Raw genomic sequence first — 63,261 nt, 5'->3', positions numbered from 1 at the left:
ACCCAGCCAAAGCCCCAATAGTTGCCAGCTCTGCTGTTGTGCCCCGTTGGTGAAGTAAGTCAGTAAATCTGTCAGCATTACTAAGAAAAGCAGAAGGTCTGTTCTGCTAAATCAGGCAGACAAAAAGCCATGTAGCCCAGGCTATGAATCAGAGAACAGAATGTGAGGAACAGCCTCGACACACACACACACACACACACACACACACACACACATGCATTCATGCACTCATGCATTCACTTGTGCATATCCGTACATACTGTATGCACAGATGCAGTCAAGGGCACACAGACAAAAGCCACAGAAACACAGGCACCCACACACCCACCTTCACTTTGCTGTTCTTAAGCAAACAGCCCAAGGCTCGGTGAATGAGCATGTCAGCGCTGTGGGCCGACGTTCTGTCACACAAAGATTGTGTATGGGGACAGATGCCTCCTCAACCTCCTCCTGTCCACTGGCTAAACATACACATGCGGCCAGAAATGCCCTTGTTTGTCCTTCATGATTGAGATACAGAGATTTCTAATTCGGAGAAGCCAGAGAATCTTTATTCCTGTCAACCTTGATGTTAAAAAGGGGAAACTGGGTGAAGAAAAAAAAATGCCTTCAAAGGTATTCGAAAGTCTGGAGGAGTTGATCCTCATTACAGTGAAGGGGAAAGAGGAGTAGCGTGCCCTGCACCCAGATAGACAGGTATATTCATGATTGGGCTGCTTTAGCTCCGGAGGATGAGAAGATGAGGAGACAAAAGCAGAGAGGCAGGCAGGCAGGCAGGCAGGCAGGCAGGCAGGCGGTGTGCCAGGGTTTTCCCCACAGCCTGAGACACTCTAATTAAGGAGCACAGTGGGGAGAGGGGGCGAGAACTACTGTACAGCACACAAACACACACATACACACACAAACATGAACACACAAATTGTCACTGTCATTGCAGTGTAAACAAACACTCTCATCAAAACCCCACAAAGCAGGGAAACAACATAAGAAGGTGCGTCCCCGGTTGATTTCAGATATGACAACAGGGTTTGCATTGGGTGACAAAGGCTCTGGATTGTCACACAATAATTTTTGTATCATCTCTAGTGAAGGAAACATTGCACATGTCTTGTCTGATGGGTATGTCTGTCTGTGTCTTTGTCTCAAGCTCCTCCTAAGCAGCCTTCTAGTCACACCTCAAAACATTAAATTAAAAAACTGAATCCTTGGTTCAATTTTTCTCTCAATCTTTCTCTCTCTGAAGGGAGGACAGTTCAAGTTGTCCTGCTGCCACAGTGTTTAAAGACTTTTGGAGGAAATAAATGAAAACAGCCATAGACTGACGGATCAGTCTATGGCTTAATCCATGCATTGAAAACTTGTTCTCAAACACCATAAATCCATTTTATACATTGATGCATGTTTAATCCACCCACGTTATTGCTCTGCATAATCATTAATGCATATTTATATCTCTAGATAGATTTCAATAATTCCTTGCCCCAGTCCAGATGGATGATGACAGGGAAGGCGGAGAGGGGCAAAGAGTCACTTAAGAATAATTCACTGCTCTGGACCTAAAGCCATACTTTGTACTGTTCCTGCCCCTTTGTAAGTGAGAGTGCAAACAAAATACTGTACTCTGAGTGTAACGTGATTTTTTTCAAAGTGCTAGATAAGCCATTGCATTTCAGTGTATTAAGAAAGACGGATTTGGGATGTACTCAAACAATAATGCCTGAAGAGATCGGAGTGGAAACATGGAAGGATGCATTATGGAAATACATTTCAGCCTTTCACATGGAATCTTTGATGTTCCAATGTAGGCTACTTCCACTGAAGTGAAAGTGAATTTGAAGTAGCCATGTTTATTGTGTTTCCACGGCACTTCTCTGTATATTCTGTATCTTCAGCGCTCCATTTGTCTTCATTTGTGCCTTTCCTCACACCCCGCCGCACTATTCGGGAAGGCCATTTTCCAGTCTGTCATTGTTATTCGTAATTGAAAAATACATACAAAATGTTCAGAAAGCTGCAACCAGCGATGTTGTATGTGGTCCACGTCTCTCTCCATTTACACAACACAGCAGATCGGGAAGGAATTGTCTGATAGCAAAAGCACAAAAAGGACAGAAGGATAGAAAGAAATAGATGTAGGGGGGTGAGAATGGAAAAGAACTGAGAGATGGATGGACTGATGAATTAATAGAAGGGCTGGAAGAGAGAGAGAGAGAGAGAGAGAGAGAGGGAGAGGGAGAGAGAGAGGGGGGGCGGTGGGGGGGGACCAGATGGGTCTGCCCTGCTCTGTGGGAGCAGCAGATGCCCAGTGATCCTAGGCCACAGAAATGCCCCCAGCTCCTAAACACCAAAGCACTAAAGAGGCCAGGCCTTGTAACTCTGCCTGTCACATACACACTGTCTCACTCTTAACAGTCATGTGATTGAGATAAAGGTTCAAAGACACTTGATCACCCCGCAACTCCTCTCTACAGAGAGGTAGATCAGTTGGATATCGTTCATATTCAGTTGTAACTTGGTGACTGGGTGCTGGCCGGGGTCACTGAGCTCAGCGGACGGTGAAAACTGAGCATATGTTGTCTTGCTGTGTGGAATGAGAAGAGATCTGAAGGGATACAGGTGGTGATACTCACTGCTTTTAGTTAACACATCTTCTTTGGCTACAATATTTGAAGGTTTATCTGGGCTAGTCAAGACTGGGACACTTGTTACACATTTAACATATGAGTATAGACACGAGCCTTGTAAATATGTGTCTTTAATGACCTTTAATTTTACACCGTGTCTGTCTATGCATATAAACACCATAGCTCATCTTTTATTTAGTGTTTATATCACATTCAATATGGTAAAAAAAAAAGGTGATATCCTCCCTCCCTGTTATGTGTACAGTGTGGCTGCCACAGCTAAAGCTGCCCTGAGCCCCATAGAAACACATGACTCATCGTCTATAGCAGATGCTCTGCTCCTCTCACTGACTTTGGGCTATGAGGCTTGGGAGGTGCTGTGGGACTGTGGGTTTGTGATGATGATACAGCTGCATACCAAACAGACGCCGTCATATGGGCTTTGTGAGGAGAGCATCGCCCTCTAGTGGACTAAATAGGAAAATGGCAGCACTGAGAGGTCAAAATCATTTTTCATTTAGGCTATGTAGTGCATAGCAGATGCATGACTGGGCTGGTGAATTTGGAGCACTCCTGAAAACTGGGGTTCTTAGTTGTTTGACACTCATCTTGATACAGATTTTATTAACTTGTTGACACTTGTTGAGTTGAGACAGACATGGTAAACATCATCCATGCAGTAGTCTTGGCAGCAATGGCTATATGAGCAACTGATGTCACAACAAAGCAATAACTGTGTTGTATACGTGTTATTTGTACACCCTATCATTTATCATGTTAATTATATTTATAAGCCCCTTCCCCCCCCAAAAAAAGATAAACAAAATAAACAAACAACAAAACACTACTAGGTGCCACACATACAGCATCATCTCAGTAACACAGCTGTTGAGTGAAAACAGTGCACTCACTTTCTCTGGAAAAGCCACTGAACTCCATTTGAACTATAACATCTATTTTACAGGTGCAAAGTTACAATGAACATGTATTGTTTATATGCTATGTTTAGCTAGTTCATTCATCTACATGAACGTCATGTGTGGGCAGACCTAAACTTTATCGAACTGAACTAGATTAATATAGTCTGCCAACGTCAGCTATTGTAAAGTAGTACAAAAGGGCTTGAGATTCCATTTTCTTTGTGCCTGAAATACAAAACCAAAGCTACGTTGTTGCATCACAGTTAAGTTCAGGAATGTGGAAATGTGTGGAATGTGGAGTTTAATTGTCAGTTACAGTTAACTGTTCAAACTAAAGTTGGGCTTATTGTTCTGAAGTTGAGTTTTGGTCAGCTCAGCTGTCACATGTTGCCATGGTAACCACAATCAACCTCATTGTCAGCCTGAGGAATGTACAGGAGTGAAATGCAATGTGATGATTAGTAAACATGACTGAGACACATTGTAATCCATAGTTTCTGATTAGAAAATGGAAACTAACGATTATATATAAGTATTCAGTAAATCTGTAAAACAGAGTTATAGCCCGCTGTACTCTATTTATAACATACTCACCTATTGGACTTTTGATTGTTGCATAGCATATATTATTTGCGTATGTTTAATGTTCTTTATATGCGTAATCAGTTGGCAGTTGCAACATCTTTGGGAAAAGCCACTGAACTCCACCGCTCTACTGTTTCAATCATATCGATCCATTTTACTGAATAAATTCATCTTTTAAAAAAAAAAATTGTCACTGATGAAGCTCCCTACTTCATGAGCGCAACAAGTGCAATGTTGAAATCAGGCACTTTGTCGCAGTGCATACAAGTATTAAAGCTATTTCACTCATAGTCATTTTGAGGATGGTTCCTGAATGTAGGGCTTCAGCGCTCAGTCATCCTCTGTCACACCTTTAAGACGAAGCTCCTCTTGAACCCTGGACAAGTATTCTGGATCTGGATACCCAAAACTGGAAGGGAGAAGAAAAGGTTTATTACATCCAAAGGTTATAGAATTTGTTCAACCCATAAAGGGGCATGTAATGCTTCAACTGAAGTTAAAAAATGAAAATCACAAAAATTTGAGTTATGAGGTTTTTTTTACCCGACAGCAACAATATGCTACTAATGCAGTATCAGGTGCTTTGTCTGTTCTTCTAGGTACTCCAAATCAATTTTTGTCATTTCAAATTGTGAAATTACCATGAAGTCCAGAAGTGGAACTCCTCTGGTTATTTAGCTAAGTAGATCTTTTAAAGTAGTGATCCCTTTTAAGTACTTTCTTAGTTTTTCTAAGTATTTTCTTCTCCCTCAGTCATTTTTAAGTACTTACTCCTACTAGTAGTACTATTCACTGAAAACAAGTATGACTGGGCTACTTCAGCCAGTGGTCAGATCCAGGATGCACAGCTGTCAGTATTTTCCTGCACCAAAGCCACCAAGACAAATTCCTGTTCATTTATTGTACTTGGTGAATTAATAAGTGACTCTTAATTCTACAACAATAAGAGCAATGTGCCTACTATTGTGGGCCTCCTCCCATGTTGGTCTTGTGATGGATGTCGTTCCAGGTGATGGCGTTGTTGAGGCCCGTGGTGGCAGATCGTCCCACGGTGAAGGTGAGTCTCCTGTCGAAGGCTTTCCTCAGCAGCCTCAGCACCCTCTCCCCCTCCTCGCAGGCTGGCAGGTAGGCCGTACGGGACGTGCTGGAATACCTCACCCCGGGGTTTGGGTGCTCAGGCTGGAATAAGGTCAAAGATACAGCAGGTTGTAGGCTAGTGAGTCATTTTCTACTATTACTTTTACCTAAATGCACCCAGACAAGTCAGGTAGAGTATGCTGTACATTCACCATTGCCAGCAGAGTTATTTAGAGCATTATTATATTCCCAAAGATATTGGGCCAAGAAAAAGTCAGACTGCCAACATAAGAACATAAATTTACCTTTATATGCTTATAGACAGTCCATCTGTCATTTTGATTGCATGCATTTTATTGTAATTTTATGTTCTCTCTCTCTCTCTCTCTCTCACACACACACACGAAGATCCGCATGTGCAGATTCATGTTCATGGCCTTAAGATTACATTTATCCAAAGAATAACTTAAAATGTTCATTATTTCATTTTCAGCAGCAGGGCTTTGGAGACAGATAGAGATTTAAATTTGGACAAAGTCAAGATGGAATGCGACACCCTTGACTTGGCACACTTGATCTGTAAATGTCCTTTCTTTTTCAGACATACACACACACTCCAGCACCCGCCATCAGAGCGCCTTGGAGCTCCTCACCCCAGTCACCACCCTCGCCTCAGCCTCCAAGCCTGACATGGAGAAAAACTAGGATGCTGTATTTTTAGTGTGATGTTTGTGTGCATCCAACTGAAAATAAAATTTGCACAGTTGCTTCGGTTTATCTCTACCCTCTAATCCCCCTATAAACAAGAAATATATGGCGTGGTGTTTATCATTAATTCACACAAGGGATATTCTCTCTCTCACTCTCTCTCTCTCTCTCTCTCTCACACACACACACACACACACACTGTTCCTGCTACCTGTAATACCTGTAAAATAATTCTTGTTTGGTGGCTTCTGTTACAGGTAAACTTATGCTCCTAAATGGGTGCTTTGCAGATATTCTGCTGCATATTGATGGTGTAGAGAGTCATTAGACTCACTCTACCTGTTCTCAGCTGTGAGTTGTCTTAAATTACTTTTAGGCTTATTAGGCTATTAATTGGCCTACACTTGCCCGATGTGAATGATGTGGGGGACTTTTGCATTTCAAAGGATAGGCTAGTGTAATCCAGTTTGCTGAAACATCAATAGCTGGGATATGGAAAATCACGGTTAGCCCTATACATTGATCTTTAATCAATCTCCATATCATCAATTGCCCTATTTTGGACCATACTGCTGTCACCTGGAAGGATGGGTTGGGGGGGGGGTTAAATTCTTCTCAATGAAAACAAGCGACGCTAAATTGTTCCAGTTTTTCATTTTCAGTTGTAATGATTATTAAATCAGTGGATAAACGTGATATCCTTGTCTTTCACCGTACCCCCCTCCACCAGACCTTCTGTTGGCATGGCAACGGACAGATGCGCTTCTGAGATCACTTCCTCAAATCGCCTGTCTCCCTTCCAGACGCCACGATACACAACACGGAGCTGGGAAAAACCTCCTTGAGCTGACACCATGGAAGTATTATAGGCGGTTATATAAGGGGCCAGAGGAGGATTTTTTTTTTTATGTGACGGGTGACGCTGAAATCAAAGGTCGGCCATTTTGCCAGAGCTTATCCAGATTTCTTAATACATCCATGCTGGGATACCTGCTCTGAAAAACAGGCTGCAGCGCCCTCTGGCGGGCAGTTGCAAACTTGTAAAAGTGGCTGAAAGTGGTAGTGAAAGAGCTATTAGCACCACCCAATCTCTGCTGATATATTACAGTGCCTTCAAACCTCCATTAAAAGTGTCAGCCTCACCCCTTGTATCCCTGATGGAAAACGGTATTCAATGACGATAGTCTGGCAGTGTTCAAAGCCAGGTAAGCTCTGCCAGCGGCGCGTCACTGTCATCGTGCCCTCCGGTTGGGTCCCGATGTAGATTCCGTGGTAGGTGTTGCATATCGGACAGGCGGGCTTGAACTTGAACACCGAGTCGATACATTCAGTGCAGAAAGAGTGATGGCACTTTAAAGTTTTCTTATCTTGGATTATGTCTAAGCATATGGCGCAGTTATCCATATCTGAGGCGCAGCGAGATCTGTGCACATCAGTGCTAAGATCACAGTGAGCATTTGTTGTGTTGTCCATTTTTCCGGTAAGTGACGACAATGTTGCTGCATTTCCATCCGTGTATGGATGTGAAAGGGCTGGTGGTTTCCAATGACACTATTTGACGTCAAGTAAAGTAGGCCTGCCGATTCATTTCCACACTGGGTGAGCTCGATTCGCGCCCCGTCCACCGCAGGGGTGTAACGAGTTTGTTCGTTTACTAAACATGAGATGACTTTCAAGGGCTTTCCGGCTGACGCAAAATGAATGAAACAATTAAGCCAAGACGATGTGGCTCAGAGCAATGACACCCCCCTGTGGCAGCACACCTCTGGTCTCATAACCCGCCGGGTCATTAAATCCAACTCACCCCAAGGTGAGGCGGGGAATCAAGCTGAGATCTGAAAGGAGGAAGAACCAGAAAGACCTCCCACTCTGCCCTATTTCCAGTAACCCCCAAGAGAAAATTACCCACCGGGTATACTTATATGACACTTCCATGGGAAATACAGGTCATAATCTATCTGTTCTCAACGTATTAGCGCAAATTGATTGATTTATGTTTTGTTTTTTAATTAAGTTACATTCGAGATATGGCCCACAGTTGCAGTTTCGTCAAAGTTTATTTGGATCAAATTGCACACATACTGAAAGTGTTGTAAACAACCAGAGGTAAAAATATACTTTTTGTAAAGAGTAGTTTTTGAGAAAAACAACTTGCTATGGTAATGGCATGGCAGTGCTTTGGTCTCTGCCTGAGGCAGCATTGCAGGAGGAGAGCACATGCCTGAGGGTTAACACCACTTTAGCAGACAGGTGTCTATGGGCCATTTTTAACCGCTGTGTGATTCATCTTCTAAAAATATAATGTTTGCTAGTCTTGAATTCTATTGCAGTATTTTTTAAACTGCTTATAGACACAAACGTGATACTTTCATTGATGGTGTATTCATAGTATCCCCATGATGTCACATGCATTTCCTACCAATATGGTGCTTTGCCATATACACAGCTCATTGGCTGTGGCTGTCACTTGATTACAATCACCTGCTATTTCCTTGCCAAGAAGGCCTTGTGGTGATATAGCAGAATACTATGAATAACACAAAAAAATGATTTTGTGTTGGTTTGTCAGACGCTGTCTGTCTTTGTTGAATGGGTTGCCGACTAAAACATTGCCTTGCCTCTGGCAGTAAAAACTGGTAGCTACCAAAGTGTCAACATTCCACATAATCAAAAAACAAATGATCTAAAAACACCTTTTTGACATTATTTTGCCTTCTATGTACCCAACTTCTGCATTTCTGCACTGCACCCTCCTTGCAGTGTCTGGGTTATATTTCTGCCATTCGAGCTACCAAGAGTGTTAAGGGTAGACCACAGGGCAGAGAGAAGAAACCAGGATGCACTCTAATCTACGGGGTCATCTTTAAACCCATCTCCCTGCACAGGTGCCTGATCAGAGATGCATTCATAGAGACACTCCAAGGTTAAGCCTACTGGAAGCAGTTTATACTTGATTGGATTTTGCTTGAAAATCTGCAATTTAAATCATTTCTGGATCAGACACGCCCGGCCCATTAGGTGACAGAAATACTGTAAGTTATCTACAATCATGAACTGTGGCAATAATTAACATTAGCAGCAAGAATTTTAATTTTAGTGGAACTAGACACTGTCAGTTTTCTGAGATTGCTGAGACAGTTGCATATGTAGTGACCCTTGATTATTGGGGTTTCAGTCTCTATTTCTAAACAGTTTATGATCACTAATAATGCCAATTTTTGCCAGAAGCTGTGAGCAAGAGAAAACACCTCCAGAACTTAGGGTGCAGGCCCATCTGAGCTCTGCTATTTGTAACCAGCTGCCCCTGTGCCAGATGGCAGGGAAAACAAATCCTGGCAATGAATGGGATTGCATTGAGGTACAGGGCCAAAACAACTCTTCTGAATGCACTGAAAATGTAAGACAGTTAGGCCATGGCAAATAACCAACCTCAAGTTTTACAAGCATTATTAGTGATAGTGTAATTCATTCATTCAGCACTTTGGTGTGAGAAAACCGAGTTGTAAATAAAATCCAGCTCACCAACACACACACACATACACACAATGTGTCTTATTTGTGGTAGCTTTGGATAATGAATAGCCAACTCCAACACTACAGCTGGTTAAAAGGACTGTCTATCATGAAATGCAATGGGGAAACACACCTGAAATGTAGGACTCAGTGGATGTTCTTGAATATGCATGAAGGTATTTCAAAGATTTTTATAAAATATGGCTTACGTAATTCCATGTATAACTCCCATTTAACGACTGAGGTATTCAGCCCTGTTCTTTCTTCAGTCATACTTTTGTCCACTAGATGGCGTGTCGTGCCTTCACAGAGTTTAACATCTTGGTAGAACCAGTCTCTTTGACACTACAGTGGAATAGTTCTGGGATACATCAGATCATAATCAGAAACCACAACCCTATTTAGGGCCTCTATTGAATGTCAAACACAAACCGAAACATAACTTTTTATTCAAGTATTAAAATGTAAAGCACATTATTTTGAATATCAACAGACTCAAAGTACGAATCAACGCAATTAGAAAAGCAAAACTCCAACTTTTCATTAACAATCAATTTGCAATGTGCAATCCCTCCAACTATTCAGTCTCCTGGCGCCTTCTCAGTCATGTAATGCATAGAAATGTTTGCACGGTACCTTTAGTAAACTACAATCCTGTGTCCCAAAAATATTTGAGTTGGTCCCTTAACAAAAATACAAAGGTGATGAAAAATTAAGAAAGGTTATTTGATGTATGGATCTGACTAATCAAATTAATGACAGACTTACCACTAGTCAAGCAGGTTACTGCACTTAGCAAAGCACTTTCACACATATAGCTTTTATCATTTTTGAGTTTTTTTTTAGCTTTTGGACTACAAGAAAGTTTATGAATGAGAAGCTAATTTAAATACACATCAGTATACATATTCTCATGAACTGTGTGGTATTTTTACTTAAAGCCAGATAATATAGCTACAAACATAATGCTGTTGACCTATCAAATAACACCAAAACACGCCTGAACTGCTTACCATTCATTAGTAACATCATGCTTGATTTTATCAAAATTGAATATAAGAAAGGCACAACAAAATGAGATAAACCCAACCCACCCACCCAAAATCAAATCAATAGCAATTTTTCCCACATTTTCTTTTGTTAGGTTTTCACTCTGTGATCCTAGATTATCTATTTAGATAAACAAATTTACAGCAGTTACCTCATTTTAAATGAGAAAATTAGCAGGCAAGTTTCCCACTTTGACAGGGACAGAGGCATAGATATTTAAAGAGCTTTTGTGCCTTTCATTTGGTTTAAGTGGTCTATATGCCCTTTTGCGCTTGACATCGTCATAAATCTGATAATTAGATGAGCACACTACTAACAACTGAAGTGATGGGCTCAAAACCTGGGAGACATCTTGAAGTAACAGGAATAAACAATGGCTAAGAACCTCAGGGGAAGTCTTGACATACAATAAAAGGTGCCGCAATGAGACATCCAGTAACATTCTTCCTATTTAAGTAAAAAGTGAAGAGAGATGAGGAAGATCAAACGCAGATGAAGAGCTCCAAGCAATTGACATCAACTTGTAGCCACCAAGCAAATAGCTCATGGCTGCACAAACCTGTGTTTGCCCCGAGCACTCTTCCATGGAGAGGAAGCAAAAACCATTACTCCTACTTCACTGAAAATCACACTCCCTTACCAAAGTGCCTATGAGTGCTTTAGATTGCAATAACTTCAGAGAATGATTTCCTTCTATTGAAGAAGTGCTATTCCGCCTTATAATCCAAGTACTATCCTTACCATCGGTAATTAATAACAATCAAAATAGAGAGACTGACTCAACAAACATTACTGGGGAGATAAAAACAAGAATGTGTGCTTATAACAAATAAAGTAATCCCCAGCATAGAAATAAACATTAATATAACATAAATCGTCTTTTTTAACATTTCAAACTTAGATTTTCCTAAATAATATATAAGTACCTCAAATTCCAACACGCCATGATACTCCTAAATGAGTGCATCAGATATCGGTCCTATTGCCAACAGTGACAGGTAGAGGATTGTGTTATACAAGAATGCACTGCACTCAAAGTATTTTCTTCCACACAAAGCACTGGGTTAAGCTGAACTCCCGAGGAAAATGAACAAACAGAGGAACAACTAGTGTAGTGAGGTGGGCTCTGCTGCAGCATTAGACGCGTGTCTGCTGAGGGCCTCGTCTTCAGCGGTCCTTTTTAGGGATGGGCAGTCTCAGAACAGAACCTGGAGCCTTAGTCGTGTCCACCGCAAGGACGGTCACAAGTCCTAGAGAGTCCTGGAATCGCCTGACGCTTTCACGCCGTCAGTCTGCCGTGATGCCTTTCTCTCTGAGCTCCTCTGTCACTCGCACCAGGTAAGTGGGGTCTGGGTAGCCAAAACTGTCAGAAGAAATAAGAAGCCATCAGTGCATCAGTATACGCTCAGGCAGCAACAGTGCCATCTAGCCAAGGACAAGGCCTTTCCTTGTCAGGAACTTAAATTACACCTGTCAATCTATACGGGGGCCTCTTCTCTGCTACCACCGCTCTCGGGAACTTTGCGAGGCCATTACAGAATCAAATCTCAGTGCCATAAGCCCCCGACTAAAAGCGTATACATACCAGCGGGGCCCCCCCCATATCGAGGTCTTGTGGTGAATGTCATTCCAGGTGATGACGTTATGCATGCCCGTAGTCATGGAGGTACCGATGGTGAAGATAAGGCGCTGTTCGAAGGCCCGGCGTAACAGGCCCAACACACGGTTCCCCTCGGGGCTGTCGGGGAGGTAGGCCACGCGGTCCGTTCCTGGGTACCGAACACCCGGGTTCGGGTGTTCTGGCTGTTAGGAAGTAAACAGGATCACTTTTAATAAGGGGTGCAAAACAATGATGCCTACTTGTTGGGGTTCATAACACTTGTACTACATCGATTGTGTTCCCATCCACAGATCAAGAACAGATGTGGGCTTCCTCTGATACCTACAGGGACACACCTAACTGCAGTCAACTATTTCCTCCTGAGGTAAATTGAAAAATAAAATCCCCCCAGTTTTATTTCTCTAGTTTAAAAAGGGCAAAAACTCCTATTTACACATAAAGGATATGTATGCAGATGTTTTTTGTCCACTATAACTGTCAAATAAGTGTGATAACAATCATTGGTGCTTCTATATACCATGTGAGCTTATCAAATATTTAATTATTTCTCCTCTCTACTGTTTTTGTTACCTAACTAACTGGTCTACAAGAGGAAGAAGAAGTAGGGATTCAAGCTCGCTAACTCTGTATTTAGGCAAATGAAGGCATGAACCAGATCCCTGCGACTACTGTTTATAATGGTGACAGTCACTTTTTCACTTCACTTTTTCACTTGCACTAGAATGTCTGTTTTTGTCTTATACAGTGAGAATAATAATGATTGACCGTTTTAAATTTCACCTCATTTTGAAGAAACAGTACTGCAAGCATGCAAGTCAACCTATGCATTAAGGAACTGAAAAATGTATTGTGATATGAGTTATAGGGATAATTTAATATGACTGAATGCAACTGGATAACAAAATGTTTGAATCAATATGGTGTGATGCCAAATTAAGACTCTCAAGCCTACACTTATTCTGTGTTTGGCAATATTGTTCAGTCTTCAATGCATTTCTAATATTGTGACAATGTTGTTGAGTGATCCCTCTGTTATCTATCAAAATTGTGAGCTGAGTGTTTCATTACACCCATGGAGAATTATCAAAATTGCAAGGTATGCCAGTAGCACAGAGTGGGTCTCAAAGTCTGCATCTCCACATGCTCCAGGTCTACTCACCGCCTGTAGACCAGGAGGGAAGCTGTAGATGATGCAGATACACCCGAAGCCTTCGTGTCCAGGGAGCTCCAGGTCAGGGTCTCTCTCCACCATCATACTGCCATTGGCCGGCTGGTTCCCAATCAGCTGGCCGTACACTAACCGACACACCGGACACGCTCTCTTCACCTTGAAGGCTTGATCCAGGCAAGAGCGACAGAACGAGTGGCCGCATCTCTCCAGAGTCGTCTTCTCCACTATGTCCCCCATGCAGATAGAGCAGGAGGTGTTGTCCTCGGCCTCGCTGTGCGAAGCCATGCCAGGGTCCATGTCCTTCCTCTGGGCCGCCTCGTGGAGCATGGCACAGGCCTCCTCATCGGCCGGCTTCCTGAACCTCTGCTGCTGCCTCTGGGACCGCCGAGGCTGGGGAGGCGGCGGCGGAAGCAGGCTCCCCTCTCCGTTCGGCTCCAGGACTCCAACGCAGGGCAGCAGAGTCCGCTTCCTCTTGGGCCCTCCCTCCTGTTTGCTCATTTCTTTGCGGGCACAGCGGCATAAGTCAATGAAGGCTTTTCGGGTCTCGCTGGAGATGGTTCCATCCATCACCCCAGCCCCAGCCCTCCTGGAGCCGTCCACCGGCTGCAGCCTCACAGCGCAGCAGCCCCCCCTCTCCCCTCGCCTAATGATACCAGCGCTCATCCCCTGCTTGTCCTGGAAGTCAATGAGCCAGGGCCGCCCAGCTGCAGCCAGGTAATCCCACACTGCCTGTGACACCAGCACCTCATCACTGCCCTGGCCAGCACGCACACTCATCTCATCAGACGAAACTGCACAGAAATACACACAAGAGGCGTCAGCACATTTGACACAGTTTGACCTGTTTGAACAATTGGATTGCACTTGTATGTAAATTCAGTTGTAGAAGTTCTTTCTTCTGGAGCATGCAGAAGTCTATTTTTTTTAAATTTCACAAATGGATAATATATGCAAGCTGTCTTCAAGCAGGTCATCGATTATATTAAAATCAATTCAGCCCCATAAAAACAAATCCCTGGAAGAGTGTTTTTGTTTCTGCCTGTTACTCCTTTGCTACTCGTGCAACTGAGTGAGTGGGAAAAGCAATATCTCAGATCTATTTCCGCTGTTTTTGTTTGTGGTATAGTTGAGCATGACCAAAGTGAATCATGTCTAATATCTTTTTTGCTTTTACGGACAGCTGTTTGCAGTGGCCGCAGCACGTCAAACCCACAACAGGCAGTATCGCGGCACTGCTGAGGACGTATCAGCTGTTCAGAAATGCAGACTGTAAACAAAGGAAACTAAAGCCCATCAAACGCGCTTGGCTGAAAATAGAGCCCACTTAACAGTCACATGAAACAAATACGGTGATACTTGTTAGATCGAGAGGTTACCTTGTGATCCCATAAATTCCTTTAATTGCGAATAAAGCGTCCTGTTGAACAGAAAAAGAGAAGAAAAACTGAAGGACTGTGCGTTGAGGAATAAACGTTATCACAGCAGCTCGATGATATTTTGTTTGAGCCATTTCCGCAGCAAGCGACATTACCGATTTCCTCAACATCAGGTTTTTGATAAATTCGCGACAAACACAAGCGTTTCCTCTGATTATTTCGATACCTCACCCTTTGCCGTAGCTCGTCGCTGCCTGTCGGTGAGGTTTCTGGCTGGATTAAAGAGCACGGTGCTCCATCGGACGAGGCCCCTTTTTTTTGCGTGCTGCTGCAGTTTATCTGCGGATAAGAAGTCTTTTGTAGTCAAGACATGATATCCAGTCGTATTCACTGCTCATATCTCTCTAGGTTTTCGACAGCCCTTCCCCTGGCCGTGGTAAATGCCATCCAATCTACTCCTCGTCCTCAGTCTCGCCTGAATTTGCCTTCCTCGTACGTCCTTGGGCTAGGCGTGCAGTGCAAAGCCTTCACTAACTCTTATCTGGCTCCGACCACGCTAGCTAGTTGACAGCTTACTCCACACAGATAATTTCTTTCGTATCATTTTGTGTCTCTGCCTTTGCTTTCAACCCATGTCCTCCTATCTTGACTACGAGCAAAGGAGCTATTAATGAGGGGACTGAGAGACCTACGAGAAAATGTGACCAGGAAGTTCGTCACAGGACTTACACGATTGGCTAAAAATGTTTTTTTTTTGTTTTTTTTGTTGTTGCTGTGAATCACTTTGTGTGGTGATTCACAGCTTTTAACTCATAACAACACACACATGCATGCACAAATACATGCTACACACAACATAAAAATACATGCCACCTGCGGGAATATCCACTCATGTCAGTTATGATGCAAGCTTTGAGGGTGCATGGATTTATTGACAGCCATGATGATGTCATTTCTACAAGTTGATCTTTGACAGAAGTTATATTGTTTGGGGATAATGTTTTTTTTTATACAGATAGATAGAGGCGTTAAAGGTTCTTTTTATTGGGGAAAGTCCATAGTTCAAAAAGATACTGGCTTGAGAGATAATAACTGTAATCATATTACTTTGCTAAAGCTGAGTTATCTGGATTTCCTCTACATCAGTCCCACCAACACAGCACTCGTTCCTGTTGCTTTTCACCTTATGCAGGACAGTGAACCTGAGTGAACCTCTGCCACAAAAAGTTGTCACCAGAGCCAAAGATGAACAAAGATAACTGCTGAACCTAACGTAAACTGAGAGGACAAGAGACATTTTCTAATTCTGAAACTGATTTTTGGGTGCCATACTTTGACAAAAAAAATTGGGATTAAAATGATCAATTTCAAATATATTTGGCATTCGATAATGTTTTTTTTATATGGCTGTGATACCAATTGGAAAGTATCCCTCAGTTTTAATTCTTCCAAAGTGACAGTATTGATCTGTGTCAGGCCAATAGTATAGTCTCAGTGCACCAATATACCTGTCTGGCCCTTCTGACACTCGGCCTGACAAAGCCTGACATGTCAGACTTGTGGAAACCTACACAAGCTACACATCACAATGAGAGTACAGACCTCCATGGGTTTGACATAATGCCTTAGTGCTGACAGCATGTGTGAAAGCTACACAAGTTATTTTTATTATATACTGTATATACAGTATATATACAGTACAGTCACTGGCCAACATAATTGGAACACCAGTTTTCCATAAAACATGAAAGACGCAAGTCACAAGTTTGTTTAGCAAAACCTGCACCCCCTGTTGCTGTGTTTCAATTCATGTGCAACTTTTGTTTTTTTGATGAGCCATGCTTATCATGGAAAACTGGTGTTCCAATTATTTTGGCCAGTGAGTGTATATGTGTGTGTGTTGCTTACATTATGGCAGCGTTGTATTTGCAGAAAGTTTTCCATACTGTTAGAAAAATTGTAAAACAATGACATAAGATAAGAACTTTATAAATTCATGAATTTAACTCTCTCTTCATTGCCCACCCAAAATAAGCATGTAAAAGGTCTGCTTTTACAATTAGTACTTATGTCATGAAGCTCATAAATACAAAAGGTACTAGAAAGGTAAGGGCAGGAGAGAAAATGGGCCCTAAAACCTAAAATGGAAGTACTGGATGAGTTTGTGGATGTAGTCTAAAGACTGTCAGACACAGTTTATATGCTATTAGCTACACTACAATTTCTGGCCTAGCTCATTATGAAAAAAGTGTTCATTGTTTTGTTGTAAAGAAGCCAACCAGTAATACTTCTGATGTGTTTATATTTACTTGATGTAGCTCTGTTTATCATCAGTATGTTGGCAATAGATCCTGGTAAATTATTTATAAATAATAATAATAACCACATAATGAGAAAATTCAGCCCGGTTTAGAGCATTCCACAACACAGAGACTCATCCATCCATCCATTTTCTATAGCTGCTTCTCTCAGGGTCATGGTGGCAACAGGGGAAGCAGAGCAGCAGAGACATCTTTCCTCCAGAAACTCCCTCCAGCTCCTCCTGGGGGCTCTGCAGTTGCTCCCAGGCAGCTGGGAGCTGTCATCCCTCCAGTGCGTCCTGCGTCTGTCCCATCATCTCCCCCCAGTTGACCGTGCCTCGACTCCGAGGTCGTCCCAGATTGCTGAGCTCCTCACCCTGTCACAGAGAGTGAGGCCAGCAACCATGTGCAGAAACCTCATTTCGGCTGCTTGTATCCGCAGTATCAGTCTTTCGGTCAATACCCAAAGCTCATGGCCATAGGTGAGGGTTGGAAAGAAGATCGAACTGTAAATCGAGAGCTTTACCTTGTGGTTAAAGTTACAAATGATCTCATCCTCACTGCTCACTGCTCTATTTTAATCCCTTTAGATCTCATTGCGCTGCGTGACACCATAAACCATTCTGCTTGATCTCAAAGAATGGGTTGGTGTTACAAACAAATGGTTCATATCATATTCTGCTGGCAGGTCCTTTTTTGTTGTTTTGTAGGGAGTGCAACACTCTCTCCAGCACATCAAGGCACAAATTCAGGCCCCATTCACACTATTTTTGTTATGTGTCCAATTCCTATTGTCATTTTAGGTCATTTCTACTGTTATGCAGACAATACTCAATTCAATATGCTAATATAACTCCAAAAGGGTGATACCAGCAGCTTAACCCATCTTAATAACTGACTTCCAGATGGAAAGTACTGAGGGTCTCAACATTTATTGCATAATAAATCCAATATTGTTGGATTTGGCCCAACCAACTCCATTAATGAGATTCAACACAACCTCTGTAGTCGGTCAACCACTGTTAAGCCTACTGCTAGAAATCAGAGAGTTATTGTTGATTATTGGTTTTGATGGATAAAATAAAAGGGTTGTTCAGTCTTGCTTCTTCCAGTTAAAAAACTTTGCTGAAACAAGGACTTCAGAAAAGTCCAGAAAGTCCCTCTCCAGTCTGCAGCTGGTGTAAAATATACCAGCTGTCAACTGAAACAAAGGTACAGTGTTCTGTTGCCCCTGTTTTACCATCTCTGTGTTGGTTTTGATTAGTTTTTGGATTTAGGATTTGCTGATGTGACCAGGCCCCAGTCATCGGGGCCTGGGGCTTTGGGGCATCCTGCCCAACGAGCTAGACCGGTAACATCAGTAGCATATTTCAAATCACTTCTTAAAACACATTTTTACATACGATTTGTTTATATACTTTGTTTCTATACGTTCCATTAATTCCTGGCAGTTTATTAAGTGATTGCTAAGCAAGACACTTTAGTTCTGTATATTTCTGCTACTTACTATTCTTCGTTGCCCAAACTTCATCAGCTAAGTTCTTCCTCATACTTTAAGCTAAAAGCTACATTCCAAGTTTGAACTGTGGAGATTCTAATTATTGCTAATTATTTTCACATACACAGGAGGTGAATGATGAAGGCACAATTTGAAATAGCAGAAACTATGAAATACATGTGATCAATGCATCTCATACACTGCCATTGTATTTTTAGTTCAACTAAGTTGCTTTAGGGTATTGTTTTGATCATAATACTTTCATTGGGAAATAAATGAATGAGACTCTATTGGATCTTTTTCAAATTTTAAGCTAACAAATTACTGCTTTATATGATGATATCAAACTCTGAATGTAAAATGACTTATGAATGAGTTATAAGGCCTTTACTACTCCACTCATAAACTTTGTATTTACAACTATGTCAAACTCCATTCTTTTTTTTCTTTCATCTATAAAGGTACAGTTAGATAGTTTTATAGCAGATCAGTAGGTAGGTTTAAGTAAAAGTGGTTTCCCTTTAAAAGGTAATTCAGCCCGCAACGCAAAGCATTCTGGTAGTTGTAGTTATTTCACGGCAAGCTTGGATAACCCTCCGTCAGAGTAAGTTATTCGTTAAGAATCTGTCATCATCGAACAGTATAGTTATCTGTTGGTCTCAGTTATCGTTGAAACGTTACTTTTAAATTGGGATTGTTAAGGAATTGAAGCCATTTTTGTTTCAACCACTTCTTACATAGCAAAACAAATGCCATTTTCTAGCTTACGCTGTGTAGTTGTCCGCGGACCCTTCCATCGATATGACTTGCTGTAGTTGGCTAGCTTGGTTTGGATCGTAGCAGTATGTTTCTAAATGTAAAGGAAAACAAATTACGTCTCACGATTTAGATCACTGGCTGCTGTAATAAGCCTGTAGTACTGTATGTGTGAATGGGTCAATGTTAGCCAACCGAACTAGGTCCTGTGTTTCTGTACGACACACACAGCCTTATCAGCTCCACACTGAACGAGACACTTGACGTTTGGTGCTTGGACCTGAGGTAATTTGAGGTTTAGTGTGCATATTTCACCTCGATTTCCCTGACAGCAACCCACATTTTAAAGTTTGCTATTGCGATCACAAGAAAGCAAGGGGTGCGTCTCAAAACTTTCCACTCCCCTCTTTCTCTGGAACTTGAAGAAGAGAGGTGAAGTGAGGAGTAAAGGGAGAGCAGGTGGGGCAACTGGAACAGCTGTTTGAACTATTTTTTATTTATAATAAAAAAAATATTAACTTAGACATAACTAAAATGTAAACATGGCACAAATCCTTAATGTTTACTGTGACTCTGTGTTTTCAATATTTTTTGTTCTGTAAATGTAAATTATTACTGTATATTTCAGATTATAGGCTATATGACTGACGTTATGAGCATTATGAAGATGTGAACAGAATTCCTCAGACTACAGTGGTGTGTTGTGCAAAGACTTGTACAGACATAATGAGAAGTGCCAGACAGTGCAGTGGCCTCAATCCAGCCTTTTCTTTTGTTTACAGTCATGCCAGGTGAAGCTACAGAAACGGTTCCCGTGCTGGAGCAGGAGCTTCAGCAGCCACGGGCAGACACAGGTTTGTATGCTTGGCTGAACTCTCAAATTGACATCGTGGCAATCAGGGAAGGAAGCAAACTTTTGTCCACCAGAAGAGAGATAGATCACGCACATCCAAAAAAAAAAAAAAAAAAAAAAAAGGGACACAGGTGCAGGACAGAAAAAAAAAAACAGTGAAAAAAGTAGAGACCGCACAGCAGCAAATCAGCTTCCAATGGTTTATTAACCGACTAACGTTTTGGCCCCCTGGCCTGAAAAATAAAATAAAATAAAAACTTACCACAGCCAGCTGGTTACTTCCCCACTCAATTCACAACACCATTGTAGAAAGGTCCTGGAGGTGCTTGCCAGGAAATTTAGATTTCAATGATGTCTTTCATTTCCAAAAATGATAACTAATTCATGGTGATAGACTAGTTAATTCTAAAATTACTGATCTTTGTGGCTTTCAATTATGTGGAAATTAAGTGGAATCGCTAAGTCTTCCAAGGACACCATTAAAACAGTTGAGTATATTCATCTGGAGATGATGTAGCGTTGGATACATATTTCAGTGCCATCAATATCAGCCACTGTCTTTCAAATCATTGTAAGGAATGATGCTATATAATCCCTGCTGCATCCATGGTTAAGATGAACATTTTGGAAATGTTTGATTTGGATGGGATTGTTGATGGGAGGCACCGATAACATGTTAGTAATATCCTAGAAATACTGTCATGCATTTCAACTGAAAACTTGTCTTTTCCTCAGACTCTGGTCTTGAGGTCCTGTCCTCCCCTCCTCCTCCTCCTGCTACTGCCAGTCACCCTATGCCTACCAGAAATAATGAGGCTAAAAGTGGGACTGAGCAATTATATGTCCCTGTAGCTTCCTCAACTAAAGCCCTACCTGTGGCCACCAAACACCCCTCTCTGCCATCCACCTTCAGTCCCTCATCTGCAAATTGTCTTCCCTCCCTCCTCGTCTCCACTCCTCCCTACACCCCCCTCGGCTCCCCCTCCTTCGGCTCCCCTTCTGGTCTTGGAGAGGCTTACCTCCAGCCCAAGGTAATGAAAGTCAGAGAGACGGACGGATCGCAGGTTACCACTAACCTAATACACTCTACTAAACCCTCCTCTGCACCAGGCACAGCTAATGCGCCACAGCCAACTGAATCTAACACCTATGCGCCAGCTCTTTCCAAACCTTTTCATCCCATCCCGTCTGACATCACCAGCGGTGCCCCACACACTCACAAGCCGCCTGCCATTCCTATTCTGTCCATGCTATCTTCTGCTTCATGTGTTGCCCAATCCGCAGTGAACATTATGGTTTCCCGCCCAGCTGAAGAAGCTGCTCTCTCTTCCCCTGCCTCGGCTATTGTTCCCCTAGCCTTATCAGCAGCTGCCGAGGCTGTTCATACTGATGATATTGTGTCTCAACCTATCTCCTCTCCAGTCCAAGTCCAGCCGCCTGAAGCTGCTCCCAAAGTGATATCAGCTAGAGTCTCCCCCTTTGCCTTTAAAGTCACATGTCAGCCCGCAGCTCGAGCTCCCATGTCATTTTCTGCTGCTCTAGCCCTTCGGACCACAATGAGAGCCACTAGAAGTCAAACACCAGAGCAGCAGATGCATGTGACAGCCTCCATTCCTTTGGGGCCTTCAACTGATAAGGCTGAGCTGCATTCTGACACTATGGCTGATGGCAGCGCTAAAGAGGCATCTGGTGATAAGCTGGCTGAGAATCAAGCTGTGAATGGAGATGTTTTGGCTTCTGCTGCTGCTACTGCATCTGTCCCGATCACTATTGAGAAAAATCCCACAACCCAGTGTCCTGCGTCTTCTCCATCTCCCCCAAATGCAGAAAATCCCTCTGTCTTCTGCTCTGCCCCTGCTAGTGTCAAGGTTATGTCTTCTAAATCGGCTCCAGCGGCTATTCCTATTCCATCTGCTGAAGAGATTGGTGACCTCCCGCAACCGATTCTTCCAAAGGAACCTGTTGGCTCATTTATGGCCTCCCTAGACACTGTGGAGGATCTCCCAAGGGACTCATCATCACCCATTCCTGCTCCCTCTGTAACCCCTTTTTTCCTCACTGAGCCTCCTCCAGACCAAGATTCCCCAATGGAACCAGGGGTTAAAAACAACAAGGGTATTTTTTTTTAGTGCTGTGCCTGTTCTGCATGGCGTTAAACGTGGCACTAATCAGTAACCATTTATGTAGTAAATACAGCAATTTGTAGGTCTTAGATTGTAAAGAAATACTTAAACTATAGAAACAAATCACATTTTTGTTGTTGTTTTCTCCAAAGAGATTATGGAATGTAATAGCGAGGGCATGTACAGGATGGAATAACAATAGAGCAGCTGTCCAGTAGCTGGAAGGTTGAATTTCGATCCTCTGTATCAACAAGTACTCAAGTGCCCTTGAAGAAAGCACTCACCCACCTGTGAATGTCTACTGCTGTTGCATTTGCTGTGTGTGAATCATAACACTTGAACTTGGAGGGATTTCAAAGCTCTGAGAAGTTTTTTTGTGTGAAATCTGTTTTGTATTGCCCTGTCTGTTCACATGTTAATGCAGGATTTACCATTAATCAGATAACACTACCTTGCCTATGCATGGGTGGATACACTCTTCTTTTGATCAAAATTGAAACGTGTGACTTGGAGCTCAACCAGATAAGGGTTTTATTCTGGATTTTGATCTCATTGAAGAGACTAACCTTAGCTCAGTACTCTAACCACTGCAGTGAAGTGATGTGTCCTTTAAAGAGATGTTTGGTGAAGCAGATCTTTGCATCACCTTTTTTCAATAAACCAACAGCATTTCTGAGGGAATACTGTATTCTTAATTGGATGACTGGCTGATTTTTAGGTTCCGATACGGATTCAGAGAGTGATGAGTCAGTACCAGAGTTGGAGGACCAGGACTCGAGCCAGACGCAGACACAGCAGGCACAGGTGAGACCAGGATGGACTTTGGCCACTTCTCAAAATGCAAAACAAAATTAGCAAAAAATAATTAAAAAAAAAAATGTCTTATGCTTGTTCTTTTCCCTCAGCTTGCTGCAGCAGCAGAGATTGATGAGGAGCCAGTCAGTAAAGCAAAACAAAGCAGAAGTGAGAAGAAAGCAAGAAAGGTCTTGTACTTTAGTTTAATTTGCCTCATCTTGGATTTTGTCCAGTCCGTGGCTGCAATAATTATATCTTGTGTTCTCATATCTTTGGCTAGGCTATGTCTAAGCTGGGTCTCCGCCAGGTGACAGGAGTGACGAGGGTGACCATCCGGAAATCCAAGAATATTCTCTTTGTCATCCCCAAGCCAGATGTCTACAAGAGCCCAGCATCAGACACATACATTGTATTTGGAGAAGCCAAGGTAAGAGCCATTTTCATTTCTATTTATTGTCATCATAGGATTTATAAAATACCGACAATTTGCTGTAAAAACTGAATGATGATTGACCTTTAATCTAGATTGAGGACCTTTCACAACAAGCCCAGCTAGCTGCAGCAGAGAAATTCAAGATGCAAGGTGATGCAGTCTCAAATATCCAGGAGAGCACACTTACACCCACAGTACAAGAGGAGAGCGAAGAAGAAGAGGTGAGTCCCTAATTATTTTTTGCTTTGTTACCAAAACACTACACATACCAAGGCACTCATGATAAGGTTATGTAAAGAAAATCAGAAAAATAACCATAATCTCACACGTTACAGGTTGATGAGACTGGCGTGGAGGTCAAGGACATTGAGCTGGTGATGTCACAAGCTAATGTGTCCAGGGCGAAGGCTATCCGTGCTCTCAAGAACAACAATAACGACATTGTCAATGCTATAATGGTAAGAAAATTAAGACCACTAAACAAGCTTAGGCATGGTGCACAGTAAAGCTGTATGTGAACAGGTTGTTGCTGGAAAAGGGCAATATAAATGTTAAAAGAACAGGTGACGTTATTCAAATCACTAATAGTGTTTTATTTTTTATCATTTTTTGCAGGAACTGACCATGTAGGCGTGATGCAAAACGTCTTGCTTTCCTTCAATGGAGATGACTAAACTTAATATAGGGGGAGGGGAGGTGTTAAACTGAATGTTCTGTTTCTGTTTGCTGTGTATGTTTCCCTTTTTTGCCAATAAAAATATTTTCTGTGCATATTTTCTTGTGAAAGTGTCTGTCTTGTAAACAGGAGGCTGTCAAATCCCAGCAATAGCCTGAATGGTAGATATACTGCCATCTTTTACTGAACAAAGTTACCTAAAATGGCACTGTGGTGCATTGCTTGCTATGTTGCCAATATACATATTCAGAATCAGAATCAGGTTTATTGCCAAGTAAGTTTTCACAGTACAAGGAATTTGCCTTGGTATGAAGGTGCATACAATAAACATAAACATGGAGAAAAATAATAAAATAAAATAATAATAATAATAAAAATAAAAATACAATTAAAAAAATATAAAATATATATGTGCAATATATCTGTTTTTTTTTAAAGTGAATAAAAAAGATGTACAGTTTGTATATTTTACTGTTGCACTCATTGCAAGGCACTCTGGATAAGAATGTCAGCTAAATGTAAAATCCAAATGTGTTAAATTTATGTGCATGCACTTGTGAGTTGTGACACATATAAGTATCAAATTATAATACAGAATTAATTTGGTATGATTCAAATCCATCTGTCAACCCAGGAGTCGTGTATCAAACGTGGATTTGTGCCATAGACTGTAAAAAAAAAAAAAAAAAAAAAAAAAAGGTATGTGCTTGAACTTTTAACCATTCAACTCTTGGTGGAGCCTTCGCATAACTCTGGAACTATAAACAGACTTGATTCTAGAATCATCTCTAACAGCGTCTATCAAGCACCCGTGCCCACGCTCGTGGCTGGCTGGTGCTGGGCACGTCACGAGAGAACGAGGAAAACACGCGATGCTTGGAAATACACCAGTGAGTGAATCTGTTGTAGAGAGTTAGTATCTGTTTATGTTCGCATTTTGCCTCTCAGTAGCCTACTCATTGTTACCAGGCAAATTAGGTAACAGTACTACAGACATTGTGGTCCGACAAAGGAGTTCAAGTGGTAGAAACCGATAAGATGTAAGTCTTGGGTTTACTTTTTTGGTGGTTAACAGTAATATAAGTACTGGGAGTGGAGTACGGTTGGGATGCAGTACAGAACTATCCGGCTAACTTGGCTAGCACACGAGTTAGCTTCAGCGGTGCATGCATGCTCACCCTGCACCGGACTAAAAACTGCAAGCCGTCGTGTCCACTCATTTAACTTTTCTTGTGTGGCTCTAACTCTCATTCAAAGTATTATCACCTCTCATTATTGGATGTCAAACTGTTTTTGTGTAGAGGCCTTAACGTTACATTAGCGATCGTTAGCTAGAAAGCTAGCAGGCGAATGTCAACAGGGCTAGGGCGGCTATCTGTAAAGCGTGGTGTCATGATCAGGTATGAATGGAAGACGTCACTTTAGCTAGCATAACGCTATTCACACAACCTTTAGCTAGCATAAGCTATACACACACTTTAGCTAGCGTAAGCCATACAGATAAACTGTCCAGTGCTACTTAGTGCAAACTCCCTTCATTCCAGACAGATGAGCTTTCGTTTTCCTCACCAGGTCATACTCAACCGAGCATACAGCTTGCTGTCAATACTTGTGGAACCTGATTTCCTGTCTGACTTATTAAACACGCTAAACGTTGCTGTGGAATTTGTGCTGCCAGCAAGACGCCGGGTGCACCATTTTGACAATGACTCAAACTAATTTCTCAGAGAACATCTATTGCCGTAGAGCAGAGTAAAAGTGCTGTCTTGCCAAGTCAGTTTCAAAGGACCATCAGGTCATAGTAATCTGGAATGAGTAGGGTTGTGCTGGGCAAGAGACGACATGATTCAGACTTAAAATGTGCTGCACACTATGAATGCCACCGTTTCCCCTTTTTTCATTCAGCACTTGTGGACCACCACTGCTGGCCAAAATGTGAAATGAAACCATTTAGCCCGACTAATACCAACAATTGGGGAAACCGGTAGTCTATATCTATGAAATGTATCTGTAAGGTTAGAGTGAAGTAAGACTGGATGTTGGTTTTCTTGATGAATGTCACTTATTCCCTCTGCTATGTTTTTTTCCATCAGGCAGTCTGCAACTGCTAAGTGGTATGACAGACGGGACTCTGTTTTCATAGAGTTCTGCGTGGAGGACAGCAAAGATGTGAAAGTAAATTTCGACAAGTCTAAAATTGATTTCAGGTAAGAGTGTAGGTTCATAACCTTAATATGGCAATATTCATGAGAAATGCATTATGCTTCGGGCTAGCTGACCAGATGAGTAATATAGTACATTAACTATGTTCTGAAAATTGAACTGATCTTTTGGTCCAGAATTGTGTTGTTGTTAAGGAAAAGTCATTATTTCTTTGCTTCTTACAGCTGTGTTGGTGGGACAGATAATATCAAACACCAAAATGTATTGGACCTTTTTGAGGAGATTGACCCAAAAGTAAGTTTGTCACCCCCAACCATAACCAGTGTTGCCACCATGTTTTTTTTTTTTATCAAAGCGTTTATTTATCCTTCTCTTTTTCATGCAGGAATCCAAGCACAGGCGCACTGACAGGTCTGTGTTGTGTTGTTTACGAAAAGCAGAGGCTGGGAAATCATGGCCACGGCTCACCAAAGATAAGGCAAAGGTAATTTTCATGAATAATAAAAAGAATCTTCTCAGTCCACAGATAATCAAATCACTTTGCAATTCAATTACCGACTCTGTTTACATGCACACCAGTTATTGCCGTCATTCTAAAAATGAATCTTGGTAAGCTGTTCACTTGTTTATCAGAAGAACATATTATTTAAACATTAATCTTTGCATGCAGCCCTGCATAGACCAATTAAGCACGATAAAACACCACATCCCCACATGTCAATTCCCTCATTACAGTTTTTTGTAAACTGCAAAATTCTGAGAAAGGTGAAGCTGCAGTCTGCCAGCTTGCTAAATGACTAAGGGAGTATGTACACACCACATTTGATGATTTTAAACTCAAATTGAGAGACATTGTCAGAAAAATGGTGTATACATAATAATACTACTGCCTGACTAATATTATCATATTCAAATGGTTTTAATTATGCATGTCTTATTTTAATATTCATACTCTAATCTGTCTTCTTGTAGTTCAACTGGCTGAGTGTGGATTTCAATAATTGGAAAGACTGGGAAGATGACTCAGATGAGGACTTGTCAAGTTTTGACAAATTCTCAGAGGTAAGCGTGTTGAACAGACAATCTGCTGGAAGTGCGGGTATTTCCATTCCAGACTCAGTGCTGACATGTTGATTGTCATCTCTCCTGTGTCTCGCTACAGATGATGAACAGCATGGGAGGGGATGATTTACCAGATTTAGATGGTGCAGATGAGGAGGTATGATTTTTTAAAAACTCCATTATTTATGTCCGTTATTACAGTGACTAGTGCTTTATTGTATAATCAAAGTGGAATTCACTGATTAAAATAGTGTGTGGAGAATTCTGATTGGTTTGTTGTTGTTTTTTTGTTTTTTTTATTTTCAGCGTGAGTCTGCAGACAGCGATGATGAAAGTAAGTCCTATTTCAAAAGCAGTGTTTTGTAATTTTGTGGTACCATCATTTTTGTTCCACTTCCTATTTTACATGTGGTTTAGAATTGCTGTAATTTTAACTATTTGGTGTTTTTTGTTGTTTCTTGTTGTTGCAATAGCCAATCAAATGTATTACAACATCCACTTGCCCAATTACATGGTGCAGTGCAAGGTGATGTGGAGTCAGTGTTAATTCTTTCCTTATCTTAACATTTAATTTTTGGTTTTGTTTTCTCTGCCAGAAATGCCAGACCTTGAGTAGGAGAAAATGGGATGCCACCTCAGTAGTAAACAAAGTGAGTCACAGGTTGGTTGAAGAGAGAGACAAGAAATGAGTTGGCAGCCATGTTGGGGAAGAAACCTCATCTCTCTACAAAGTTTCCAAAGCCAAACCCTCAAAGGTGGGGAGTGACTGTCGGATACAGACATGCACAGAGATCCTTAGCGACATACAGTGCTGTGCTTTGCTGTTCTATTCTGCATGGACAATTCTGTTTAAACGAAAACGTCATTGTTCATTGACTTAAATGACTGTAATGGGATGTGCTGATGTCTTACACCCTCTCTCCCTCTCTTGGTTTTTTGCGATGTCAGGTTATGTATTGAACATTGTGATTTCTAATGAAGAAAAAAAAAACAGATTCAAAATGCCTATTTTCCAAAAAAGTAGATTTTTTTTATGAAAGATTTCCCCTTTAATGTTTGTATTGTAAATTGCACTTATATTTTGTTTGTTAATTTATAAAAGAGTTCAGCTTGAAATAAGTTTTCCAATGTATGTCAACATCTGCAAATATTTAACAACAGTTCATTGAATATTTCAGCATTTAAAATAAATGAATATGCCTGTGCAACTTACAGCTTGTGTTCAGATTATGGTACAGTAAACATATGGTACAATCTTCTCATGCAGTCACCTTTTGGAAAGGTGTTTTTTTTCCCTATGCCAGTGTACTAAACATATTGCACGTTGTAGCAGATGCAGAAAGTAATTTTCTTCCATAAGCGTACTGAGGTGAGTGCAGAAATCCTATGTAGTCTACCAAGAGGTTCCCAAATTGTTTTTACTGACGTGTGTTTAAGCAGATACACTACAAACATGTTTTGCAAAGTTGTGTATTTGATTCAACATGTGTTGAATACTTTTGAGTTTGTCTAATGCTGTGTGAATTTTTGACTACATATTTCTAATAAACTGTTTCAGACCAGCTGAATATATGGTTTTAGTACTGAAGAATCACTCATGGAAACGCCAAATAAGTTCAATGATCTGGCACTGAGTTATAAATTAAATAAAATACAATAAACTGTTAAGAACAGATAATCTGCTAGTAGCAAGTGTAGTACAGTCTTAGTATTTCCAAAAATATTTGGCCAATTCACATGATGTGAAATATTACTTTATGACCACTGTGTAGTGCTAGCGCTCCACAGCACTACTATTGCCTCTCTGCCATATTAAGTGAGGTATGAACAAGGGGAATTCCCATCACAAGTGACCTCAACATACTCTGTTGTACCAAGAGCAGAAGGAGAAGGAGGCCTGACATTTAATCATGCTGTGCTGCAGTGAATTCTTTCTTGATCCTGTTGAGTAATCTGAATTTTCTCATCACGTCTGCCATGGAATCACACAAGATAACTGGGGGAGATAAGAAACACCCTCTAAAACTAATCATCGGCAAGTGAAGGCTATGAGGGCCATGCAGTAACCATGGGCACAAGAAACTCTTCACTGCAATGAAGTGGATAAATTCTCCCTAATCATGGCTGATTGCAGCTGATAGAATGACATGCCTGCCTGATCTGTGGTTCCAAAACTACTTGGAATGAAAGTAGGCTACACTCAAGAGCCTGCATGTTAATGTATTGGATAACTGAACAACAAACATGTCTTTCTAGGATATGAGAAAATGTGTTCAGTCTGAAAGCGGAAGATTTTGAACATGGCAGAACGTTTGGTTCTATACATATATTTCCCATGCCAAGGCGTTCATCAGCAGCTCTGATGCCAACCGTAGCTTCTTGGTTCTCCAGTGTTCTTTGGGCTGCATTAAATGTCTCCACCACTGTGTGGTGATTGCAGGCCAGAGTTTCTATTCCAACGTGAGATGTTTAGAGACTGCATGTTGTGTGTGTGTCAGCAGTCTGGACCAAGGGAACAGGAAAAAACCCATGCAAGCATCTTTTAAACACCCTCCCCTGTAAAACAGGCTTAAACCCACAAAAGGTGGCTTATCACTGATGAGAGCAGTCATGAGAGCGACATAATACTCATCACAATAGAGTTGGTGTACCAACTGGCCAACTAGTAAACTCTCAGGATCGAATCTGCTCTGCTTTAACTCTATTTTGCTCTAGCAACAGCCATTATTGTCATGCATTTTGATATGACTGTCCTGACCACAGTGTTGTTAGATTATTTTGCTCACCATGTTCATCTGCATTTGAGGTGGAAAAATTAACATCCAAAGTTTGTGAGATTAATATGAACAATTACGTTGAACATTTAAGATATACAACTTCCAAAGTGAAATGTATCCTTGAAACTTGCATCAATTTAAACTGATTCTATTGCCATTTTCTACTGATAACCATTCCGGTACAATAGTGGGCTCTGCAGTATTCACAGGGAAGAGGCAAAGAAGTATATGGCCACTCTGGCTCATGGATAAGGGAACTCTTATAGATTCAACAGTGCCGGTAAGACAAACAGATCATAGAAAGCAGCAGAAACTGTTGCTGCCAGCGTTTTGTTCCCATGCATGAAAGGAGAAAAGCGGTGAGCGCAGCATAATCCTTTCAGCGGGCTGCGGCCGTTCCTCTGGCTGCCCTGGTCAGCGTGATGCTCCAGTGCAGAAGCTCAATGCCAGGCCTGCTGTCCCCCTCTTCCTCTCCAAGCATGGATTTTCCACCGCTTTATCTGTCCTGAGCCTCCTAGCCCATCCAGCACACACAATGTAAAACTCTGCCTAATCAGTTCTGCTGCCACAAACCAATTTGTACCCATCCAGAACACAAGTGGAGAAATGGAGAAATTGCTTGAATTGTGGCGATCACTGTTTCAGTTTTGATGAGAGTGGATGTGAACTGTTGATTATGCGCTGCAAATAAAACAATGAAAAGAAGATAATGGAAAAAGACTGATGGGCAGCCACTGCCATGTCATTCATACTGTGCCAGTAATCATGTCATGTTGCTGAAGGATTACAAAAATATTGTAAATTGAGCAAAACTTGATCTGCAAGTCACTTCTACCAGTTCATGGTTTCTGTCCACCACATGCTCACAGCTTTTCTATTTTCAGGTGTTAAGTTCAATGTTGATGTTTCTGTTGGGGGCCGTTCGCGGTCAGTAGTGTGATGAATGGGATTGCCTACTGTTTTCTTTGTATCAGCACGTAAAGCAGGCTGTTGGAGGGACTAGATCTTTTTTTCCCCTCCAGTAACACAAGGGGTTTAGTTGAACCCCTGAAAAGCTGGGAGACCCCCAGTGGAGATCTCATCCATTTTAATTCCTCAACACTTCCTACAAAGCATCTCACATCTGCAACAGAACAGTAGTGCTACACCACCCATATGTTTGTTTTCAGCCTCACATAAGATTTTAAATGGAACGTTCAAACCACCTAAATACACTACTTAGATAGCTTTCTCGTATACGTAACTTTAAGTAATCCTCAAGGCCCAAATTTACCATTTTTGTGCTGACTGTTTCAACCTATTACAGTGTGGGATAGTTCAGGTTCAAGGTGATCTGTGCAATGAGCAGAGAGAGGTCAGGGTGAGAGAAGGGTTAAGTGATTTTGTTTTGATTTGTAGTATTGTGCACTGGCCCCTCCCCTGGGCTCAGCAGGGCTGCCTTGGCCCTAGGGCGTTATAAAAAGGCCTCTGAGCTCCCCCTGCTCTGGCATAGAGGCTGAATGTCTGCAGGACATGCTTAACGTTTGTCTATCCATGTTCTTCTACTAACCACCAGCAGGGTTGGCACATAGATGCACAGAGACTGACGCGTTGCTCCACTCAGGAGCTCTCTATGACTGAAAACACAGCAGATTATTGACAGTTAGCAAAGTTGACTCTTAGAGAGTTGCATGGTGAACGGTTTAAGTGCTGTTCCGTTTAGTTTTAGAGAGGCAGTTTCTGTTAGGAGGCTCGTTTTTGTAGTTTGCTCTGTGTTTTTGTTTAACAAACTACAGAGTCTCAGTCATAGTCAGTACTGAGGAGAATAAACATCTCCTTTTAGTTGATCAGGGTTTTTTGGAGTCCTTTGTTCACCTTTCATCCCTCCATTGCTTAGGGGTTGCTTTTTGACTTTTTGGCCACCATGTGGGAGTTCCGGTCCATGTCTTTCTGGCGGGCGGTGTTCGCCGAGTTCTACGGCACCATGTTCTTTGTATTCTTTGGGTTGGGGGCGGCCCTGCGCTGGACACCCGGGCCTCATAATGTTCTCCATGTCGCCTTCTGCTTTGGGCTGGCGGCTGCCACCCTCATCCAGTCCATTGGCCATATCAGTGGAGGACACATCAACCCGGCCGTCACCTTTGCCTACCTGATTGGCTCCCAGATGTCCCTGTTCCGTGCTTTCTTCTACATCGTTGCTCAGTGCCTGGGAGCTCTGGCTGGCGCTGCCGTGCTCTACGGGGTCACACCCACCAACATGAGGGGCAACCTGGCGCTCAACACGGTAAGATCACCTGCCAGTTACTGGAACAAGGAACAGCCTTAATGTTTTATATCCATGTTACTAGTAAACATTGACTGGCTTCTGACTCACATGTCTTATGTTACATTTGTACAAATTCATTGGCTGTTTATTTGGCTGTTTAAGTATAAATTCTAAATTTTGGGATCCTGGCAATTATGCCTCAGTCATTACAATGGATTATCACAGATTTTTAAGTGAAAACATGATTTATGGTAAATTATCTCTAAGCTCTGCAAAATTCTGTCTGGAAGAATGCCAATATATAGATTTAAAACAAATAATCTTCAAAGGGTAATCTCAAGTGAAAAATCACAATATGACATATAGATATGACATAACGTATAAATAGTTCTGTGCACCTACATGTTACCGATATAGTAATTTGACCACTTATAGGATAATTCAGAACCATGTTGACTGTGTGTTAATATATTATGCACTCACAACATTTCTCCCATCCCTCTTTCTTCCTCCATCCCATCTTTTGCTCCTCTTGCCTCTTCCAGCTGCAGCCTGGCATCAGCCTGGGTATGGCCACCACCATGGAGGTCTTCCTCACCCTGCAGCTCGTTGTCTGTATCTTTGCTGTGACGGATGAGAGGCGCAACGGTCGCCTAGGCTCTGCCGCCCTGGCCATCGGCTTCTCTGTGCTCATGGGACACCTCCTCGGGGTAAGAGTCAGTCTAGAGGGCAGCAGATGAACCAGTCTAGAAATTTGAAAAGGGCTCACCAGGTTCATAAAAAGCACTGATCTTAGGAAGCAACATTGCATGAGTCTAAAGGACTACTCTCCCTCTCTCTGTCTTAGATGTACTACACTGGAGCAGGGATGAACCCGGCAAGGTCCTTTGCCCCTGCTGTCATGGTCAGGAATTTCATCAACCACTGGGTAAGTGGATCATATTTAGAATTCCACATGTGCCACTTAGCACCACTAGAGGTTAAGAGTTCATGCAAACCATAGTAAACTGATGTATTTGACAACACATTCTGCTCTCTGACTCTATCCTCTCCTCCTCCTTTTTTGTGAATGGTAGGTGTACTGGGTGGGACCTATGATTGGTGGTGCCATGGGTGCTCTGCTGTACGACTTCATGCTTTTCCCACGTATGCGCGGCCTTTCCGAGAGGCTGGCCACACTGAAGGGCAGCCGGCCCCCAGAGGCCGAGAGCCAGCAGGACAACAGGGGAGAGCCCATCGAGCTCAAGACACAGGCCCTATAAGCCTGGGGAAGAAGATCGGCTTTCTGACCCCCATCCCTCACCCCTCACCCCTCACCCTCAGCTCCCAGTCCATCCTCCACCCACTCAACTAGCATATACACATTTCTGCACACATACCTCTTCCCCCCCCCTACCTCTTCCACTTATCATAGATCCCAATCCCTCAGAGTAGCTGGACACCTTTGTTCTCCTCCTGCATCCAGAACTGGACATACTGAATTACAGTGAAGGGGCAACCAAAGCCCTGACCATCTCTCCTAACCTCCCCTCTACCCAACCTTCCTCCTCCTCCGCCTCCTCTTCCTCTTCCTCCTCCTCCCCCTTGGACTGCAGGACAAAGATGGAGGGTTAGAAGAAGACTTGCCACTGAAGGAAGCACCCTGTGCCCTGTGGTGTAGGGAGTCAGTCACTCCTGGCTGACCAGGTGGCTATAACTGCTCAGGACAGGGGCATCTCTCTCTCTCTCTATCTCTCTCTCTCTCTTTCTCTCTCTCTCTCCCTCCCTCTCTCTCTTTTTCTCTATCTCTTTTGTAGTCTGCTAGGAGTGAAGCTACAGTAGAGCAGTGGACTTCTGCATGCTTTTCCATTTTGATCCAGTGTGATCTCTCAATTTCGTTGTTTCGTTTTATGAACTTTGGGTAAATTACATGTACGTATTATACTTTACCAGGATTTATTTGACTCACATTCTTTTTTAGTCGTGTGTGTGTGTGTGCGTGTGCGTGCGTGCGAGTGTGTGTGTGCATGTCTGTGTGTGTGTATGCTTGTGTGCCTGTTTTAATCGATCATTTTTAGTTCTGACTTTTCATTGCCACAATCCTTTGTTTGTATCTTGCTTTGTTTTTTTATTTATCATGCAAGCTTATTCTAGGGAAAGATGGCGCCTTTCCCTGCCCTCATTGACATTGCAACAGTTTTCAACAGATTCCATATTTAGAGTGCTCCCCTTTTTATATCAGATGCCTAAAATTTATGCCTTCAAGTCAAGTCTTTTTAAACAATTTCATTCAATTTAGCGTCTGTGTCTCATCTAGGGGAGCACACGCACACTCATTTATATGAAAATAAACACACAAAACACTAAACCATCTGGTCTTTTCTGAGCTCAGTCTTCAATGCAGTTACAATTATAAACACTTGAAATGGTATAATTGCCACAGAATTACCCTTGGTTTTTTAAGTGGGAAGTCTGAAGGTTTGTGCCAAAATGAGAGAAGAATTTATACAATATTTGTGTTGGGTTACATTTTAAATCTATTTCTGACATGATTTTTGTCTTTAGAGCTTTGCTTTTAGAGCAGCGGTTATTATAGATTCATGTACAGGTGTGTGATAGTTGGTTTGCCTTTACTTTTGCGTGTCTGCCATGGAAAAACAAAGAGAGCAAAACTGACAGGCTGTCATGAGGAACAAGCGTTTTCTAGTTGATTGTGTTCTTTGACATGACTGAAGAGTCTTTGTTATATCAACTCGAGGTTAGAAATGAAAGAGTGCATGAGGTGTAGTGGCTTCTTGCTGGTGTCGGCAAACACCTGGTGCCTTCTCTTTTCTACGGTGAGGTGGGTAGCTATTTAGGAGTGAGATAGTTTCATGGTACAACCCCCTCTCTGATTTTTGGTGAGAAGAGAGAAGGTCACCCTGAGGCGACTGAAATCTTTAGCTTGTTTGTACAGGGTGGTAAATGTGCACCTGTATTTTCATAGAATCTACATAGCAAAGAATGAAATTTGAAGGTGAAGCTCCACATTGGCCTGTTATCTCCTCTCCCTTCCATCCCTCCTTCACTTACCCTACCTCCTCCCTTGTTTACATGGCAGCCATCTTGTTCTACTCTAATGAGGGGACAGCTGAAGCTGCTGGGACTCTAGTTCTGGGATGGAGAGGGGGGGGGGGCAGGGGCACTGACACAACGGTTAGCATTTTGACATTTGCCAGAGCAGTTATTGAACCAGACATGTAAGCTGATTCTCTCTTTCCGCTTCATCTACATAAGCTTTTACAGTTTGATTTCCTTGGCAGTAGTTGAATAGAATTTCCATTTTAGTGACTTATGTTGAAATTAGAATTTGTGTTCTACTGGAAAAGCTTTGTGATGTACAGTGTAAAGTTTTCTTATTTTTAAAAACTTCCATGATTGTTGAAACTGGATGGATAGAAAATATAATATTCAAGTTATGCAATGTCTCCTCTTTGGCTGATGGATTATGGACATTATGCCAATTATGTTATACACCAATATGCTTTAATCCAATCGACAGCCTTTATGCTATAGGGCATAAATTCCTAATCACATTGCCATGGATTTATTATTTTTATATGTTTAAAAAATGCTAAAATTCTTGTTTCCATTCTTTTTTCTTGTCTGTTTTCTTTTAGACTTGAACAGTTCCTAACATGACAGACTTAAATTCAGACATAACAAAGAAGTAGATCTGGGTTTTATACAACTATTTTTGGGATACATACAAGTTCTTTTCTGAGAACTAAACCCAGGGGTAATATCCATTCACCAAAACATCTGCCAGTGAGAGGCTGATGTTTCTGTGACAGCACAGGAGCTGCGAATACTGGATCTCAATGGATTTCTCCTCACTTTTCATCTGCAGTTGAAGTAGCTGATCCATCCTTGTCTGTCTGCCACTGCTTGTACATTGAAGTAGTTTGAATGACATTTCACTCTATGCGCAGTGTTTCAAAATTTGCCACTTCCCTGAAAGCGCTCTGATATTAGTCAGTGTTGATACTGACTTCGGGGAGAGAACTCATTTCTTGTAAATAAATTCACAAAGATATTTTTGATATTTTGAGAAAAATAGAGATTTTATTTGTCATCACAGTTGAAAGATCATACGGATGGTAGTAGTAGCCCAGGAATGATTTAAGGTTATCATTCAGCAAACATACATGCAAATACTGGTACATCCAATTAGCTTAAGAGAGATTAACTATGAAAAGATAAAACAAACAGACATATAACAGCAACCAATAGGGACCAGAGAATACACAGAACTAAGCGCTTAACTTGCATACACAAACGCATATTAATGTCAATATTGCCCACCACCATCATCATCGCTACTGTTGCCAAATAAGTGTCCATCAATGTGCTATAGTTTCAAAGTCAACAGAGATAGTAATGGAGGAGCTTCTTGTTCCTTTCTTTATGATGTTGCATGAACATTTCCCCTCTCCTCACTCACAACAGAATAGGATAGGGCCACATTCACTGACCCATGGCTGATGAAGTATTAAGCATGCATACTGTGGGTTATTTGTTATTATGTAGGATTCAATGTATAAAATACTACAGCTATTGCTAAACCAGGCTTTTCATTCACAAGGACAGGTTACATACAATTGGAAAATACTTTTCTATTCAAAATGTTATGACAAAAAAAAAAACATGCAACAAGTGAAGGGACTAACATGCAACAGGAGTTTCCGCAAAATCCATCTCTGGTAGCTGTCCATCTACCGGTGATGTTATCTCACCATTACGTATCCATGGGTGTTGCACTGTTTGCAACCAGATGATTGTTGGTGGTTGATAAGCACTGTAATTTGTACAGGAATTCACCTATTTTCTACAGAAATGCGAGGAATGTAGTATAAACAGTCCAGCAAACAGATGGACATCAGCAAACCTACCATCAGGTGAACATGTGGAAAATAAAACAGGATAAAATGTGTAGAATAAGGCACAGATGGCTGACGAATGCCAGTGATTTGGTCAGTTTCGTTTTGGTTTGTTCTCAGTCTCATGCTGTACATTGTCCTCAAACGGTTTCCTCCCTTTGTTGTTGCACCAGCTCAACATCTTGAGTCCCAGAAAAGTCAAACATGTCTCCCTTGAGTTTTTACTTAAAACAATGCTGTAGATGACAGCAGTAAAGTGATGGGAGAATGTCTGCACAAACAAAGAGTGTCGTTTTATCACATCGAGGTGAGGCAGGAGAGTTCGGCTTGGCTCCTGTCACTATCCAATGTCTATAAATGCTGTTTCCACGTGGATTCGTCCTTATCCGCCAACGTGTTCAGAATAACATCTAAATCTATATCCATATTCTGGGACTGGCCCCTAGAAGACACACACATTATGACAAGCAATTAATAGCTTCTCAACTATGTATCATGCTATTTTTTGGAACAAACAAACAAGCTAAATCTGTAAGAGGATTTATGCTTGTGCATTATGTGCTGTACAAGCATAAAAATGTAAACCTACATTTCCTCAGAGAAGACAGCACCAGGGTTGACGGTGGCAAACTCCTCAGTAGGAGATCCTGCTCCTTCAGCCAGGGAGGCGGGGCTGAAGGGCTGCGGGAACGATTGCCTGAGAGAACCAGAGGGAACAGCAGCACCGTCAGTAGGATCCTCAGCTTCATCAGTAACCAGTAAAGGAAAAGGTGAGAGATACAGGCTTCCTACACTCACTTGGTCATCAAATTTAAGGACTTTTCAATGACTTTCAATGTCACAATTGGTCAAAATTAGACATCATGGAGGCCTCATCTTTTACTCATGACCTTGTCAAGTCAAGAAATCATGGTGAAGTCATTTTAAAACTGCTGCCACTTCAATGCAAATATCCATCATAGGGTTTCCTTCAGGTTGTGAAATGTTGATCCTACAGGACAGGCAGAGAGCTGAGGTATACTGATGAATTTAGCTGCTGTATTGTAATAAAACATCAAGCACTTTCAAGGCCATCCAGTCATTTTTAAAACTTTTAAAGTCCCCATGAAATTAACTCTCATTACTTTTACTTCCTGGAAAACAGAGTATCTTTAATGGTGACTTCATGCTGCACTGATAGGCGTAATTACAAATTCTAACCAATAAAACCATCACAGATTTTTGAACAGTCCTGCCTCTCCGCCCTTCCCATCAAATAAAACTGCCTTTCTCTCCTTGACTGATATTCAGTTGGTTTAGACTTTTGAATGATCCCTCCCTGCATTATGTCCCGCCCCAACATCCTGCTTCAACAGGAAATACATCAAATCAAAGAAGTAAAGATCTTTAAGTCTTTAAGCCCTTATTGTATTTTCCTCAAATCCAGAAACTTGAAAGGATTTTCAAGGCCTGTGGGAACCCCGGAGATAGCAATAACTCATTAATTTACAGACACACACTCAAGAAGCTGTGCTGTCACTCAATACGGTGTAGATCAGTGCTTCTCAACGTGGGGTCCGGGGACCACCAGGGGTCCTTGAGGGCGTTCCAGGGGGTCCACAGCAAATGGATGAATTGTTAAACTTCACCATTACTTCATTTACAAGAAGTTAACACAATTAGAGAATGTAGAAGAACGATTATTTTGATCATAGCTTCACTGTTATCTCTCTACCTACAATACAGATAGTCATGGAATTCTGGACAAAATCATATCTAACAATAAAACAATTCTCAGATTGAGACAAAATCTCATCGAATGGGGGTCTGTGTCCCTAATGTGGACTAAATTAGGGGTCCTTGATATGAAAAAGGTTGAGAATCACTGGTATAGATGTCACTGGTGGTAGAGGTTTGGTAGCTGGCTGTTAAAAGAAGGCCAGGAGAAGCAGACAGACGAGCACCAGGATGATAAAAAAAAAGCGAGAAAGTAGCAGGGAGGGAAAGAGAGTGAGAGACAGAGGGGAGTGGCCATCTATAAAATTGTGACTTACATAGGGAATCCAATGGGATTCTGAGGACTCTCTCTGGGAGGCGTCATACTGGGAACAGTGGGTGAGGCTGAGCCAGCTTCCCTGCACACGCACATACACACACATACACACACACACACACACACACACACACACACACACACACACACACATACAGTATGAGGATTCTAAATGTTTTGCATCAATAGTAAAATGACTGTACATCTAGAGTGTGCCTGATGAAACATGATACATTTGTAACCAGTAGTTACTTACGCGCCCACTTTAGTTTGGAGAGTCACACTAATGTAGCCGCGGTTGGGTGACGGCTGAGAGACATCTGTTTCCAAAGAAAGCGCAGAGTAAGAACTCCGTCTGCACTCATATATTGACAAATTTACACAAATATAAAATGTCGACTCTGCACAGAGGGTTGCTACCTGTGTAGTATTTTCTGAAAACGTCATGTTTCGGATAGTCCGGATACAGGTACGTGATGTGGTCAATGTCTCGGATACGGTCGCCAAGGCAACGGATCTCAAGGTCTCTCTTGGTGAAGGGCTGAATGTTCTGGATTTTCTGTCCCCCATCTACGAGGAAAGGAAAGTGTGTGAAAGAGAGAGAGAGTGAGAGAGAGAGAGAGAGAGAGAGAGAGAGAAAGAGGATGGTAGGAAACTTGATATCATTCTCTGTATACCCTAACACAGTGGCATTATAGTCCAGGAACTAAACACGAAGCAAACAGGAGAAGAGTTTGAGGAAAAAATGACACTAAACACAATAAAACACACACTGGATTCACACATAAACTTACTTTCGGTAGCAGACACATAAGCAATTGTGATGCCTCCGATCTCAGAGTCACTAAAGCGGAGCAGGAAAGTCCCGTTGGGCCTGTCTTTGAGGATCAGGTGGAGATGCTGCTTGCCAATGAAGCCAAATATCAACCTAGAGGAGGGAACATCACATGCATTAGTCATTACATTATTATATTACATTAAATTAGCTTTCCAGCTATGAATCATGATTGTGCCTCCTTCATGCTTTTACTGTTTTTACCCTTGGCTGCAAATTTACACTGACCTTTTATTTATTTGAGTTGATATTTCTGCTCTGTCCGCACATTTTTTATGTTTCTGTTTTTATTGCTTGTTTTACTCATGTTGAATCATTGTTGCCTTTGATATGGCCCGGTTTTAAATTTTATCTGTATGTGTTTTGTAGCACCTTTTTTATCTTATTATTGTTCTGTGAAGCACTTTGTAACTTCTGTTTGAAAAGTGCTACATAAATAAAGATTTACTTACTTACTTACAGTAGTAGACTGTAGCAGGTTGGCAATATTCACTATGAAAGAATACAAACTGAGTGGTACAGTCCCTCACCCGTCGCTCCAGTAGGTCTTCAGGTGCTTCTTGGTCAGTTCCATCACTCCCTCAAACCACTGCCAGAACGTGAACGATCGGCCTGGGAGAACCTCCTGTAACATTGACAGCCATCGTGAGAGAGAGAGAGAGAGTGTGTGTGTGTGTGTGTGTAGCCTATGTGCACGTCTGTGTGTGTACCTTATTAAACTGGGCCCAGGACACCATCATGTTGCTGAAGTCTCCGGAGATGTCGGGCTTGTCAAAGATCTTCTGGGCCAGGAAGTGCTGGTTGTACTGGTCCAGGTGGTGCTGGGTCTGGACCTCGGAGGTGAACTTACTGTTGAGGGTCACACACATCGTGCTCCACGGCACACGCTCCGGCACCACGAACGGGATCCTGTCCTGATGACGGCATGAAACACGTTAGAGGCTGACATGGTAGGAACAAGTATATATCCTGTTACAGTGATGTCGATGGATAAGAGAAAGAAACTAAACTGAGAAGAGAAATAAGAAGGAAAGTCAGTCAGAAAGGGCTCAGAGTAAAAAAGGGAAATAAAGAGTTAAATGGACCCTACTAGGAATTCAAATGTTCCTCTATACATATACATGATCAAAAACAGACATTGTTAAAATTTTACAGAGTTACATTTCAAGTGATTGCATTTTCAAAAATGCAACCTTTTTTTACAGGCAGTCTCAAACTTCTGCCTATGACGACTTTGTTTTCAAATTAATTCAATAAATACATTTTTACTAAACTATATTTATTTGCAAAACATCATTAAGAACATTATTCTTATTCTAAGCCGTAGTGTTTTTGAAAACAAAATATTGAAAACTGAATAAGATAATGCTAATGAGATCATAAATTAAGTTAATTAATGCATTCATTAGCAAATATTTCTATGTCAACATACTTATCTTGATATAACACAGGGGTGGTATTAATAAAGCATTAAGGAGTTGTAATTGTTTCAAGAAAATAATTTGTTTCTCATTAATATACAAATTTCTGCAACAAGGTGCTCCAAAATCCAATCAGATTACCTACTCTTTAGGGGAACCTGTGTTTTAAGTATGAAGTTTCTATCATCTATTGTTCTTGAGTTACAGTGTTCACATGATACCACCATGGTGGTGGGACATAACAATGGAAGTAATTAAGTAGAGAAAACAGCAAAAGAATAAAAGGATGATGTGATACTCACTGGTTCAGAAAAGGCACAGTCCCATATGATGGTGGCCAGAGCGTTGTTGTCTTGACTACCATGGACAATGATAACCACCGGCAGTGAGATCATCTACATTGACACAATTGAAAATATGTCCATAAGCGTATAATATAACATACTTGAACATACAGTAACTTGTTTTTGTGATCTTTTACCAAAGCTCCTACAGAGAGAGGCTTACTGGCAATATACTTTGGGCACAGCTTCTCATGGGTTAAATGGAGATTTTGAATTGACTAGTTCTTTTTATAAATAGAATGTTAACATATTATTGACATTGTGAGACTGATAATGTTGGTTGTATTAATATGTGATTGGAGCAATCAATTATGGTAAAGACTACAGCTGATGTCATTATAAGAACACCTGTGTTTGTGATTTTACTCTGCGCGCTGAGGAAGGCTTGACAGTCGAAAACGTCTGTGCCAGAACAAGAAAGAAAAATAAAATACGAAGAAACAGAGTGCGAGCTATCTTTGTTTTGTTTTTTTCAAGTTTGTCTATATGAGCCGATGCACCAAAAGTAGACAATGGAAGGATGGAGGATTCTATGTTCTATGTACAATTACCAAATGTGGAATTTCCATGGCAGTACATTCTTTCCGAAAACACTATAAAACTATAACTAAAACTACACTATGACTATAAAACTTAATGCCCATGAGGACAACCAATCACTTCTCAAAAGCAACAGGATACAGGCAACAGGAAGAAGAATACAAAGAGCATGAACAGCAGCGATGGGAAAACCTGTATCCTGTAGGGCGTGTCACAGCCTGTGATGGTGATCTCTGCTGAGAAAAGGAGAGCAAATTTCTCCTCTGTCACAGACTCTGATCCCCTTCTGTCCGCTCTCTTGATCTTCTTGATTGACTAATTAAAAAAAAAGGAATAATCAAAGAGTTTAAATTTGTTTTCAAGAACAAATAATAATCGAATGTAGGCCGAGGACTCCAGTGCAGTGCATACCATATTCCTGAAGGTGGCACATGTGCTCTTGCTGTTGGTGTTGTGTTCCAAGATGGCTGTATTGTTGATCAGTTCCCCAACGTTCTCGCTGCAGTTAGTCACAACAAAATGAAAAAAAAAAAAAAAAAAGTGTTTTGCCTTTTTAGCTCATTCTAACTACCATAAATACCATATACCTATTTGACAATTTCCACCCCAGAAAATGACAAAATTGATATTTTATTGTACTTTAATCAAAATCTCATTACTTTAACTTCCTGGAAAACACAAAATATTTACTGGTGAGTTTTCCAACTTTTATTTCATTTCATTTCCAACCAATAAAACCATCACAGATTTTTGAACAATCCCACCCCTCCACCCTTTCCATCAAATAAATTGCCTTTGTCTCCCCAACTGATATCCCATTGGTTTACACTTTTAAATGACCACTCCCTGCATTATGTCCCACCCCAATATCCTATTTCAGCAGGAAATACACCACATTAAGGAAGCAAGATGCTCTCAAAATGCTGTTTCATCATGACTTTAACATAATAGGATCAATTTTCTCTTTCAGTTCCAATACTGGCACAAGTTCAATTCAGATTGGGTGCCAGAAAGCAGTGGTGAAAACACAGTGATTAAGTGACTTAAGTTAAAGCATAAATACCCTGAAGCCTCCTCAAGCATTAGGGGCTGGTGGTCTAGTCATGCTTGCTAGTTATTTCAGGTTGTCAGATAATTGGAGTGGAATACATAGAACAGAAATTGTTTTGAGATGCATGGGGTAAGTTACCTAAAATAGAAATACTCAATGTTTAAGTACTTCAAAGGTCTACTTAACTATGTAAGCATTCTCTTCTACATCTGCTAAAATACACAAAAACTTTACACACTGTACAAGGCCAAAAGGACAACGAAGCTGCATTGTATTCAGTTGGTCATCATGATATGAGCCAAGACTCACTGAGCGATGGCAAGCTTTGTTAACATCTGGACTGTTGAATCATATTAATTGTAGTTTGCTATTGTAAAACTTGACTTTCCCCTCTAATCTTCAGAATAACGTACTCAACATGGAATAAATCCAAAAAAGAATCATCAGATTCCATTATTATATATGAACAGGGAAAGATTTATTCATGGCTGCCCATTTCACTATGCAGGGCTTCTAGTGTAGCAACAGCAGCTGCATGAGTATCAAAACGTAAATGCCTACACTTACTTTAGGCTTGTGTGGACATGCTGATTTATCAGGGATTGATTCTGCAATCAGGGATCAACCACTTCTTCAATGCCATTCTGGCATCACCACTTAATTAGGATACAGGTGGCTAATTTTCCTATTATGATCATACACCAGAATAAATTTGAACAACTAAAACAAATACAGAAGATTGCAAATCTCTCAGTCTCAATGTGTTTCCAAGAGTCTGAAAAACTGTGTTTGTGTGTAGTCATGCTTGCTGCATTCCTGTGTGTATCACTCACCTGGGTACAACGCCCAGTTGGCCCAGGCTCCTGGCCTGGGCTTCAGTGATGATCTGCGCTTTCAGTACCACAGGCTTCCCCGGAGCCATTTTCTCACCCAGAAGGTAACGCACAGTAGTGGAGAACTTTGACTGAGTCTTAATGACCTGAGGGGGCTGCTTGTCCACCATCAGAGAGCTGCAACAGGGAGAGAGAGATATCAGTTATGATGGAGGAAGAATGCTTTCTGCATTGTGTTTTTAAGAGGTGAGATATAATGTGAGACATTTCTGTGTAGTTCTTTACCAGTCAAGGAGAGGGAATTTTTTTTAAGTAAATTCCCATTTCTTTAATTTAGAAAGAAATACAAATCTACAGAAAAAATAATGTGACTTGAACATGTATTTTATCAACAGCATCAATTGCCTCTGTATTACCTTTGAATCAGGGCCTGTAGAAGCCGCGCCAGTCTTTCCTGGAGCTCTGGGATTGGTTCTCCAATCAACATCACTTCCTGTCTCAGCTTCCCGTTGACCCCAAGCAGCTGCTCACACCTAAAAGTGAGAGCAAGTAAATTCAATCAGGAGAGAGAGTGCAAGAGAGAGAGAGAGAGAGAGAGAGAGAGAGAGAGAGAGAGAGAGAGAGAGAGAGAGAGAGAGGGAGCACACTGCAGGAGCAGACACCTCGGTTATCAAAGATTAGCACATATCTGCACAGATGTGTGTAGATAGATAGATAGATACACACACCATTTTCGCTCTAGTATTCATGTGGTCTTACTGCACAGTTGCACGCATACAGTAGAGAATGTGTGCCAAAGTTTGAATGAAGTATTCTATTCAAAAGCTGTAATAAAAACAGGAGAGGACAGGTCTGTTTGCATAACCATTTGGAAGAACACAGACTTTTTGGCCCATCTGTCATCTTACAAAATATCTTATGCAAACAAAACAGGTTACGCATGAGGAAGTCTAGCAGCAGGACAGATCCTCCGCCACTGAAAATAGTTCCAAAGCGTGCATTCTTTTTTCTCTATTTTACCAACCCCCTAAACGAGCCTGACAGGTTTATTTAACACACTGTGGGGCTGATTCATAAAACTTTCTGGCAGGTTTAGCCTGACGTTACGGGTCAGGTACCGTCAAGGTGGGTTTTCTCATTCATAAACATGAAATACCAGGAAGTTATTTGTGTTACCATTTTCCCCGTACTTCCACCCATTTTCATCATTTAAATATTGTGAAAGCGATTCATAAAAGCTCACCGCGCCGCAAAAAATACCACCTGCTCTAGTCAGACAGTATATTGTATAAATTAGTGTTAACTGATGAAAACAAATTTTAATTATTAAAAAAAATCAATAGATAAAATTTCATTGTGTCCCAGGACATTGATTATCATTGGGAACACGAAAATGTTTAATATGACAAACACTGGCTTTGCAATTATTAATTACCGCTCTGATTGCAGCTATAAAAGCCAGTTTAATTCAGTTTATCATGATAAAAAAGAGAAGATAACCATACACACATTCCATAAAGTTTTTAGCCGGTGCTAGAGTGTAGTACAGCTGAAGTTTTTAAGAAAGAGAACGGCGCACACTGCTGCAAGTGCTCCCATATATTTATTTATCTTACAACGTTTCGAGAGGTCTTCATCAGGTCACGATCACCACTTATGGCCAGTTTATCATTTCACTAAGTCACATCGTAAACATTCAGTTTATCATGGTCAACACTGCAGCAGTAGGCGTGACTGAGGAGGACGGTGACACATCTATGCTGCCCATTGCACTGACACACAGGTGGACAAGGGGTTAAATATGTGAAGCTTAATTAACTTGTTGGTTTTGATTGGCTGTCTCTCGGCCTACAGCTGAGTATTCACAGCTGTGGTAAATTTATGAATTAGGTAAAATTACCAAAGATGACTTGATGACTAATGTCTTCTTTTAAGCATTACTTTTGATTAGTTGCAGTGTGCAATAACTCGAAGATAAAAAAGCAGGCAGACAGTCCAGAAGGGAACAGTCTGGTGCCTCACCAGGTCTGCAGGGGGCTGAGGTTGTCGTCAAAGGGTTGTCCGATGGTCGCCCGGTGCTGCTCCCACCTCCACGACTTCAGCCTGTTGATCAGACGGGACTGACACTGGTCCAGACAGTCCACAGCCTCCTGCAGCAGCTGGAAACGATTCTACAACACACACACACACACACACACACACACACACACACACACACACACACACACACACACACACACACACACACACACCTGTGGTGGAAAGAGTACTAGAATGTCCTACTCAAGTAGAAGTACTGTTACTGATATTTTACTTAAGTAGAAATAAAAGCACTGGTGGAGAGCCACAAAGTGTGTACTCTGTAATGGATGTGATTTAAAATGTTGCAAAGTGCAATACTTCAGCAAGAACATACTTCAGTAAAAGTTAAATTACTGACAGTACAAGTACACACTTATTACAACACAGTTATTTTTTTAGAAGCTACTTCCCAGATAAAAGAAACCAGTTTCACTCCACTGTCCCACTGACTTCTGCCCCTGGCAGTACATGCCTGCTCACCTTGGTCATGGCTTTCACGTTGTACTCCACCTGCTGGATATGGTTCTGGAGTTTCTGCAGTTCTGTGTTTTGTGGGTCCCGTCCATTCTGTTGGATTGGCCCTGGGCAGACAGCAAATAGCATCAGATTCAAAGATTGTTCTGGACCACAGGATGAAGAAACACAGAGGCTGCCATAAGTACCTCTGTTGTTTTACCACTGACTCAACTATTTCATTCATATGAAGTATGGAAAGAGCATGATAAACAAACAAACAAATTAGGTCATACAGCTTATTCTTTGCAGAGTCAAAAGAGGTTAGCTGTAGTACCTGAGTGGGAAAGCTAACATTGGTTAAGTGTTGTAACTGGAATCCAAACTGGCAGACCTATTCAGTTTAGACAGGAGGGTGTCATATGACACTGTGACACTGTGATTGTGATTGTTCCAAGCAAAATGGGATGGAAAAAATCTAACTTGACAAACTTGTCTGGGGATTAAAACTTGTACATATAACTGGAAGGGCACTCAGAGAGTGCAGACCTCTGCTAAGGTTTGTTCTATTATTGCTTGTTCGTGAGTCGGATCCAGATCCACACCATAATTTAATGGGTTCTTCCTTGGCCCATGCTACACCCTTCCACGAAGTTTCATGAAAATCGGGCCAGTAGTTTTTCCGTAACCCTGCTAACAGACAAACAAAGAAACAAACGGCACCAAAAACATAACGTCCTCGGCGGAGGTAACTAGTTCCACAAAATGACAAAATGAGGCAAATATCTGTAAAGTACCCATTGGCAGTAAAGCACAGTAAACTGCAGGATAAGTAATTCTTTAACAGATCAATGTCAAACACGTTGACACATCACAGGGCGGTGGTAGCCCAGAGGTTCGAGAAGTGGGCTTGGGACCAGGAGGTTGCTGGTTTGAAACCCTGGACTAACTGGGAATATCTGGCTAGGAAAAGTTAATGAGAAAGACTATTGGAAGAACTGCTGATGTGGCCTTGGCACAACTACTGCTGACAACTACTTAAGCCCCAGTTGGTCCACTGGAGCTGCTCAGTGGTAATCAGTAGTACATAGTTGTACTGGGCAGCTCCTAGGTGTGAATGTGTCGGACTGCATGAATGTGAAGCAGGACATTGCTCAAAAAAGCCTCTGCACTCAGTCAACTTTCCCTGGATAAATAAAGGTTAATAATAATAATAAAATTATCATCTTCATGTCACAGTCCCAAGAAAATACATTTGTGTGTTTGTGTGTGTGTGTGTGTGTGTGTGGGGGGGGGGGGGTCAAGGCTCCCACCTTGTAAAGACTCAAAGTTCTGTCTCTCCCAGTTGAGCTCTTCCTGCAGTTGGTGGATCTTCTGTCGGCAGTCCTGGACCTCCAGCACCTTGAGAACCAGGTGGTCCACATCCCGCATGTTGGGGACAGACACTGGCTCCCTACTTGGGAATTGGGAGTATTGTGGAAGGTTGGGCATCTGGGAGGACTACAGACATGGGACAGCACTTAATATACTGTATACAGTACATACGTATATCAGTATACACTTGAAGAGTTTCACTTCTAAATTAGACTTCCACCATTCAAAGAAATAATTACACCTATTTTTACAAAATGATGGCTGGCATGAAAGTAAAGTCTATAATGGACTACTATTAAAGTTATGAGTAATCTTAAGACCTTTGCTTACAAAATAGTTATGCCTTTGAGGATACAATCATGTGTGTTTTTGACTGATATTAACTGAGAACTTCAGGTAGTTAATTAAGTTCAAGTTAATTTATTTATATAGCCCTTCATTACAAGCATGTCTCAAAGGACTTTACAGAGAATGAGCCTAACCAGATCTAACTGATCAACAATCAATCGTAGAACAGAATGATGTAACACAAACTTAAGGAAGCAAAACAAAGCACAAGTCACAAAGCACAAGACGCACAATAGCAAGTTTTAGCAAGACACAGCAGGCCTACCTATTCTGCATAGCCTATCCAACCCGGCACCACCAGCCTTAGACCCTCAAAGCAAACAAAGAAAAACTGCCGAGAAAGCCATATTAGGAAAAAAATGCAAGAAACCTCGGGCAGGACAAGTCAAAGAGAGTCGGCTGAGCATGCAATAGGTGCCGGGACAAACAGTGGAATGGACGGTAACATGGACAATGACAATGACATGAGAAAACAGATGAGACAAAGGGAAACATAATGCAGCAGAGAGATGAGGCCACGGTTAGCGCTAATGTCCACAAACACAACGGCAGCGCCCGCATCCACAGCCACAATGGATATAGTGTTTTGGAATAAGATCTTTCCAGTACATACTTAGTTGCAATTCTTTGGCACCATGAAATACAGCCTGAGAACCAGCCTCACCAGTAGGGGTATCATGTGGTTGGTCTCTGTACGGCTAAACTGAATACAATGGGTATTTGTTATAAAGGATCTTACGGCCTTGGTGAGCAGAACCCTCTCCTTCCTCAGGATGTCCCTGACCATCACCCCAAACTGCAGAGGCTGCTGCTGGAACATGTTCTGCAAAACAAGTACATTTCTTATTAGCATAGCAAGTCAGAATTGTAAAGGGACATCTGGGTCTTTTGGTCCATAATACCACAATATACGTATATTAATCACTAGCACACCTTGGTTTTCAGCCTCTGGCACTGAGGGCCGTATCTGTCAGGTAAATCATTAGACCACAGACGCCCACTTGATGAGACTGCATCCAAAGCAACCCAATCTGATAAGATTTTAATTGTCATGACTTGGTACAGAATTACATAACTGTTTATGTTGTGGTTGGGATAGTCACAATAGTGGAGAAAGTGAAACCTTCGATCAGAATAGTCATCCTTATATATTCTCTTATTGGGCTAACGTCTAGGGAGTGAAATAATAATAAAATGTAACACTTCATAAACTTGGTGGTGTCCTCCTTGTAATCTTTTCCAGGATCCAGGGTGGTCCTTGAACCCCATTTTGGGAACCATTTAATGACATGGTCTCCCTACCATGTTCCTGCTGATCTGCATCAGCTTCATCTTGTCCACCACGTTGGCTTTCTGCTGAGCCAGCGTCTGAAGGATGTTGATGATCTGGTCCAGCAGGGCCTTGGCCTGGCCCTCCTGCTCCACCTTTTCCAGTTCAAAGTCCTCCCTGAGCGCACACACACACACACACACACACACACACACACACACACACACACACGCACACGCCCACATATGGGCAAACACACAATATGCAGTGAAATCTCAATCTATCCCATCCATGCATATATGAATGTGTGCATACATGCATGGGTGGGAGTGTATATGTCTGCGTGTGCATGTATGTTTTTGTATGTGTGTGGTGTATGTATATGTATGTGCATGTGCATGTGCATGTGTGTGTGTGTGCCATACCATCTCTGTTCCTCGATCCATTCAGACAAAAAATGTCTGACTTCTATGGGGAAGGTAGCTGAGGGATAGAGTTCGTTGACTGTCTGATCAGACAGGTACTGAATCATCTGAGTCATCTGTGTCCACTGGGCCATGGTCAAGCAGGGCTACACAAATGGACATCATGTATAACCATTACATTTCCCTAGAGTTCAACAGGAAATCTGGTGGGAAAGTTATTTTTAAACTGCACGATCACTCTGTGACTGCATTCTTCCCAGCCACATCCACGAGGCCTAATCCCCAAAGCATTACCCATTTCCCTTTTTTTCGTAACAAAAGAGTAAAGACCACACCCTCCTCACTGAAAATGGCATCTAGTAGTATCTTAGTAAAGCAATATAATTTCTATGAGACACAATGTGAGTGGTTGATCACTCAAAGCAATAGTGAAGACACAAATGCCAAGTGTAGCATTCAAAAATAAGTGGGTCAAACTTAGTGGGTCAAAAATAAAAGTCTGGAAAGCAAGTACAGCAAAGCAGTTGAGAGACAGCAACAGATACCTTAAATCTGTTGCTGGCCAACAAGCGGGCACATCCTGTAAGCTTTATCAGCTTCCCACATGTGGGGAGAACCACTGTGACATAAAAACTCAAACTGTCCGATAGTTACTCTGTGCTTCACATTTCCGCTATTCTGTACTTGATCCGTCTATGTCTGCATGTATCCGAAATAGCATAAATTATTAATTGTCACTGAAATGAATGAGTGTTTTCACGTTCACATTCATGAAAGCTTGGTTATCCGACTGCAGGCTGACTGTTTCTGACTCTTACTCTCACATTAAGGAGTCCTGGTTTCCTGTTTCAATTATAATCAAACTCAGCACTCATTTTGACTGCATTATAGAATAGATACATTATGAAGTGACTATTCAAATTAAGCAATATTATGCCTTGGAAAAGTGATAGGAGTCATGGGATCTGGTACGCAAAATTAAAGGTTACGGCTGGTGTTTTTAAATACATTTCTTATCGTCAACAAATACTATGAAAATAACAAAATAAACAATGCATTTGCTCTACTCCCATTAATTTCCAACTTCCCACGTTCCTTTTTTAGCCTTCAAAGCAAGTCATTGGCTCCAGTTGTAAACTAAAAACCTCACAGCTAACAAAGACATAGTTTCAATTTTAAAAATCATTAAGTGTTACCATGAAAAGTCAGGCTATTGTAGTTATTACCAAATCAAATTCAAATGGGAACAAATTCTTCATTACGATGGGGACTATTTTCGGTACTCCAGAACTACTTTCCTGAGATGGAAAACATGTTTACAGTCGGCTTATTAAGTTGTTTGAGGAAAAAGTTGGCTGGCCCGGTGCATCGTGATGATGAAATATGCTGCCCAGAGCAAGGGCATGGCTCTCTGACGTGTTTTAATAGTTTTTTTTAATGGCTACTGGGACATGGCTTTATTGGACATCGGCTACATGGACGAGACTTGTTAGCAAAACAAATTCATTGCTGATTTTGTTATTTTCATAGGATTTGTTGACGGTAAGAAATGCATTAAAAAAACACCAGCCTTATCCATTAAGCAAGTCTTTACAACTACTGTGTCATAGTGGAGAAATGGTGCACTTTGTAATATTTTTGGACTGAACAGGCCATGTATGAATCCATCAATTCTCCTCAACCAATTTGAAGGTTGTTAAGTCAAGTTTATATAGCCCTTCATCAACCTTTGAGCCCTCCCCTCCTTTGAAGGTTGCTACTTTACTAGTGCAAACATTTGTTACTGTGTCCTGGGCGATGACTCAACTCAATGATGTCATCAGCTTGTCCATTTTGGATCTAAAAATAAACAACCAGCCAAAATCGTGTGTGCCACTACTCTTGGAACAATTTCAAGTTAATACACCATACTGAGAGATTCATTCATACTCATGTGAGCAGAAACAGCTCAAGTTTAACTATAGTTACATATATGGGACAGACCTAGAATTTCAGCTACCTATAGTATCCATAGTCTTAAACATTAAATCTAAATAAAGTAAATAACCAAGTATCAACGTGAGAGAGAGTATTCTGTATAGGACTGCATTCAGATAGGAGATCACTAACACTGGATGACAAAAATGTTGGTGCACTTGGCTGTTTTGTCAATAAAACTTAAGCAGGAACAACTGGTTTGGCTCTGTTGTAGAATGCAATGTCTTAACTGTTAATGCATTTCATTCTGTGTAGATCATTTAGTTTTATCATGCGGTTTTGTCCTTCTAACTTTTTACTATTTTGCTATATTTCACTATATTGTTGTCACATTAACAACTGCTGCATCTGGTCAACCGCATCTACTTATCCCTTTTCTCTCACAGAGCAGTGTTTTCACCTGTACTCTGTCAGCACTCAGGTTAATCATTGTGCCCCAGCCAACACTGCCGTTAGCGGGCTAGGTCTGGCTGAGGTAGGCATTTCTGGCATTACTATTTACAATAGCCAACTGTTTTCGGTACCCTTTTACGTGACAATCTATTATTGGGCATAGAGTGTATATGTCCCTAGCTGCAGAATAGCCACTGTATATAGAGCCGTACTTGCAACATTGCTAGTTGGGATCCCAAACTAATATTTGGTCAATCAGATTGCAGTGTACACACATCCAACATCAGTCGACTACCTACTGCTAGTTAAAGATATGTGGTCTTGCAGCACAGCAGGTCTTGGAGGATAGCATTCAGGCAAATCAAGTTACACAGCGGTTTTCTTGTCTGCTAAGGGAGCCTACACCTTTGCCTTGGCAGAGGTCTCCCCAGGACACAACACTGGTTTCTCTGATCCACCAGCTTGCCTTGGTAGCTACCCAAAGGCCCTACAGTCCTCTGAGTGACCTGACCAATGGCACTTTGCTCCCACACCAACCCAAGGCTTGTGAAGGCCACAAAAAAGTAATCGAGCAATTCTCTTAGCAGAACCTCAGCTAATGGAAATCTCCATGCTCTCCCAAGGGTTCAGACTACAATTTAAATGCTGACGACCAGTTTTCAGTGGGAGCAGGATGACCATTGTCCAAGAACCTGTAAAATTGCTTGCTGTCAGTCAGGAGGTATCGACCTGCCTGGGGAAGGGGGACCATCAAGCAGATACATCCGTTCACAACATGATAGGTTCACCTCTGTTTACATTTTTAAACAAGAAAGGATGGCAGTTTTTGCCAAGTTTTATCCCTCTACAGTGGACATTCTCCAGGCTGTTGCACTGGAAGATTGGTTCATGTCCTTTGATTTTTGATGCCCCATTCAAGGGTCAGGCAAATTACTTCAAAGTGCTCCAATTCAGGCTCTCCCTAGGTTCTTCACAACATGCATGTGGGCAGTTCTGTTCCCAATGCAACCGAAAGACATCCTTACATAACTGGAGGACTGGATGATCTCTGCCTCGACCCGAGAGTATGGAGTCATCTGCCTGGAAGAGGACATATTCTCGTCCTTGGCTTATAGATGGGCAGAAGGCTGGCATACAGCCGCTTCCTCTGGCTCACAGGCATGTTGACAGCAACCTTAGCAGTAGTACCGCCAGATTTCCTGTACTTTGTCCTATGTCTTCTAAAGGTGTGGACAAATGGTCTCCACTTGGATCCAAGTCAGCACAGGCACAAGAGGGTCAAAGTGTCCCGCCAGTTCCTCCTCACCCTTCAGCCTTGGAGAAGCAGGGCATATCTAATCAGGGGAAATCCCCTCACATCTGGAAGTAGTAATAACAGATGCCTTCCTCTCCAAATGGGGAGCAGTGTGCACAGCAGGATGGAAACAGGGCATTCCCAGGAAAACCTATAGCACGCACAGTGCATTTGGTGCTCAAACACTTTTTACCATTCTTGAGGGGCAAGCACATTCTCACAGTCACATAACAGCTCAGCTGTCTTAAATATAAACAACGAGCAGCGCTCCGGGTCCATCCAGTCTATACGGGGGGCACAGCAGCTCCACTTACAGGCCTTCTCTCGTCTTGCAAGCCTTAGGGCCATACATCTCCCTGGTGTGCAGAACAGTGTGGCGGACTTTCTCTCCTGCCAGAAACCTCCCTCAGGGGACTCAACCCGGACATGGTGTCTATGATCTGGTGCAAATGACAGGGCAGAGGTGGACCTCTTTTCCTTTGAGTCCTAGACACACTGCCCCCTCTGACAATAGATCAGCCTGTACTTTGAAAGTCAACGTGGCAGCTATTGCAGCTCAGCGTGTTAAAGTGGGGAACCAAACTGTGGGGTCTCACAGTACCTGTTTTCTAAAGGGGTCTCAGCGGCATAAGCCCCCACGAGCCCTGAACGTTCGCTCACTCTCTACTGGCTAGCCTCACAAAGCCATCAAAAGATCCCACATCTTCAACAGGACTGTGGATGTAAATGCAACACAGGCTGAAATTGAATACAGACTCTTAATACACAGAATACAGGGGGAAGACACACCACCTAGTATCGTGGTAGCTACTTACCAATTTCTGGTTGAAGATAATGTACTTCAAGCCTATCCTGAAATCAGCAGGTCCAGCTAATCCTCACATGACAAGTCACATCAGCAATCAAGGAGCCTCTCTTCAGTGAAATTCATCAAACTGAGGACTACAATGTTGCAAGATGGATGGCAGAGAGGACCCAGTAAACCTGTGTGTGTGTGTGTGCGTGTGAGTGCAAGAGAGAGAGTTTATCCCTTTCTCTCTCTTTCTTGGCTTGTATCACTGTATGTGGGTGTGGCTAGTGGTGAGGGCTCTACATGTGATCGGCCTTTCCAGGAGTGCTGAGAGGTTTGGAAGATAACCTATGACTATATAAACTATTATTATTATTATTGGATTATTATTTTTGTTAAATGCAAATCAACCAGGACTGTCTCTACCTACTGTGTCAATCACAGAACTTGAATGGATAGAACTTTCCCATTCAAATCAATGTTCCTGGATGGTCGGAGCGGTGGCCATTTTTATGCGTACCGTTGGGCTAGCTTCCCAGTTTACGGCAAGTTGCTGAAGGAAGAGGTTTTGCAGCAAGGACCAAAGCAGTGGAAAACTGGCATTGCAGCTGAATTAAGTTACCACTCATACAACCATTAGGTGGTGCGCTGTTACCAGTTGCTGGTGTCTTTTTAAGTAGTTCAACAATTTTGACATCTGTGCACGGTGAGTAGAAGTGGTTATAGTTAATCTGTTTCTGCCGATTCTGAATGCTAACATTTCTGCTCCACTAAAGCTAGGCTAAGCTATGTTAGTTTATAGCATTCAAGGGACTATATTAAGGTAAAGGTACCTGTTTGACGATGCTTACCAATTAGGTTTGCTAATATGCAGATTTTGACAGTTTGCTAAGCACTTGTGCAACAGACTTTACGGCCTAACTGCCCAGACTTGCATTGTCACCACAGCAACTAACCCTTAAAATCCCTATTTTATGCTGTACTAGCCAAATTCCTATGACAAACAGTGGAAGGACCATGTTATCCATCCCAGTTCTGTGGTGTCAATGCTGCTGTCCGGGTCAGGAAGAATTAAATAGCACAAGATTTACAGATGTATCTGATGTCTCTCTGTTGCTATGGATACTGGACGTCCAACAGTTCCAGTCACTTGGTGGGAAGATAGTAGTCAAACTTCAGGATGACTGGATCTATACAGGGGAGGGCATTGCTGCCCCCTCTTCCCAGGTCACACATGATTTTAAGCACTGCCTCTGGCAGTCCTCCGCAATTCATAGAACCATAGTTACATTCGTAACATGCGTTTTCATTGCCGTTACACACGAACATCTGATTTCACCAATTAGCAGGTGGGAGGGGGGGTTAATTAGTGAAATCAGCTGGTGTAGTATTTGGTTGTCTACAGGAAGCTAATCCTACGACATCATCAAACCGTGTCTTTGTATCTATATTCAACTGTAATATGGTTTATCAATATTAGGTTAATTCAAATAGCATTATACAGCATCCCTATATATTTCTCTCAGCAAAGTAAGGCATGCAACAAGTGTGTTCCTGGGACAAAGAGCATAGAAGGGTCTAACTACTTGCTAAAACAAGATATTCTTGATGCAAGCACTGGTGATTACGTAACTGAAGTTGACATTTGGTGAAACACAAATGCTGCTTTTGACAAATATCGACATTATTGTCAACAATAAACAGTAATTTTGGAAATATCTTTTTAGCACAGTTGTCAATCTTTCACCAGTGGTAGACAGTGAAAAACATGTTTTTGGTGGGCCTGTTCACTTTTAGGTTTTACATAATTGTGGGATATCGCTGTAGTTTACTCACATTCTGCAACAACCTAGCTTTTGTGCTTTTAAAAGCCGTGTTAAAATACCTAAAAGTACCCCGTAATCTAAGCCAGTACCGTTACGCAGGATTAGGCCTAACCAAAACACAAAACGTTGAGAGACAGTTGCCATTAATCACAATTGCGCACCATTCCCCCTCCTGACAAAAACGTAAGGCCTGACATGTTAACATGTTATGGACCCAAAATAATGTATTTTAACAGAGAAGGAGTCCATCGTATAAACAATCGGTTTAAAATGTCAATAATTGCACTTACCTTATGCTAAATATTAAAACATTGAAAAAATGGTAGGCTATGTCCTGTCGCCTCTTCCTCCACTTCTGTTTCATATGTAGGCAACTCCGCAACAAGTCCGAATATGCTATTGAATATTCTCTGCCGTCTCCATCAGCCTAATTTAATACCGTCAGTGTCCCGAAATCCTAGGCATTTACTTTTCGGAGAAACTAACTTCGAGCATCGAGTAATTCACATCGAGATAGGGCGAACTGTAGCCTATGGTGCAACTTTTTTTTTTTTTTTTTTTTTTTTACCAACGGATTACTTCCCTATTACACACGATGTGCCACCTCCGTTAGGGGAAAGCCTATTTCCTGCGCTCACGTTCAAATTCACACAGTACAGGAATATGTCTGGTGCAAATTCTCGCGAAAATAACAAGTAGACCTCGGTTATTATTAGGCCTACATTACATTATTACATTATGATGACTAAAGGTTTTTTTCTTGCACCAACGGCAACCTAATAATGTTTTCGTCAAAAATGCTGCTTATGTAGGCTTGGACTTGACATATTGTGCAGTTGTGTATTTTGTTCTGTCCCTTTATTATTATCGGAGTTGGGCTGCTATGAAAGTATGCACTCTGTAGTATTTGCCTAATATCTCATTTACTGGGGAATACTGAAATGATGGACAATGTGAAACCCTTGAATTTAACAAGCAGAAGTATGATAAGCAGTTGCGCACTCCTTTATAACAGAAAGTGGAACCGAGTTTAGTGGCTCATAGGCTTGGTAAACTTCCTCGAACGAGATGTAGGCGGGGTGTGACTTCAGTCACTTCGTCACAGTGCGCAGCAACTTCCAGTAAGAGTCTGAGCCACATATTGTGGGATGAGTTGTCGGTGAAATGTGACACTCAGCACCCTTCGACTCATTGTCCTTCACAGTGGTGACGAATAACTGACTGACCTGACCGACCTAATGTTCTGTAATACACTACAATAATCCTGTGTGTCTGTGCCACTCAATAGTGAACTTACTTACCTTATTTTAGGACACTCTCCTGTGGCATTCGTATAATATTCATGTCCGGACTATTATAGCCCATATAGTTTTACAGCTATATTTGTATATTAGGCCTATAAGATTTATTATAGGATTACTGCTGTTCTATACCTACAAGGTACAACAAGCTGCAGATTTTTGTCACGGCCTCTTAACTCAAATCTATCTCCCAGGTAGTGAACCTTATTAGTAGCCTTGGCTAAGAATTCAGTCATTTGCCCTATGATGGCCTGCTTTTTGTCTTAGAAAAGACAACAATTGGGGCGTCCTGGCTAAGGTGCGGTTCACCCCGGTTCTCTGGCCTGGGACCTTTGTCGCGTGTCATCATCTCTCTTCCCCCTTTCCTGTCTCCCTCCGCTGTAGGCTACTGTCCAATAAAGCAGAAATAAAATGCCTTAAAAATATCGTTTAAAATTAAAGACAACTTCTAATAGCCTATAGCAGTGGTTCACAAAGTGGAGACCACCAGGGGTCCTGGATGAAAACTGAAAACGAGGACTAGTTTAATTTCACTTTTGGATCACAGTAGGCTATTAACTGTAAATTATATTTCTTCACTATATCATAACTACATCAGATGGGGTTACACGGTCTAATGCGCATCTCTTTGAGGGTCCTTGATGTGAAAACGTTTGGTGGACCCTTGCAATACTTCAATACAGGCCAACTATAGGCTGTAGTCTATTCAACGACTGCTCTTTGGGTTGGCGACTTATGATGGGAAACAAGGTCTAATTTTTTAAAATATGACTTCAAGACTCACATGTAGATATTCTAATAGGTAATTCTAAATTCCACCTTTACAACTATCAATTTACTGTCACAGTTCATTTAATTGCCTTTGACATTTTAACTGAAAGTAGCTTCAGCTGTTTAGGCTCAGGTTGATTCAAAGGCACACTGGCCCTGGGTTTAAAGTTTCACGGACTGGCCGCAGGAGGGGGTTGTAGACCTGCATAAACATCGAGAGAAGTCCTGCTGATCTTGTTCAATAAGAGGTCTGCTTGAAATTACGAGCCATCACAGCAAGATCACACACTAACAAATCTATGTAACGTAAATATAATATAAATATAAATGTATATTTATGACGGAATTTCAAGTTACCACGTTGATCTCTATTTCCACTAAATTCAGATTCTGCTGTCATTGTCACAGTGATCTTGCAGACTGATCACTTTTTTCATTGTGCTTTACCAGCAGTGAATTTATTTTCATTTATACCTATTTATTTGTTTATTTATTTATTTTGTGATTGAAATTTAGTTATGTGAAACAGGCCAAGATATTTTTGCCAGGACATTCCACCTGTCAAACCCAATTTCCTGGGAACCTCTGACTGACCTGTCTAAGGTAGAAACAATGCTGGCCACAGCTGCAAGCAAAGATTTCATCGTGTCCTTTCCAAGAGCTTGAGGAGTTTCCATTGTACCATTTCCTCCTGATTTGATCTAACTTTAACATTACGTTATTGTCTTGACTTGAAGCTGGCGGACATGCAAACTTCATCTAGTAATTGTTCTCTCAAGTCTTGCCAAAGCCACCAACTGCTGTAAGCCTGACTCAGGACTCTCAAGACCAGCTCTTTAGTATTCAAGCCAGTATTTGTGATGACAGATACACTCCCAGTGAGGAGCCAATATCTAATGTTAAATGACATTGATCCCATTCTGCAGAAGCAACCTGCAGTGCCAGTGCTTTCTCCATCACAGTCTGCAGCTCCATCCCTGTCAAGGACAACAATTTGAACAAATTAAATCAAAATGTCAAAAAAGAAAGATATGGCCTATTTACAATTATTGCTCTATTTACATGGACAGCCTCTCAACTTTTCAGCTGTTGGGGAAAATCAACTATGAGTGACAGCATTTGGGTTGTAGCTTTGCCTGCTCCCTTAACTTCTATAAGAAATGGTTTGGGTCTTAAAGCATCAGTGTTTACCGTGTTGTTGTTTGCTGCACTCCAACTCTCATGTTGGTCTGTCATCATTTTCGGGGTCCTCTTAGGTAAAAGGCCCTTACTGCAGGCTTGCAACATCTGGAACCAATACAGCTGTGCTGGCTATCTCTGGGACCAGGGGGCTTGGAGGTTGTAGGCTGGGGTGGGGGGGCGAGGGGTTGGGCTAGTTGCTGCTTTGGCCCTGGGGGTCCATGTGTCCCTGACTTCAAAATAGACTTGATTGCTAACAGCTGGCAGTCCTAACTCACCCGGTGTCAGAGCTCTCCTCTGATGTCAACCTTGTCAGTATCAAGGCCTGGACAATGGAAGGCCAGCAGCGCTGCTGGGTGGGGAAAGGTAGAGAGGTGGAGACTGTGTCCATGTGAAATGAAATTCAAAGAATGACCTTTTTTCACGAAGGTTGTTATCATAAATAACTTTCATGTTTTTGCCAAGGTACTTCTGAATGAAGCACACATACTGAAGGTATGCATGATCCCCAGCCATAAAAATGGATGCTTGTGGACTTCAAGTTGAGTGTTGAGTAGCCTACAATAAGATCTAGTTGGTACAGTCGTCTTCACTCACAAAACAATTGTGTGGTGCAGTGTAACAGGTTACATGAACACAAAACAAAGAATAACCCTCAATGCATTCGTCAGTACAATTTAGTGACTAATAGTTATGTTTTTTTCCATTATAATTACACACATAGTAATTCATAATTACATTTGACCAAGTTACATAATCAGCTTTATATGTGATATAATGTGAGGCCAATTATTCTTATGTGACCATAACTACATACCCAAGTATATATAGAATTTGATAATAAATATCTATATCTTTAATTATGGTGAACTACATTTTCATTATCACTTATTATTAGAGCTATAGAGCGTTGTGGAGCTGTGCCCAACTATTCATTGCCATAGTGTGAGTAAATAGGACAGCAGCTCATTAGCATCTTTTATTATCCAATTACAAACTCTGCTCGCCTAATTACCTCCAATCAGCAGGGAGGAGAAAATGATTGACTTCCTGGAGGACAGGAATCACTTAGGACAAAAAGGACACATCGTTATTCAGTCACTGTACTGGATGGCTACACTGACTCATGGGAAGTTATAGGAGTTATATAGGAGTTTTGATTACTATATCAAACAAAGTGAATTATCATAGAGCATACAGTAATACCATTGCACTGTGGAGATAAGGCCTGACAACTTGTACCATGAGCCAATAGTTTTGTAGTCAATGATAGCCTGGGTTATTGGTCAGTTGTACAGTATGATGCATTAACCACTGGATTACACACTGTTTGCTAAATCAGAGTGATAGTGTATGTTTGTTTGTTACAAAATAGTAATAAAATGGGACTCAGCCTAATTGTATGTATTGTATGTATTGTTTCTGCAGCTGTTTAAAAATTATTTTCTGTATTTTCCTGTCATAAACTCAATAACATAATCCACAGAACAACTTCACCTTGCAAAGGCAGAGCAGGTTATAAAATGGGACTCAGCCTAATTGTATGTATGTCTCTGCCTGTTGCTATCATAAGGACATAATAATTTGCTTTAGACCCCACCCAGTCCACAACTATAAAAGCCTATCAAACCCCCATCAAAAATGTCATACCTATAGTGTGAAATGTGTGTATAGTTAGTGGAATATGCCTTCCTTCATATTCCAATGTCACATTTTCACATAACCTGCTCTGCCTTTGCAAGGTGAAGTTGTTCTGTGGATTATGTTATTGAGTTTATGACAGGAAAATACAGAAAATAATTTTTAAACAGCTGCAGAAACAATTATCCTTCATCAGAGGATGAAGGGCAGTCGCTGCACAAGGTTGTGGTCATAACAGAGCTATGCATCATTATTAGACAATTAATTACTCTGTCATCAACACCACCACCACCACTATTCTACTGGGATTCAGTCACAGATGTTTCGAACTCAGCTTTGACACCACTATCCATAACTGTGGAGGAATGGATCCTGTTTCAGGCTTCTACTAAACTTTCACTTCTATGCGCAGAGTTTCTCTGTTTTTCTTCTACTCTCAGTTAGTTTTGAGGCTTTGAAAGATGTCAGGAAAGCCCAGAAATAGCATAGGGCAGGCCGCTGGGACAAGCTGTTGTTTACAGACAGTGACAGGGATGAAGGACCTCTGTGCTCTTGTGCTGGGCCTGCGGCCTCTGGGGTGTGCTAGCACTGCTTCTGTTGCTGTTCTGGACCCAGCAACACACACATAAAAACACACACATACAAACTCACGTGCGCTTATGCACACAACAACACACACACACACGTTCTCTCTATCTCTCTCTCACACACACACTCACTATGCTTTCTCTTTCTCTAATCTCTCACCACACACATAAACACATACAACAACAAAGAACTGCAACTGCAAAAATACTTGTTTAAATTCTAAGGGCAACGTACCTCGACCTGAACCACATTGCACCTGTTTTTTCCCGATATTGACTATACATGCTGACTATACAGGCTGCTGTGTGAAGTCACTCCAAGTCTATGTTACGGCAAATCCAAAATCTCATTATCCCATCTCATGTGTTGATACATTAAATGATTTGGTAATCAGTTTAAGTGACTTTGCTGACCTTAACATTGGGGTCAAGCAAGGGTATGGATATAGTGACATGAGGTAAGCACCACCATTATGTCATTTCTGCACTCTGGCCAATTGCAGTCCCTTGACTGCTGATATCAGAGAAAAAAACAAATAAATAACCCCAGTGCAATATTGACAGATTCTGTTTAATATTGTGTGATACTCTTCTCTTAAAATACAGTCTTTTCTGAGGTAGACCATTACAGTTCATGAACATTATCATTTTTAAAACAGACATCAAAAAAGACATGAAATAAATACTTTCATGTACAATATGTCGCAAAAATGAGGTAGAAATGGTTACAGAAAATGTACAAGAACCAAGAACAAAGTTACCGTGATAACAGATCAAAACATCTAACAAAAGCCTGTTTTGTTGGACAAACTGTTGCGAGTAGCAGGGGACAACACTGAGTAATCGAAGTGTATTTTCTGTGGCCATTTGAAGCAGTGCAGCAACCATACCTCTAAGTCATCATTATTATTTCATCTCTGTAATTACATGTGAATAATCACTAGCATTATCTAGACCGTATCTGAGGCTGCTTGAGGCAGGGGTTGTCCTGTAATTTGTAGATGTGTTTTCAGTTTCTTAGACAGTGATCAGTATGCGCAGCGGGGGTCACTCTGATTGATCTGGCTGTATGGCATGACTGAAGCCACCAGCTGTAGAGGGAAGGCTGAACTGTGATATAGGGTTGCTGGACATCAATCAGACTGCTTCCACTCCTGAGGAATCGGTATAGGGAAGGGGGTGGGGAGGGGATACACGCCACATGGCCACTGGGGCTCGTGGCTAGGGGGCAATCCAATCTAATGAGATTGCATCGGGGAGACAGAAAGAA

At 41.6% G+C, this 63,261-nt stretch overlaps 6 protein-coding genes across 8 annotated transcripts; 3 read left to right on the top strand and 3 right to left on the bottom strand.

Moving 5' to 3' along the window:
- Positions 1–2,786: 2,786 nt before the first annotated feature.
- LOC139647850 (probable E3 ubiquitin-protein ligase DTX3) lies at positions 2,787–7,403 on the bottom strand. Its single transcript, XM_071523836.1, has 3 exons — positions 7,058–7,403; positions 5,091–5,308; positions 2,787–4,538 (listed from the first exon to the last, which is right to left on the bottom strand). The coding sequence occupies exons 1-3, from the start codon at positions 7,385–7,387 to the stop codon at positions 4,460–4,462; spliced, it is 627 nt and encodes a 208-aa protein (XP_071379937.1). The 5' UTR covers positions 7,388–7,403; the 3' UTR covers positions 2,787–4,459.
- Positions 7,404–10,555: 3,152 nt separating this feature from the next.
- On the bottom strand, positions 10,556–15,284 carry dtx3 (deltex E3 ubiquitin ligase 3). Of its 3 annotated transcripts, XM_071523834.1 has the most exons (5): positions 14,877–15,284; positions 14,646–14,686; positions 13,258–14,060; positions 12,063–12,280; positions 10,556–11,840 (listed from the first exon to the last, which is right to left on the bottom strand). In XM_071523834.1, exons 2-5 carry the CDS (start codon positions 14,656–14,658, stop codon positions 11,765–11,767), a joined length of 1,110 nt encoding a protein of 369 aa, XP_071379935.1. In that variant the 5' UTR covers positions 14,659–14,686; positions 14,877–15,284; the 3' UTR covers positions 10,556–11,764. The 3 variants fall into 3 exon arrangements, with proteins under 3 accessions (XP_071379935.1, XP_071379934.1, XP_071379936.1); XM_071523833.1 differs by having other exon boundaries at positions 14,646–15,284; XM_071523835.1 differs by lacking the exon at positions 14,646–14,686.
- A 3,722-nt stretch (positions 15,285–19,006) lies between these two features.
- Positions 19,007–24,174, top strand: LOC139647844 (nascent polypeptide-associated complex subunit alpha-like). Its single transcript, XM_071523827.1, has 8 exons — positions 19,007–19,047; positions 19,982–20,053; positions 22,894–22,979; positions 23,081–23,158; positions 23,251–23,397; positions 23,496–23,624; positions 23,739–23,861; positions 24,019–24,174. Exons 2-8 carry the CDS (start codon positions 19,984–19,986, stop codon positions 24,031–24,033), a joined length of 648 nt encoding a protein of 215 aa, XP_071379928.1. The 5' UTR covers positions 19,007–19,047; positions 19,982–19,983; the 3' UTR covers positions 24,034–24,174.
- A 787-nt stretch (positions 24,175–24,961) lies between these two features.
- LOC139647848 (prostaglandin E synthase 3-like) lies at positions 24,962–28,866 on the top strand. Its single transcript, XM_071523832.1, has 8 exons — positions 24,962–25,119; positions 26,173–26,286; positions 26,467–26,536; positions 26,628–26,726; positions 27,215–27,304; positions 27,405–27,461; positions 27,611–27,638; positions 27,901–28,866. Coding segments are annotated over exons 1-8 (480 nt in total). The 5' UTR covers positions 24,962–25,117; the 3' UTR covers positions 27,921–28,866.
- A 3,118-nt stretch (positions 28,867–31,984) lies between these two features.
- On the top strand, positions 31,985–33,588 carry mipa (major intrinsic protein of lens fiber a). The gene is made up of 4 exons (XM_071523828.1): positions 31,985–32,344; positions 32,872–33,036; positions 33,174–33,254; positions 33,403–33,588. Exons 1-4 carry the CDS (start codon positions 31,985–31,987, stop codon positions 33,586–33,588), a joined length of 792 nt encoding a protein of 263 aa, XP_071379929.1.
- A 2,799-nt stretch (positions 33,589–36,387) lies between these two features.
- Positions 36,388–57,057, bottom strand: stat6 (signal transducer and activator of transcription 6, interleukin-4 induced). The gene is made up of 20 exons (XM_071523831.1): positions 56,803–57,057; positions 50,233–50,378; positions 49,840–49,984; positions 49,277–49,360; positions 48,129–48,315; positions 46,843–46,943; positions 46,303–46,451; positions 44,697–44,813; positions 44,281–44,457; positions 42,808–42,895; positions 42,589–42,711; positions 41,815–41,907; positions 40,802–41,005; positions 40,622–40,716; positions 40,051–40,184; positions 39,677–39,826; positions 39,513–39,576; positions 39,258–39,338; positions 37,814–37,921; positions 36,388–37,666 (listed from the first exon to the last, which is right to left on the bottom strand). The coding sequence occupies exons 2-20, from the start codon at positions 50,364–50,366 to the stop codon at positions 37,576–37,578; spliced, it is 2,325 nt and encodes a 774-aa protein (XP_071379932.1). The 5' UTR covers positions 50,367–50,378; positions 56,803–57,057; the 3' UTR covers positions 36,388–37,575.
- Between the last annotated feature and the right edge of the window lie 6,204 nt (positions 57,058–63,261).

Source organism: Centroberyx affinis, unplaced genomic scaffold, assembly GCF_046629955.1.
Source record: "Centroberyx affinis isolate AG114_WGS23_722 - 3 ecotype Tasmania unplaced genomic scaffold, CSIRO-AGI_Caff_v1 ptg001125l_1, whole genome shotgun sequence".
Classification (NCBI taxonomy): Eukaryota; Metazoa; Chordata; class Actinopteri; order Beryciformes; family Berycidae; genus Centroberyx; species Centroberyx affinis.
This window is presented reverse-complemented; position numbering and strand designations above follow the sequence as displayed.

Coding starts and splice junctions, on each gene's coding strand:
- LOC139647850 (XM_071523836.1), bottom strand. CDS start 7,387: ATGGACAACACAACAAATGCTCACTGTGATCTTAGCACTGATGTGCAC. Junction 5,309..7,057: donor TTCCATCAGGGATACAAGGG/GTGAGGCTGACA, acceptor ACCTTATTCCAG/CCTGAGCACCCAAACCCCGG. Junction 4,539..5,090: donor ATGGGAGGAGGCCCACAATA/GTAGGCACATTG, acceptor TCTCCCTTCCAG/TTTTGGGTATCCAGATCCAG.
- dtx3 (XM_071523833.1), bottom strand. Junction 12,281..13,257: donor TCCCTCCTGGTCTACAGGCG/GTGAGTAGACCT, acceptor ACTTCCTAACAG/CCAGAACACCCGAACCCGGG. Junction 11,841..12,062: donor ATATGGGGGGGGCCCCGCTG/GTATGTATACGC, acceptor TTCTTCTGACAG/TTTTGGCTACCCAGACCCCA.
- LOC139647844 (XM_071523827.1), top strand. CDS start 19,984: ATGCCAGGTGAAGCTACAGAAACGGTTCCCGTGCTGGAGCAGGAGCTT. Junction 23,159..23,250: donor GTGAGAAGAAAGCAAGAAAG/GTCTTGTACTTT, acceptor ATCTTTGGCTAG/GCTATGTCTAAGCTGGGTCT. Junction 23,625..23,738: donor AGGAGAGCGAAGAAGAAGAG/GTGAGTCCCTAA, acceptor CACACGTTACAG/GTTGATGAGACTGGCGTGGA.
- LOC139647848 (XM_071523832.1), top strand. Junction 26,727..27,214: donor TCACCAAAGATAAGGCAAAG/GTAATTTTCATG, acceptor GTCTTCTTGTAG/TTCAACTGGCTGAGTGTGGA. Junction 27,305..27,404: donor GTTTTGACAAATTCTCAGAG/GTAAGCGTGTTG, acceptor GTCTCGCTACAG/ATGATGAACAGCATGGGAGG.
- mipa (XM_071523828.1), top strand. CDS start 31,985: ATGTGGGAGTTCCGGTCCATGTCTTTCTGGCGGGCGGTGTTCGCCGAG. Junction 32,345..32,871: donor GCAACCTGGCGCTCAACACG/GTAAGATCACCT, acceptor TGCCTCTTCCAG/CTGCAGCCTGGCATCAGCCT. Junction 33,037..33,173: donor TCATGGGACACCTCCTCGGG/GTAAGAGTCAGT, acceptor TCTCTGTCTTAG/ATGTACTACACTGGAGCAGG.
- stat6 (XM_071523831.1), bottom strand. CDS start 50,366: ATGGCCCAGTGGACACAGATGACTCAGATGATTCAGTACCTGTCTGAT. Junction 49,985..50,232: donor TGGATCGAGGAACAGAGATG/GTATGGCACACA, acceptor GTGTGCGCTCAG/GGAGGACTTTGAACTGGAAA. Junction 37,667..37,813: donor GCTGTCTTCTCTGAGGAAAT/GTAGGTTTACAT, acceptor TGTGTCTTCTAG/GGGCCAGTCCCAGAATATGG.